Below are 69,951 nucleotides of genomic sequence, written 5' to 3' on the forward strand. Positions count from 1 at the left end.
TTCGGTGTGTGTGTGTGTGTGTGTGTGTGTGTGTGTGTGTGTGTGTGTGTTCAGTCCACTCAGACAGACGAGCATGATTTGAAGTGCACTAAAGATATTCCCCCCACCCCTCCGCATGGAGACGAAATGTCTGCAGCCAAGTAGCCAAGCTCGGAGATCAGCAGCCTCAAGTCCTGGATCCTTGAAGAATCGGGTGGGCTGCAGAGAAGGTGGCCCTGAAGTTCTCCTTGTGGGACAGGGCTCTGCAACCTTGACCACTTGTAGACTTGTGGACTTCAGCTCCCAGAATTCCTCAGCCAGCTATGCAGACCCCTGTCCTAGGAGGCCTGGCCTGCTTTAGCTCCTCTGCACCAGTTGGGTTTCTGCTGGTAGTCAAAAGGATGCCTTTTCTTTTTATAACATATTATTAGTTTTCTTAGTTTATAATTCATAAGTGCTTAGTAAACAACGTGTTTTTACTTAACAATACATATTAAATTCCTAGTCTCTACCCTGTTTTTCCAGCCATTGATTAAACACATCCTATACTTGAAAATATTCTGTGTCTTCCTTTACTTTAAGTCTCTCTCTCTCTCTCTCTCATCTCTCTCATCTATCTGTCTGTCTGTCTGTCTGTCTGTCTGTCTGTCTGTCTGTCTGTCTGTCTGTCTGTCTGTCTGTCTGTCTGTCTGTCTGTCTGTCTATCTATCTATCTATCTATCTATCTATCTATCTATCTATCTATCTATCTATCTATCTATCTATCTATCTATCTATCTATCTATCTATCTACCTATCTATCTACCTACCTACCTACCTACCTACCTACCTACCTACCTACCTACCTACCTACCTACCTACCTATCTATCTATCTATCTATCTATCTATCTATCTATCTATCTATCTATCTATCTATCTATCTATCTATCTATCTATCTATCTATCTATCTATCTATCTATCTCTTTTCCAAGGACTGCATCCTTGAGTAGGTAAGTCTATCCATTTCTGCACAGTCCAATATTTTCTTATTTTCCCTCCTTCAGATGACATTTTCTTATTTTTCCAATACTGAGCAAATGCAATTCTTGCTGCTGTTAACATGTGTAACATTAAATATACACTTTCTTTATCTTTATAAAGGAATGCCTTTCTGAGCGCCCCACCTCCCAGCCAGTTCCACACATGGTGCAGTGGCAGGATCGAAGTAGAGCCCCACTTGGCATAGGCCGGCACCCGCGGCCTCACCTCCAGCCCAGGTGGCTGCCCACGTGTGGGAGCCTCCCAGAGACACCTCCTCCTGCTCCTCCACCTTCAGGAAACCTGTCTGGGCAGGGCTGGCCTTGGGCTGGCTTAGTGGGGAATCCACACAGCTGCTGGGAGAGGCTCCTGTCAGAGTGGCATCCAGGCAGCCCCACCTGTTGGGCTCTTTAAATCCCGCCTGGCTGGGCTCCGGGGCTCAGACGCAGCAGCTCCACCAGCACTATGAAGGCTCGGGGGCTCCTCCTAGCCCTGGCACTGCTTGCCCTGGGCACCCAGGGGGCTTCCTTGGCTGGCAAAGGGGACACAGGTGAGTGCTGAGGAGTGTCACGTCTCTGAACAGGTGTAGCCTCTTCTGGGATGGAAAAGGAAAGGTTGCTCTGGGGCTGCACACCCCTACACCCCTGTGTGCATGTACACAGGTATGCCCCCCCCCCCCGTGCACTGCTTCCTAGCTGCATTTCTTTCAGCAGCCCGAAGTGTCTTGCTCTGTGGCTGGGCTTGTGGCGCTGGAAGTGATCTGAGCCCTGCAGTCTCAGATCCTGCCCTGGATCTTAGCTGCTGTGCCCAGAACTAGCTATGTGGTGAGCCCTTGTGGGTGTCCCCAGGCCCCCAAACTCACTTAGAGCTGGAGGGTCTCTGCTTTCCTTGCACAGATCCTGGAAGTCTTCTGGGATGGAAGAATCTGTCTTTTTCCGAAGACGGTCCTCAGGGTGGCACCAACGCATTAGGATGGCATCGAAAGCTTAGCCTGTGTCTGTGTAATTTTTTTGACTAAACCATAGTTCTTTCTCTTCACCCTGGACTGGAGTTGATTGTGGTGGGCACATATATATTTGTCTATGTTTGTGAACATTATTCATTCCAGCAATGCCAGAGGCTACTCAAGGATGCAGACCTTGGAAAAGATACAGACAGACAGATATAGAAGATAGATGATAGATAGATAGATGAATAAATAGATATAGATAGACGGATGAATAGATAGATATAGCTATATAGATAGATGATAGATAGATGAAGATAGATAGATAGATAGATAGATAGATAGATAGATAGATAGATAGATAGATAGATAGATAGATAGATAGATAGATGGATAGATAGATGGATAGATAGATAATAGATGATAGATGATAAATGATGGATTTATTTTATTTATTTATTTATTTTATTAGACTTATATACCGCCCTTCTCCCGCAGGCCTCAGGGCGGTTCACAAGGTTTTTTAAAAACAATACAACAAGTTACAAAAATTAAAAACAATTAAAATGATTACACTAACCTTGAACTAAAAACCCCAATTACAACTAAAATACAATTAAAACCCCAGTTAATACTCTCAGTCCAGGCCAGAAAGCTCAAAGAGCCAGGTCTTCAGGTCCCGGCAGAATCAATGGAGGTCGGGGGCAGTCCTAAGCTCTATGGGCAGCTGGTTCCAGAGGGCAGGCGCCCCCACTGAGAAGGCCCTCCCCCTGGGTGTTATCCGCCGGCAGTCTTTTACCAGCGGCACCCTGAGAAGACCCTCCCTGTGGGAGCGCACTGGACGAAGGGAGCTTGATGCTGGCAGCAGGTGTTCCCTCAGATATCCCGGACCCAAGCCATTAAGGGCTTTATAGGTCATCACCAGCACCTTGAATCTTGGATGATAAACAGATGATAGATAGAATAGATAGAGATAGATAAATAGATAGATGAATAGATGAGTAGACAGATAGATGAATAGATAGATGAATCCATCAATATCTATCTATCTATCTATCTATCTATCTATCTATCTATCTATCTATCTATCTATCTATCTATCTATCTATCTATCATCTATCTATCTATCTATCTATCTATCTATCTATCTATCTATCTATCTATCTATCTATCTATCTATCTATCTTTATACAATATATTTAGAAACTGCCCATCTTCTCAGTGGTGGGATTCAGCCGGTTTGCACCAGTTTGGCAGAATTGGTAGCTAATTTTTTGTTGCCCAGGCCCAGAATGGACTTCTAGAAGCGGCATCCACACAGAGAACCGGTTCTTCACCTATTTGAATCCCAACACTGCATCTTCTTCATAGATGGATGGTGTGGAATTCTGACCTTCTTCTGGGGTTCAAGAGTGGGAGGTTCCCCTTGCCTCCCTTTCCTTCTTTATTCTTTCCTAACAGCCCTATGAATAAGCTTAAAATCTGGGGGGGGGATTCCCCAAGACCCTCTCTAGAGATCCCAGGAGCTTTCACCCAAATATTCAACTGCCCATATCAAAAATTAGGGCAGGGTCCCTATTCAGTCATTGGTGTAGCTGGTAGCAATTGCTAAAACCTTGGTGAGACATTATCCATTTATCCATCCATCCATCCATCCATCCACCAATTGATCAATCAATCCATAAATCTACCAATCCATCAATTCATCAGTCCATCAATTCATCAACCCATCGGTCCATGAGACCACCAATCCATCCATCAGTCAATCAATTCCTGCTCAGCTGACTGCTGGATGGGCTGGATCTGTCCTCTCATTGTCCAGAGGAGTTGGAAAAAGCTACGTAGATGAACGGGGAGGATTCTTGGACAAAACAGTTTCAAAGTAGAATTAACCCCCCAGAGTCTCTTCTCCAAAAATGGAGCCCCCCCCCAACCTCCTCCTTCTTCTCTCCCTCTGCTTCACTTCTCCTCCGTGCTTTGCAGCCAAGGACGGCTACTGCTACAACCTGCCCCCCTTGGGAGACGTCTTTGACGCCCAGGATTGCACCGCCTGCCAGAAGAACGCGTCCTGCTCCACCTGTGCCAAGGATGACCATTGCCCAGGCACCCAGAAGTGCTGCCCGGGAGACTGTGGCTACGTCTGCGAGGAAGCCATTATGGGTGAGATGCCCTCTCAACCTGCTGTTCGCCTGTCTTTTTCCTGTCCAGAAAAAGGAGTGGGAGGGTGGTCTCAGAAGCCCCCTCCCAAGCCTCTGTTGCTTTTAAGACCTCCCAGTCAGGTCATGGTTTGAGAACTCTTCCTTGGTTCACATTCAGTTTGGGTAGAATAAATCGAGGGGTCCTGGGTGCTCTCTGGGCTGGATGGCTTTCTGGCAGATGTTTCATGACCCAACTAGGAAACATCATCAGGGTGAGAAGTGGGGAGGAAGAGGAGGAGGACTGTGGGGTCCTGGATGCTCTCTGAGCTGGGTTGTTTCGTTGCAGACGTTTCATGACCCAACTAGATAACATCATCAGTGCTAGAAGGGAGGGGGGTTTGCAGAGAGGAGGAGGAGGAGGAAGAGGATAACGACTATGGTGCTCTCTGGGCTGGGTGGTTTCTGGCAGATGTTTCATGACCCAATTAGGAAACATCATCAGTGTTAGAAGGGAGTGGGGTTTGTGGAGGGCAGGAGGAGGAGGAGGAGGACAACGACTATGGAGTCCTTGTTGCTTTCTGAGCTTGGTGGTTTTGTGGCAGACGTTTCATGACCCAACTAGGGAACGTCATCAATGCTGGTAAAGAGTGGGCTTTGCTTTCACTTTATATTCCAGCCTCTTGCCCTGGGGTGATCTTAGAGGTTCTTCAGTCGAGCTGTTTACTATTTCTTGATTGAGGTATACCTTACTTGATTGTTGGTCTGATGTTCACTTTGGAGTTAATCTCTGCTCATCTGGGTGCTGATGGCTGGTGGGGAAGAAACAGGCTTTCCTTGGTTCAGGAAGTGTCCTCAGTCCCTCCTGTTTGGAAGAGGCCCCAGAGGCCCCACGGTCCGGCTGTCCTCAGCAGAGCCAAACTGGGCCAGATGTCTTGGTCGAGCAGGGTGGGGTGGGCTGCAGCTCCCAAGATGGACTTCCTGCTTCCGGCAAGTTGCAGGTATGAAACTGGGTGGCCCCAGGAGGACAAAAAACTGGTCTCCAGCTCCAGCTCCAATCCTGTCGGCCTCCAGGGATCAGCAAGAAGCGAGGGACCACAGCTCAGCAGAGACGGCACCAGGGGGGCAGGAGGGACTCCTGGCTGGGTGCCAGATCTCCTTTGTGGAGCATCACGATGGCTGCATTTGGCCCACGGGGGGCAGTTCTTGTGGGCTGAGCCTGGCCCAACCGAAGCCGAAGCAGAAATGAACGGGGCAGAGTGGGGTGGCCTATGGGTGGTCCTTGCGAGCTTACGGAGTTCGTTTCGGGACGGTTCAAAGTTATAAAGCACCACTGAAAAACTGACTTATGACCAGTTGCACACTTACAGCTGTTGCAGCATCCCCACAGGGAAACCTCTGATTTCTCTACTCTGAGTTGAGGGGGGGGGCTTGTGGGGGGGGCTGTCCCAGAGGTGCTTTTGCAAAAGGCAACTGGACTTTTTCCTTGGAAGCATTTCGCTTCTCATCCAAGCAGCTTCTCCTGTGAATTCAGAGGTTAGAACGGCAGAAGCCTCTTAACAGAACAAGAGAATAGGAAGGTCTCCTTCTTGGGGGTCCTCTAATCCAATCCCCCCCTGCCCCCCCCAAGCAGGAGACCCGATACCATTCCTTTCAAGTGGCGGTCCAGTCTCTTTTTAAAAGCCTCCAGATTCTTGGATGAGAAGCAAAAGCTTTTCAAGGGGGAGGGGGACTCAAGAAAGTCCAGGTGACTTTTGAAAAAGCCCCTCTGGGACCCCCCCCACCAGCTGCAGGGGCAGCTATGCCCAGTGTCTGCTCCCCTGCAGAAACCCAGCTCCTTTGCAAGGCTTGCATGGCAACTTCCTTGCCTGCCTCAGGCTGAAGGGGGAGGGGGGAGGGAGGGGGGAGGATTTGGCTCTGGGAGGGGGGTTAAGAGTGCTGATACCTGCCCTCCCCCCCATACTTCTGTATTGCACGCCTGGCATTTCTTCCAGTTTCTGGGATTAGTGCTGCAAGGGAAGCTCCCTGATGCGTCATCGTGGCCAAGGCGGGGCCGGGTGGCTGTTGACCAAGCCGGGGCAGGCGGCCAGGGCGGCATTCCTGGAGGTTGCATTCGTTCCAGCCTCACCGCTTCGCCTCATGGAGCTACCCAGCCTGCTTGGCTCCTTGACTTTGCTTGGACGGCTGTGGAGATTTGTTTATCCCTCACTTGCTCCTTCCTCCGCTCCTTCCTCTTTCCCTCTCAGCTTTCTGAGAGTCTAGAGAAAAAAAGGACTAGGGCCGACCTGAGAGCAGTATTTCATTATTTGAGGGGGCTGCCACAAAGAGGATGGAGTCCACCTCTTCTCCAAAGCCCCTGAAGGCAGGAGAAGAAGCAAGGGATGGAAACTGACCAAAGAGAGAAGCAACCTGGAACTAAGGAGAAACTTCCTGGCCGTGAGGACAATTAACCAGTGGAACGGCTTGCCTCTGGAAATTGTGGGTGCTCCATCACTGGAGGTTTTTAAGAAGAGGTTGGACAGCCATTTGTCTGGAATGGTATGGGGTCTCCACCATTGGAGGTGGAACTAGAAGACCTCCAGGTCCCTTCCAGTTCTATTCGGATAGATAGATAGATAGATAGATAGATAGATAGATAGATAGATAGATAGATAGATAGATAGATAGATAGATAGATAGATAGATAGACAGACAGACAGAAAGATAGATGAATAATGATAGATACATGAATAGAAGATAGATAGATGATAGATAGATAGATGAATAGAAGATAGACAGATGAATAGTCAATAGATAGATAGATAGATAGATAGATAGATGAGTAGATGATAGATAGATAGATAGATATAGATAGATAGATAGATAGATAGATAGATAGATAGATAGATAGATAGATAGATATGGATGGATAGATAGATAGATAGATAGATAGATAGATAGATAGATAGATGAGTAGATGATAGATAGATAGATAGATAGATAGATAGATAGATGAGTAGATGATAGATAGATAGATAGATAGATAGATAGATAGATAGATAGGATGAACGGTTGCAGGGATTAGGTATGGCCAGTCTAGAGAAAAGAAAGACAGATGTGTAGTGGAATGTAGTCTGGATTCCCAGGCAGGAGAGGCTGCATTCCAGAAAGCAAAGAGGCAGCAGATAGTTTGGTTGGGAGGAAGAGAGTTAAGACGGATCCTCCCTAGAGATGCTCAGAGTATTATCTATAATATGCATATAGTTCCTTTAGTATGGCAAGAGTCTGTCTACAAGTGGGGAACCATAAAGGAAATTACTTGGAAGTAACTAGATGTATATTTATGGAGATTCCCAGTCATCCAGGTCACAGTTGTCCCAAAGGTGCTTTTTCAAGAGGCCACTGGACTTTCTTGTTTTTCTTTGAAGATGTTTCTAAGAAGCTTCTTCACTCTGACTGGATGGTGGGAAATGGAAGTATTTATACTCCTTGCAGACAGCTGGTCATTTGCATTCTTTTAGAGGGTCATTGAGGCCACTTGGAGGTTTACCTGTGTCCTCAGGGTCACCTGAGTACTGCAGATGTGTGTGCAGCCTTCTTGGCTGCAGGATTTTTTCGGTCCTGTATCCATTCATTGTTGCCCACCATCCAGTCAGAACCTGAGGAAGCTTCTTGGATGAGAAGCGAAACGCCTTCAAAGAAAAAGAAGAAAGTCCAGTTGCCTCATTGAAAAGCATATTTGAGATAACTCACCAAACCTTCTCCTGCAAAAGATCTTCCCCCTCCTTTCTGAGAAGGTGGATGTCATGCATTTTTCCTCCTCCCATTGGTTGTATTATTATTATTATTATTATTATTATTATTATTATTATTATTATTATTATTATTATTATTATTATTATTATTATTATTATTATTATTATTATTATTATAAAACTTTTATTCATAAAACATGAAACCCAGTTAACTGAACACTCAAATTGACTGGCGCTGATGGTTAACACGGGTTGCTGCCAGCATCCTAGGTATCAACCAGGTATCTCCTTAAAATGTAAGATGTTCCGAGTAGCACAGTTTTTTGTAGCTTTGCTGGAGTTATTTCAGGAAGCTGCAATTTCTTGATGTGTTTTGTAAAGTTTTTGGACATAGTTTCCAGTGCCCTGATGACAATGGGTATCACGCATTTCATCCATAATCGTGCAGTTTTGATGGCCAGGTCATGGTATTTCGTAATTTTTCCCAGTTCTTTTTCTTCAACTCTGGCATCTCCTGGTACAGCGATATCAATCAGCTGTACGCTTCGGTTCTCTACAACTGTGATATCTGGCGTGTTGTGTTCCAAATGGCGATCTGTCTGTATTCAGAAGTCCCACAAGATCTTCATCCTCTTATTCTCAACTTTTTCCATATTATTATTATTATTATTATCATCATCATTATTATTATTATTATTATTATTATTATTATTATTATTATTATTATTATTATTATTATTATTATTATTATTATTATTATTATTATTATTATTACTATTATTCGCACAGTCAGCCAGATGTTCAGACTGGATTTGGCATTTTTGTCTGCCTATCGAGTCCTTACCAAGGACCTGGGATAGGCAGATGTGGATGTTTGATGACATTATAGATATCGTTGCAGGATGGAAGCAGTTCCTAGTAAGGCCACCTTTTACAATTGACTAATGGGGCATTGACAAATTCGCCATTAGTCAATTGCAAAAGGCAGCCTTATTAGGAACTGCTTCCATCCTGCAATGATATGTATAATACTATCAAACATCCACATCTGCCTATCCTAGGTTGTTGTTGTTATTATTTTGTTCCTTTGCACGTACACTGAGAGCTTCTGCGCTGGAGACATATTCCTTGTGTGTCTAATCATACTTGGCCAAATAAAGTATTCAATTCAATTCAATTCGATGACCACAGGTGGAGGCTTTGGCCCCAAGATGGCGCCACCTACAGCAACCTCAGTGAAATGCTCTCGAGTCTTCCGGTATTTGATGTTCTTTTGTATTTTTTGTAACTCACTGCAGAATATACATACATAAAAAAACGAGCTTCTAAATATCAGGGGACTTTCCAGGAATATTTCTCCTCCTAGAGGGCTTCTAGAGATGATTTTCCTTTGTCTCCTGTCTCACCTTGGATCTCTCTGGCTGTTGCAGATGTTTGCCAGCTGCCCTCCGTCTGTGGCATCTGTAAGGCGATGTTCCCACGCTTCTTCTTCAATGTTACCACTCAAAAATGCGAGCAATTCGTCTATGGTGGCTGCGGTGGCAACAAGAACAATTTTGAATCTGAAAATCAGTGCCTCAAAATGTGTCGGTCGACCAAGGGTGAGTACTAACCTCTCGCCAGCTGAAAGCAAATATTAGGAGGCTCCCAAAGGTAGACAGTTGAAGGCCCTTCTCTTGGGCCTAGCAGGACACCACTGATGGTCCTCCAGATCTTCTTTGGAGCTACACGGCTCTTCCTTTTGAGGCCACCTCCCAGTTGGTGATGATATGGATGATTTGAAATAATTTCAACTTCTGGCAGATGGCCATCAATCAAGTCCTGCTCATCATAGCACCAAATTGGTCTGCTAACCATTTTGACTCGTTCCTAGCCCACGGCTCAAAACAGAATAGCAGAGTCGGAAGGGACCGTCAAGGTCTTCAAGTCCAACCCGCTGCTCAAATGGGAGACCCTAACCCATTTCAACCGTCTCTTCTTGAAAATCTAGCATGGTGAAGCACTCACCACTTCTAAAGGTAAACCATTCCATTGATTAATTGTTCTTTCTCTAGAAATTTCTTAGTTCTAAGGTTGAATCTCTCCTTGATTAGTTTCCATCCATGGCTTCTTGTCCTGCCCTCAGGGGCTTTGGAGAATAGAGAGGTGGACCTCCCTCTTCTCTGTGACAGCCCCTCAAATATTGAAACTACTGTACCCCTGGTTCTTTGCTTCTTTCCACATTCAAAGTAGTGTTGTCCATCACTGAACTCAATTTTTTGCTGTAGATCAGGGCTCTTCAAGCTTGGTCGTTTTATGACTTGTGGACTTCAACTCCCAGAATTCTCCAGCCACAAGTCATAAAAGGGCCAAGTATGAAGACCCCTGCTGTAGATACTGCTTAGTCATTCATTGATCTTGCTAGGATCTGCTCTCCTGGGTCATTCTAGTTTGGGGAGACTGGACACTGTTTCCAAGAAACCTCTGCCTGCATAATGTCTGACCGGTGCTTTCTGAAGGGTTGGTCAGGTTTTACACGAGGTCCTTATAAATGGGTCTTTAGAGCTTTGTGGAAGATCACCAGGCTTATTTTTGAAAACAGGACCAGCAATCTTTCTCTCTGTTTGCCTGAGAAGCTTGCTGCTCCAAGGACTTCCATGCACTTATGGGTTTTGACCCACACAACCTTTACCACCCCCAAGGCCTGCAGCCCATCGGTCAGAGTGGGTATGCATGCTGGGCATAAGATCTCAAGGCAACCTCTTCAAAGTCTGCATCCTCTTAGTTGAGCAAGTTGGTTCTGAGTAGTGGTTTGCACCTGCTCAGTCCACATGAAAATGGACTGGGGTGACATGACAGCGGTCTTTCAATATTTGAGGGGCTTCCTCAAAGAAGAGGAGGGCCAACCTGTTCTCCAAAGCCCCTGAAGGCTGGACAAGAAGCAACAGATGGAAACTAGTCAAGGAGAGAAGCAACTTGGAACTAAGGAGTGAGAACAATTAACCAGTGGAATGAGTGGCCTCCAGAAGTTGTAGGTGCTCCAACACTGGAGGTTTTCAAGAAGAGATTGGATAACCATCTGTCTGAAATGATGTAGAGTCGCCTGCTTGGACTGGGGGGGTTGGACTATAAGCCCTCCAAGATCTCTTCCAGCTCTGTTATTCTGTTACTCTGCATACCACAAGCAATGCCTGGTGGGAAAGTTAACAGAACCGGGCCCCTTCCTTGACCCACCCTCCATTGAAAGAGGAAGGTGACCATCAGTGGGCAGCAGATAAGGCCTTCATCCAAGGCTTAGCGCAGTTTGTGCCAGTCTCATCTCTTGAGGCTTGACTGGTGGGAGATCACGAAGACAGCTGTGGCCAGGGTGGTCAACACTTGTCTGGTTGAGTGAGTTACATCATGCCAGGCAGGGCTTCCTGGTTGGGTGGCTTGTCCTGGGACAGACTATCCGGTAGCCCTTTCATGCTGAGGGGCCGTGGGGCAGCTGGGGAGGCCTGCCCCCCCCTTGCAATTTGCCCCTGGATTGTCCATCCAAGGACACTCTGTTGACACAGATCTTGTTTTATTTACACCAGGGGTGTTCAACCTGGACAACTTTAGGACCTTTGCTGGCTGGGGAATTCTGGGAATTGAAGTCCACAGGTCTTAAAGTTGCCTAGGTTAGAGACCCCCTGATTTAGGGCCAATATTCCTTTTGGAGATTGGACACAAGACTGAAGTCCACAAGTTTTAAAGTTGCCGGGATTGGACACCTCTGTTTCACAGTTTTCGCACAGTGGGCATCTCCCCTGCTATTTTAAACCTAGGATGCAACGTTCCTGTGTTTCTTGATGACTTTGTTGCCAATATCCAGGATAGTCGCTGTTGCCTCCATACTCTGACCCGCCCTCTTTCCATTTCCAGGGACTGTCTAACCGTCGGCCGGAACAGAGATGGCAAAAATCACCACAGTGGACTCCCAGCTCAGCTGCTTTCCTGGACCCCTGACTCTGCCGCCGAGATAGGACAAGGACGACGCCTCTGAGTGGCTGAAGACCCCTTGCTTCTTTCCCCCTCCCCCCAATGCCCCTCCATACCGTCCGCTTTGTGTGTCTGTGCAAAGGACACTTTCTCCCACTCCCTGGGCTGGACCCGGTTGGCGTGTCCCTCCCCTTAAAGAGGTTCATGTCCCTTTACATGCGTGTTAAGGAAGGGTGGTTCTCTGTACCCCCCCCCCAGTTTAGATGGGGGGACTGCCAGTCCTGGGTAGCCTGGCCAGAGGGGGCTCCTTCTCACTGCCTCTCCGCTTGACCACAGGAAAGTTCTCGCTTACCGGGCAGTGGGGTCTCAAGAGAAAGGGGGATAGAGGGGGCCCCAAGCACAGGGGGGGCCTTGGCCCTTGGGGACCCAACTTGGCTGCAGCAGGGCCAAAGCTTCCACCTTCAGAGGTGGGGGGGCAGCCTTGAGTCAGCCTAGGCACAAAATGGCCGCATCTTGATTCAGGAAGCCCCAATTCTGGGGAAAGAGGAAGGGGAAGTCAGGCAGGCCATGGCTGAAGGGGGGCTGGAAGCCGGAGACCCTCCTGGACCCTCACTGCTCAATCTTTCCCAGCCCAAAGTGCCTTACAGGGTGGTGTGTGTGTGTGTGTGTGTGTGTGTGTGTCTGTTTCTGCATGCGTGCTATCCTGGGGGAGAGTTGGGATAGAAGGCTGATCAATGAATGCATGAATGAATGAATGAATGCATGAATGAATGAATGAATGAATGAATGAATGAATGAATGAATGAATCAATCAATCAATCAATCAATCAATCAATCCAACCCCAAACTGTTCCCTATAGGGCTCTTCTGGTACATAATGAAAGACAACATTAAAGACACTGAAACTCCAACCAACGGTGTTAACCTGGGTGTGTGAGAGTTTGTTTCGTGTTTGGTCAGTTGATGGGCAGCTGGCAAGGAGGAGCCAAAGGGAGCAGCGTCCAGCAGCCCAGCAGGAGTGGCACGAGCAGTGGGCAAGGAGGAGGTGGGGGGATAAGGAAGGAGGAGGAGGAGGAGGAGGAAGGGAGGAAGGAGGAAGGAAAAGAAATAATAGCATAACAGAGCTGGAAGGAAACCTGGAGGTCTTCTAGTCCAACCCCAAGGTCAAGCAGGAGACCCTATACCCATGGTGGCAAACCTATGGCACGCGTGCCACAGGTGGCACGCAGAGCCCTCTCTATGGGCACACACGCTGTCGTCCCAGTCCTAGGCCTTTAGTTGGGTTTTATAAAACCTTTTTGCTTTAGGCCTCCGCTGCTGTGCCGGCTCAATCAATCAATCAATCAATTTCAACTTCTCGCGGAATAAAAGAGATCTCGCAAAGTTGGAATTGATTGATTGAACTTTTTAGTCCCACCCAGTCTGCCGCTACCACTGCAGCCATGCCCACCCAATGGGCCACACCCACTCAATGGGCCACGCCCACCCATTGGGCCACGCCCACCCAGCTCCTGACGATACATAAGTGGGTTTTGGGTTGCAGTTTGGTCACTCGGTGTCTGAAAGGTTCGCCATCACTGCCCTATACCATTCCAGACAAGCGGTTGTCCAGTCTCCTCTTGAAAACCTACAGTGATGAAGCAACCACAACCTCTGGGGGCAACTTCTGTTCCACTGGTCAATTGGAGGGGAGGGGGGAGGAGAAAAAAGGAAGAGGAGGAAGAGGAATGGGGAAGGAGGAGGAGAACATGACATGATAGCAGTCTTCCAATATTTGGGGGGCTGTCACAGAGAAGGGGGGGTCCATTCTCCAAAGCGCCCGAGGGCAGGACAAGAAGCAACGGATGGAAACCGACCAAGGAGAGAAGCAACCTGGAACTAAGGAGGAATTTCCTGACAGTTAGGACAATTAATCAGTGGAACTACCTGCCTCCAGAAGCTGTGGATGCTCCAACACTGGAGGTTTTTAAGAAGAGACTGGACAGCCATGGTGTAGGGTTTCCTGCCTGAGCAGGGAGTTGGACTAGATGACCTCCAGGGTCCCTTCCAACTCTGTCATTCTGTTATTCAGTAATTTCGAGGAAGGGGAAATGGACAGCCAACATTTCTGGGAGATCCTCTCTTAGCCTCACTTCTTCCACAAGTTCATTAGAAGGTAGCATTCCCCCCCCCCCACACACTAATTTGCATTATTGGGAGTAAGTGAGAGGGAAATGTGGCAAAAGCTTGCAATTTGCATGGGGGTTTGTGGCAGAGAAACTGTGGCCTGGGAGGCTGGGCCTGGACTCCCCTCCCTCCCTCCCTCCCTCCCTCCCTCCCTCTTCTTCGATTGTGTCCTGAGCCGAGCTGGGGAAAGCCCAAGGTCTCTCACCCCCCTGAACATGGTCAGAGAATCCTTGGGTTGGGAGGGGGGCACCGGGAGGTCTTCTACTCCAGCCCCGGCCCAGGGCAGGGACCCTCACAGCAATGGCTGCCATCCTTTGCTTGAAACCCTCCAGTGAGGGAGGCTGTTGGCAAGAGCGCCAAGGCTTCCTCAAGAGGGATGCAAAGTGGGGCTGCTGCCCCCCTGCCCCCCACCGAGATGGTCAGTCCAAGTCGAGATGGTTGCAAAAATGAAACACTGCAGGGGATTTGGGCGAGAGAAAAAGATCTTTTATTGGGGAGGGGCTCGTCTCCGTCAGAGGGGGGAGCAAGAAGATGACCCGGGAGCAGGAACAGGCAGAGGAGCAAAGACCCCTCAGACGGAGGAGGGAGGGAGGGAGGGAGGGAGAGAGGAGGAGTAGGAAGAGCAATGAGGGAAGGAGAGAGGGAGGGAGGAGGAAGGAGGAAGGGGGAGGGAGGGACAGAGGAGAGGAGAAAGGAGGAGGAGCAAGGAGGGAGGGAGGAGGAGGATAAGGAGAGCAGAGTGAGTGAGTGAGTGAGGAGGAGGAGGAGGAGGAGGAGGAAGACTGTCAGCACAGCTAGGTCTTCACTTTGAGGCGGATCCAAGAAGGCCACCCTGAGGCCGGGGCCTTCTCCCTGGGAAAGGATCAGCGGTCCTGTTGAGGGAAAGGAGAGACACTCACCTTGGGGAAGCAGCAGAGACGCCCCCCTAGCAGGGAGGGGCAGAGTCTGGTCCCCCCTCCCGTTTCACTGGCCCTGAGCTTGAGCGAGTGGCAGGAGGACCCCTCCATCACGGAAGAGGCCCCGTCCTGAGGGAGGGGGGGCATCCTCTTCACATTAGGGATTCTTCCCTTCCCATCAGGGGTTTTCCCCTCACCCCCCCTCCAGGCTCCTGTTCTTGTGGTCCAGGCCAAACCCTGCCCCCCCGCCACAGTCAGGACAGGCCTTGAATGCCCCTCCTGGTGCCCAGGAGAAGGTGGGGCCCACATCTAGCATCCGACAGCAATGGGGGGGGGGGCTGGTAAGCCTGAAAGAAGTGAAGCCTCAGGCACTCAATTCCACATCCTCGATCTCCGTCCCCCCCTGCCCCTGAACCAGGAGTTGTACCTTTACACTTCGGCAGACAGTGCCGCAGCCGGTGGGGCAGCAGATCGATCCTTTGCTGCAATCGGCATCTGATTGGCATTGAGTAATGCAGATGCCGTATCCGTGGACCTTGGGACACCGTCTTCGTGGTGCTGCGGGAAAAAGGGACAGCTGAATAACAGGGTAACAGAGTTGGAAGGGACCTTGGAGGTCTTCTAGTCCAACCCCTTGCTCAAGCAGGAGATTCTATACCATTCTGGACAATCGGCTGTCTAATCTCTTCTTTAAAAACTCCAATGTAAATATTGCAGATCATTTTACGAAGGTACAAAGTGCTGTGAAACACAATGCTAATTGTGAAAGAATGTGCATAAGATTGTAAGAGTTATATATTATTCTACCCAAAGGGGAGAATGTTAGGCATATGGTGTTAGCCTACAATGTTGGGTTGAAAATATATTAACCATGATGTTATGTCTTTAAGATGTTAATTGGCCAATGGGTGTGTAAGTGTTCTCATGGCCATAAAGGGGAGCTAGAAACGTAGCTTCTTTCTCTCTCTGAATTCACCGCTCTCTACTATTACTGTTTTTGCTCTGTTACTGTGAACTGTGTATTGACCTCTGGATCGGTAAGAAGACTTTGTATTTTGGATTACTTCTTGGACTGTTACTATTGTGAATGACCTGGAGTGTTTGTTTTTGACTGTGCATTTTTGTTTTTACACCACCTTAAAGTAAACTACTTTTTGCTTTTACAACTCAGTGTACTCTTGTGTGACTCTTACTGCTCTCAGTACCCTTCCTTGTCTGTGCAACTCTTTGGTAGCACAAGGAGACCTCTGCACAACAAAATTCCTTAACAGACCCCACGCTGAGTACGGCTGGTCAGCCAACTACAAATCCATCTGGTGGTGATGCTGTCTAACCCACATTTTTCTGTCTTATTAAGTAGTAGGTTGTGATCTATTTTATCAAATGCCTTACTGAAGTCCAAGTAAATGATATCCACAACATTCCTCTGATCCACTAATTTTGTCACTTGGTCAAAGAATGCAATAAGATTTGTCTGGCATGATCTGTTTTTGACAAAACCGTATTGACTTTTAGTAATGACTTTGTTTGCCTCTAGGTGCTCGCTGATTCATTGTTTGATTATCTTTTCCAGAATCTTCCCAGGTATTGAGGTCAGGCTGATAGGTCTGTAATTTCCTGGATCCATTTTTTTCCTTTTTTTGAAGATGGGAACTACATCAGCTCTTTTCCAGTCCTCTGGTAGTTCCCCAGTGCTCCAGGATCTTTGAAAAATATAGTTCAGTGGTTCTGAGATCACGTCTGCCAGTTCCTTGAGAACCTTGGGGTGTAATCCATCTGGTCCTGGTGATTTGAACTCGTCTAGGCTGGACAGGTGCTCACTTACCATTTTCTTGCCTATCTTAACTTGCCTTTCTATTCTGTTTTTTATGGCACTGGTTTTGGTAGGTTGGACTGTTTTTTCCCTTTGTGTAAAGACAGATACAAAAAATGAATTAAATAGTTCTGCTTTCTCCCTGTTGCTTGTCACCTTCTTGCCACTTGTCACCCACTAATGGACCAATCATTTCCTTCACTTTTTTCTTGTTTTTTACATGTTAAAAGAAGCTTTTTTGTTATTTTTGACTTGGTTGCAAGCCTTAGTTCATTTTGAGCCTTAGCTTTCCTCACTTCGTCTTTGCAGGCACGGGCTATTTGCTGATATTCTGACTTAGTTATGTGCCCCTCTTTCCAATTCTTATACTTGTCCTTTTTATCTTTCAATTTATCAGAGAGTTCTTTATGCAGCCATGCTGGTTTCTTTTGAGAGCTGTTATTTTCCCTCTTTGTTGGTATTGTGCTAGACTGGGCTTTTATTATCTCACTTTTCAAAATTTCCCAAGCTTCTTGAGTTGTTTTCCCCTTGAGGATTTTCATCCATGGAATCCTTCCCAAGCCCTCCCTAAGTTTATTGAAATTAGCTCTTTTAAAGTCCAAGACTCTAGTTTGGCTGTATTCTATTGCTTGTGCTTCCATAATGTTGAATACCAATATTACATGATCACTTCCTCCCAAGGTTCCTGTGGCTTCGTCACCTTCTATCATTTCATCTCTGTTAGGGAGAATTAGATCCAAAATGGCTAATCCCCTAGTTCCCTTCTCTACTTTTTGGGAGAGAAAGTTGTCTGCTAGGTTTGTCAGGAATCTGTTAGATCTTCCACTTGGTGCAGAGTTTGTCTCCCAGTTGATATCAGGGTAGTTAAAGTCCCTTTCTGGCTTTTGCTGGGGGGAAAGCCCGCTTGCGGGGGGGAGTCCACTGTGCCCTGTCTGCAAGATGGTCTGGGACACCACACACCCTCTTCACGACCTGTTTTCCTTGTTCCCTTCCAGGTACCCGAAGCAGGACACCCAGACTCAGCGCCAGCTTTGTTCCATACAGTGTCAACCTTGTGAACTCTCAAGCTTCTTCCTTCCGTTATGTATTCATGATGGACAGTGAATCATATTTTTATGTAGGTCTAGACATATGTTGTGTATAGTATGTTTTTAAATGTGGTGTTATGTATGTGCACACTTTGAGAGCAAGTGACTAAATTTCATTTTTAATGTGTGCCATTGTGCCCACAGGAAAAAATGACAATAAAGGTAATCTAATCTAATCTAATCTAATCTAATCTAATCTAATCTAATCTAATCTAATCTAATCTAATCTAATCTAATCTAACCCAACCCAACCCAACCCAACTTAACCTAACCTAACCTAACCTAACCTAACCTAACCCAATCCAATCCAATCCAATCCAATCCCATCCCATCCCATCCCATCCCATCCCATCCCATCCCATCCCATCCCATCCCATCCAATCCAATCCAATCCAATCCAATCTAATCTAATCTTACCTTCTGGTGCACAGAACTGGATGCAGGTTTCCTTATCCCAAAAGTTGTTGGCATTTCCTCTGCTGCCTTTGTAGAGGAAACTCTCACACATCTCGGAGACGTCGTTGTAGAAGAAGCGGAACTGAAAGGTATCACCAAAGCCAGAATCACTTGGCAATTGGCAGATATCTGGTGGGGGGGGGGAGGAAGAAGATTCTGAGCCTTTGTTTGTTGAAGTGAATTCTGCTGGCCAATAATCAGCCATTAATTCGGCACATGGTGGGAAGGCCAGATTCGTCAGTTATATCTCAAAACCTGCAGCTTGCACTAATATTGTCAGGTCCCCAAATCCTTATTGTCTTCCTTGCCTACTGTATATACTCTTGTGCTTTTGTTTTGGGGCCTGCCATTCTGCTGGGGGGAGGGGGGATATTTCCTTTCGCCTGGGATAACTTTTGCTTTCTACTTTCCTTCTCCCACCTCTATCCCTCGAGAAAGGAATGTGCCTCCCTTATCAGGGAGATGGTGACCGAGCAACGAAACTGGAGAAGACCTTGAGATGCCAACTGTGCCAGTTACCCAAACATCGTGTCACCTGTGGATTGCCTAGATTTCAAAAGGACATTATGACTTTGGTGGGAGGGGGAATATTGCTGGTTCAATTATACCAGAGATTTTCCCCAGACCTCGCCTGGACTTCCCTACTGTCCCCGACTCCTAATAAAAGTTTCCTTTTGAGATGATGCCTGTTTCAAGAGTTCACCTTACTTGGGTGGTTAGCTGAGGTGGACCCTTACAAATATCTTAGAATTGGCACAGCACAGCACAAGTACAATATTAGTACAATTTAAAAAAAGCTCTCCCTTTTTAGGATGCTGCAATCTTGTAATTTGGGATATAGTCGGAGCGATGGAATGGGTCTGAATGTTTACTGGCCGGATGGCCTTCCTGATGCCATGTGGTGTTTGCAGCAGATATTTTTCCTCTGTGCCATAGGAGAGAAACATCTGCCCCTACCTAGGATTGAACTCTCAGCCTTCAGAGTGAGAGGCAAGTGTCTTTACCGCTAGGCCACCATGCCTTTCAGAACAATATTAGTACAATAATCCTTGCTTACCAATTACTCATTCAGGGACCATTTGAAATGAGGACAATGCTTCCCCCTCTGCTCTCAGACAAAAAGATTGGAGAGGGATTTCAAGAGAGCAAGCTGTTTGCTGTTCTACACATCAAAAGCAATGCAATGTGGGAAAGGATCAGGCAATCAAAGAAATGCCTATACAGAAATCACTTCCTTTTTTTCTGCCACTCTCCCACTTTTGCAGAGCAAAAAGATTGGAGAGAAAAGAATTTCAAGAGATTAATCTGTTTGTGTAGAGGGCTTGTGGCTCTCAGTCCTATGCTGCAGTGCGATTGCATTTCTTTTTATGTGTACAAAACAGTAAGCAGGCACGGAAAAAGGTGGTAGAGGTGGTAATTAGGAGGCAAACAGAAGCCCAGAGTGTGAAAATAATTAATAATAATAATAATAATAATAATAATAATAATAATAATAATAATAATAATAATAATAATAATAATAATAATAATAAGTTGGAAGGGACCTTGGAGGTCATCTAGTCCAACCCCCTGCTAAGGCAGGAAACCCTATACCATTTCAGACAAATGGCTGGCCAGTCTCTTCCTAAAGACTTCCAGTGTTGGAGCATTCACCGCTTCTGGAGGCAACTTCTGTTCCACTGGTTAGTTGTTCTAACTGTCAGGAAGTTTCTCCTTAGTTCTAGGTTGCTTCTCTCCTTGACTAGTTTCCATCCATTGCTTCTTGTCCTGCTCTTGTCTCTTTCCAGCCCAAAAACACAATTGTGGTCAAGTGATTTCCCATTTAGAGATGGCTTCACTTAGTGGTGCAGTTGCCGGTCCAAATTAGGATTTTTAAGTGAGGCCTGTCAGTATTACTGAACGGGAGCTGTGGGATCTGACCTACAATTGTAGCTTGTTGAAAATGGTGGATGCAGGACAGGGTGTAAGACCTTCAAACCCAGATAAGGTGTCTGGGTAGAGCAGATTTCACAGTTAGACCTCTCTAAGTCCATGACTTGGCTCATTGCCCACTTCCAGTCATGGCTGAAACCCTACCCTTGCTCCCTGTTCTTACTCAGGGGCTTTTGCAGATGGGACCCCAGAGAGGTCAAGAGAACATCAAGGAGCATCTTCTGGGATTACTCAGCCCAGCAGTTAAGAAGTTGGCCTTGTCAACCAGAAGATTGTCAGTTCAAGACCGAAGCACTGCAAGATGGGGTGAGCTCCTGTTACTTGCTCCAGCTCCTGCCCATCCAGGGGTTTGAAAACATGCAAATGCAAGTAGATTAATAGGTACCACTTCAGAGGGAAGGTAGCAGTGTTCCGTGCACCTCAGGGAATAGTCATTCTGGCTACATGATCATGGAACTGTCCTCGGACAACGCTGGCTCCCTCGGCTAAGAAACATTGATGAGCACCACCCCATAGCTAAACATGACTGGCAGGGGAAACCTTGACCTGAAAGATCCCTAACTAGCTAACTAATTGCTGTGCTACACAAAGAGCTCTAACAATGGAGTCCCTTCAACTGTGACATTTTCCCCAGAGCCTTTCAAGGTTCCCTTTTGCCATTTCCTTCCTCGGGATTTTATTTTGTCCATGGTGCATGATTATTTTTGTAGTAGTAGTAGTAGTAGTAGTAGTAGTAGCAGTAGTAGTAGTAGTAGTTTATTACCCCATGCCATCACTCTGCTGAACACCTGATTCCCACAGAAGTGCCTTAGGCCTAAATATATTTACCCATGTAGTAGGGCTGTATTGCTATTATCTTTCTCATCTTCTCCTCTTTCCTATTACCTTCTCCTACTGGTATCCTATGATTTATCACTTGTATGTATCTTATGATTAATGATTATGATTTATGATCCTTGACCTACCACTTTGTTGTTTGTATGCAAACTGAGAGCTTATGGACCAGAGACAAATTGCTTGTCTGTCACTTGGCCAATAAACTATTCTATTCTATTCTATTTTCTATTTTCTATTTTCTATTTTCTATTTTCTATTTTCTATTTTCTATTTTCTATTTTCTATTTTCTATTATTTTCTATTTTCTATTTTCTATTTTCTATTTTCTATTTCCTATTCTGTTCCGTTCCGTTCCATTCCATTCCATTCCATTCCATTCCATTCCATTCCATTCCATTCCATTCCATTCCATTCCATTCCATTCCATTCTATTCTATTCTATTCTATTCTATTCTATTCTATTCTATTCTATTCTATTCTATTCTATTCTATTCTATTCTATTCTATTCTATTCTATTCTAGTTTCTAGTTTCTAGTTTCTAGTTTCTAGTTTCTAGTTTCTAGTTTCTATTATTATTTTCTATTCTATTCTATATTCCGCTCTGTTCTGTTCTGTTCTGTTCTGTTCTCTCTTCAGAGAGAGCTTTGACATGCAGAGGAGTCTGTAAAATGTTCCAAGAGCCCCAATCCCCCCCACCCCAGCTCAGCCATCTCCCCCACCCCGGGCTTGCTCACCACGGCTGGAACAGGCCTGCAGGCATTCTAGCTGTGTTGCAAAGTTGTTTTTGTTGCCCTTGCAGCCTTGATGGACAAACTTTTCACAGACACCCGCCTGGGAGTTATAGAAGATTCGGATGGAGGACTCATCGCTGCATTTTTGACGATCTGGAGGCAACTGGCAGAAACCTGAAGGTCCCAGAGGGGTTGAAGGGGGTGGGGGTGGGGAGGTCAGTTTTGCCAAAATTGGGAGAGAAAAAAATAGGAGGAAGGAGGATTAGATATGTTCACCAACTTGACTTGTTTATAAAAAAATAATGCAGGCAAGATGAATAGAATAGAATAGAATAGAATAGAATAGAATAGAATAGAATAGAATAGAATAGAATAGAATAGAATAGAATAGAATAGAATAGAATAGAATAGAATAGAATAGAATAGAATATGGAATAAATAAAATAGAATAGAATGGAATGGAATGGAATAGAATATGGAATAAATAGAATAGAAGAATAGAATAGAATAGAATAGAATAGATTTGGAAGGGACCTTGGAGGTCTTCTAGTCCAGCCCCCTGCTCAAGCAGGAGAACCTATACCATTTCAGACAAGTGACTGTCCAGTTTCCTCTTAAAAACCTCCAGGGATGAAGCACCCACAACTTTTGAAGGCAACTTCTGTTCCACTGGTTAATTGTCCTCACTGTTAGGACAATGTTAGGTTTTCTTCTCTCTTTTATTAGTTTCCACCCATTGTTTATCATCCTTTCCTCTGGTGCTTTGGAGAATAATGTGACCCCCTCCTCTTCTTTGTAGCAGCCCCTCAAATACCAGAACGCTGCTATCATGTCTCCCCTATTTCTTCTTTTCTTTAGACTAGCCAGACCCAAGTCCTGCAGCCATTCTTGGTATGTTTTAGTCTCCAGGCTTTTGATCATCTTAGTGGCTCTTCTTTGCATGTTTTCCAAAGTCTCCACATCTTTTTTTGTAATGTGGTGACCAAAACTGGATGCAGGATTCCAGGTGTGGTCCCCGTGGAACCGGTGTCCGAAAGGAGAGGCGTGAGTGCTGCAAAGACTCCTTCACCAGCTCCTGGAGCAAGGGGACGCCAACAATTCTAGTATGTGTGTTTGTGATCCTGAGAATCCACCCCCCCCCGCCATCTGAATTCTTTGCTTGAAGGCGAAGTTGCCTTCACAGCTGAGGTTAGAGGAATGGAAGGGCAGAACAGAAGGAAAGGATATCAAAAATCAAAGTATTTGAATAAGTAGCGGACTTATATGATGTATAACTAGCTTGTAGTTATTTTATTAAGAGTTAAAGTGCGATAGAACTTAATATTTTATTGTTGTTTGCATATTTTAGATTATGTTTGTTCGTATTTTTATACCCTGTATTTAGCTCTGGGAAGTCAGGGAGGGGGGGAGGGGAGGGGAGAGTTGGGGAGGTTTGGGGAGAGGGGAGAGCGGAGGGGGAGGGGAGGGGTTTTGTATTTAAAAATGTACCGTAAAACTTTTCAATAAAAAAAAATCAAAGTATTTTCGTTTGGCTGGGGAAATGGAACAAATCATTGCAGGTGATTGACAAATGGCAGAAACGTTTACAAAGTAAATGAATCCCTCAGTGGGATGTTTACTAAAGGTGGGAAAATGGGTGGATAAATTCCCAGTAGGTCACACCACCGTGCCCTCTGGGTTTGCCCATGAGGGGAACAAGAAAGAGCATCCCCAGAGGACAGAAGCCACCCCAGGAAGTGCCTGGAAAAAGTCCTCATCCACACCAGCAGAAGCTGGTCCCTCTTGAAGGTCATGGATGCGAATCTCCCCCTGCCCCAAAGGCTTAAGAGCACACTGCAACCCAGCCAGAGGGTCTGTGGAGAAGCAGCAGCCGCGGCCAGGTCCTGCAAGCTGTGCCAGCTGGAAAACAGGCCCTGGGAAGGAGAGGGTCTCCCTCGCAGCAGGCCAAGGGGCCAAGCTGACCGCCTGCTTCCTGCCTTGGGAGGGGTGGGAGGCCCCTGCAGGAAAGGAAAGGCACCAGAGCCTGAAACCCACCCCAGAGCTGGGAGGGAGCTTTCTGGAGGACTCCTAGGTCATTGTGGAGGAGAAGTAAGGGAAGGGGGATGTTGGCTGAAACCCACCCCAGAGCAGAAAGGAGTCCCAGCCCATGCAAGCTGGTTTCTCAGGTCCATTTCCCACCAGGGGTTGGCTGAGAGTCTACTTCAGTCTGTAGGGTCTCCTGCTTGAGCAGGGGATTGGACTAGAAGACCCCTAAGGTCCCTCCTAAGGTCCCTGGAGGAGGACGGTTCTTCCACAGAGGTGGAGCAGGCTTCAGTCAAAGTCACCCCTGGGCTGGAAGGGAGCTTTTTGGGATGATGGAGGAGCCATGGATTCCTAGGCTATTGTGGAGGAAAAGTAAGGGAAGGGGAGGTGTTGCCTGAAACCCACCCCAGAGCAGGGGATTGGACTAGAAGACCCCTAAGGTCCCTCCTAAGGTACCTGGAGGAGGACGGTTCTTCCACAGAGGTGGAGCAGGCTTCAGTCAAAGTCGCCCCTGGGCTGGAAGGGAGCTTTTTGGGATGATGGAGGAGCCATGGATTCCTAGGCTATTGTGGAGGAGAAGTAAGGGAAGGGGAGGTGTTGCCTGAAACCCACCCCAGAGCAGAAAGGAGTCCCAGCCCAGCCAAACCGACTTCTCAGGTCCGTTTCCCACCAGGGGTTGGCTGAGGGTCTACTCACTGTTCAGAGGAGCCTGCCTCTGTTGACCACCATCCCCTTCCTCAGCTGCATGGAGGCCAGCAGAGAAGGAGAGGAGCACCGCCACGAGAAGGAGCCAGGCCCACATGGTCTCTCAGGAAGAAGAAGGTCTCTTGCCCAAGGCAGAGGGAGCATATAAAGCTGGAGAAAAGGGCATGGCAGCAATTTAACCGCAGGACTTTGTGGGACTTTCACAATGCAGGGCTTCCTCTGGACAGGAGAGCCAACCCAAGAAGGAGGAAGGACACAGCGGTAGTTTCTAGGAATGCAACAACCTTGAGCAATGATTGAACTGTGTGCACATTGCAATGGTCAGGCTGGAAGGGTGGGGTGAGGTTGGGGTTGGGCTGAGCCCCCTGGACTGTAACGTCCAAAGCAGACTGGCCTGGCTCAAGAGTCCTGGGCTGTGGGGGGTGGGCAGGGTCCCCTTTCCAGAGGATACTAGAAAAGGAGAGGCTGGGAGGAAGTGGAAGAACTCACAGGTTCTCCAAGCTGAAAGAGCTTCTGCTTTGGGGAGGGGCAAGAGATGAACCTCTCTTCGCTCCCTCGTGGACATGGACCTCAAAAAGAGGAAGAGCAGGCAGAAGGTAGGCAAGGACTCACTGGCGGGGACATCTGGGGGCTTCTTCTTCTATATGAAGACACAACGAGAAGGCCACCAAGCTCCTTCAACCAAGCCTAAGCAAGAGGTGGAGGACTCCTTTCTTCTTCATTTTCCCACCCAAGGTGGAACCCCACTTGGTCTCTGCAGGATCTCGGCACCATCAGGCACAACGTTCTCAGCCACAACTTCGTGCTGGCTGGGAATTATGGGTGTCAGGGAGTACCAGACTGGAGGAACTGAATATAACCAGGTACTTTCCACGTCAATGGGAGATATCCTGCTAAGGCCTTTTTAAATTATGTGTGACTGAAAAATGTTTGCTTTCTGTAGGATTTTTTTTAATGCTTTAGATGGTAATTGTACGTCAGAAAAGACCTAAAAAGTGGCAAAGACTTGAAAAAGAAATACTTTTGCTTCTGAGATGTTATAAAAGGTGCATTAGATGCCAGTCCGGTTTTACTCCCACCCTGGGGACGACAATCATTGGTGCCCCTTTCCACGATCTTCTTAAAGCCAGAGTGTCCCAAGCTTAGCAGTTTTAAAATGAGTGGACTTCAACTCTCAGAATTCCTCAGCCAGAACCTTAAAGCTGCCAGGGTTGAAAAACACTGCTGTGACTCAGAGTAGAACATACATTCCAAGTCTGCAATGTAAATCTTGGCTTCCATGTTAGTTTCTTGATGTCAGATGTAGGTACGCAAATAGCACAGTTTGTATCACAACCTGGTGAAGAACATTTTGTTCCACCTTGTTCCACACCATGGATCTGGTGGATCTGTGCCAGGTGAGGGAAAGTCTGCCTCAGATGCACCGTCTTCCGAATCTGGCTGGGAAGCGGGATCTGCCGTTGCTGGACTGCCTCCACCCTCCAGTGCCACATTGCCACGGATGAGGGGCTACGGGAGGGACCCCTCCCTTCAGCCTCAGAGGGGGTCTCCTTGGCAGCATGCAAGCTCTGGAGGGAGGGACACAGCGGACCTGCAAGGCCAAAACTTATGGGGATGCAATGGACACGAGAACGGGTTTCCACACTGTCGGCAGCAAACAGCCTGACCCCAGATCCATCCATCCCTGAAAGAAGAGACAGGTGGAAACGCTCTTCCCCTCGGAAGCACCTGTATTGGGCAGTGGGGGAGAAAGGGGTGCAAGGATGTGATTTGATTATAAATGGGGCTTCATCTGGTACATAGCTGGAATTCTTTCCTGATAGCTTCTTTCACTTTGCTGCAATTTAATGGTGCGAAGGAGCTTATATCTCTGGATCAAAGTCCTGCTCCAGAGGTGCCGAAGGGGAACCCGGAAGGATTCAGCATAAGGGAAACTGCCTCACTGGAGCCTGTGTTTACCTGGCAAATAGAAACCTGGAACCACCACGCTCTGGCTCCAGGCAAGAGCACTGGACATCCTGGATTGCTCTTTGTTTCCCACACCAGCCTGGGGTGTTGATCTCCCACTCAAGAACCACGCTCAGAGTATGCAGGGAAAGTCACGTCTTTATTCTTGAAAAGGGAGGAAGCTCAAACAGGAACGCAGCTGGGGCTGTGGCCGTGGCAGCCACGCTGGAGGCGGTCTGCTCACAAGGTCGCGCTTCTACATCCAGCTGTTGTGGAGGGACTCATTCTTTGGGGTTTTGTTGTTGCTGTTGCTCTGTGAAGAGAAGAGGGGAGTGGTGGGTGGGCAAAGGGCTTCTGCTCCTGGATAAGCAGAGCAGAGCAGAGGGGGCTTACCCTTGTGGTGGGAAGGCAGCGGGTCTATTTTGCCACCCACCGACTCACAAGCTGTGTCCCAGAGACAAGGGAGACCACCTGCAGCCCTGAGTGGGTCCCTCTGCTCCTCCCCAGCCTCCCCAGTCAAGGGCTGCCCACTGACCCTTCAGGGGGTGGGAAAATCCAGCCAGAGACATCCCTGGGCCTAACCCCCCCCTCTGCCTTCATGCAGTTTATCCTGGCTTTGCTGATGAACAGACCAACCCCCAGGTTTGTTGCCCTCCCTCCAGCCCTTCAACAGCCAGGAAGACCACCTCCACCAGTCATGAGCCACTGCAGTCCTTCTTTTTGCCTACTTGTGTGTCTCATCGGCCTTCTTTCTGTACCCCAGGCTGTCATGTGTGTGATGCAAATTAAAAAAAACAAGGGGAAGGGGTGACTATGGGAAGAATTCCATGGATGAGAATCCTCAAGGGGAAAACAAGCTTGGGAAATTTTGAAAAGTGAGATAATAAAGGCCCAGTCTAGTACAATACCAACAAAGAAGAAAAATAACAGCTCTCAAAAGAAACCAGCATGGCTGCATAAAGAACTCTCTGATAAATTGAAAGATTAAAAAGGACAAGTATAAGAATTGGAAAGAGGGGCACATAACTAAGTCAGAATATCAGCAAATAGCCCGTGCCTGCAAAGACGAAGTGAGGAAAGCTAAGGCTCAAAATGAACTAAGGCTTGCGACCAAAGTCAAAAATAACAAAAAATGCTTCTTTCAACATATAAAAAACAAGAAAAAAGTTAAGGAAATGATTGGTCCATTAGTGGGGGACAAGTGGCAAGAAGGTGACAAGCAATAGGGAGAAAGCAGAACTATTTAATTCGTTTTTTGCATCTGTCTTTACACAAAGGGAAAAAACAGTCCAACCTACCCAAACCAGTGCCATAAAAAACAGAATAGAAACGCAAGTTAAGATAGGCAAGAAAATGGTAAGTGAGCACCTGTCCAGCCTAGACGAGTTCAAATCACCAGGACCAGATGGATTACACCCCAAGGTTCTCAAGGAACTGGCAGACGTGATCTCAGAACCACTGAACTATATTTTTCAAAGATCCTGGAGCACTGGGGAACTACCAGAGGACTGGAAGAGAGCTGATGTAGTTCCCATCTTCAAAAAAGGGGAAAAAATAGATCCAGGAAACTACAGACCTATCAGCCTGACCTCAATACCTGGGAAGATTCTGGAAAAGATAATCAAACAACAAATCAGCGAACACCTTGACGCAAACAAAGTCATCACTAAAAGTCAACATGGGTTTGTCAAAAACAGATCATGCCAGACAAATCTTATTACATTCTTTGACCAAGTGACAAAACTAGTGGACCAGAGGAATGCTGTAGATATCATTTACTTGGACTTCAGTAAGGCATTTGATAAAGTAGATCACAACCTACTACTTGATAAGATAGAAAAATGTGGGTTAGATAGCATCACCACCAGATGGATTCGTAGCTGGCTGACAGGCCGTACTCAGCGTGTGGTCCTCAATGGAACCGCATCTACATGGAGGGGAGTGTGTAGTGGGGTGCCCCAGGGCTCTGTTCTGGGCCCAGTGCTCTTCAACATCTTCATTAATGATTTGGACGAGGGGATAAATGGGGAACTCATCAAATTTGCAGACGACACCAAGCTAGCAGGAATAGCCAATACTCCAGAAGATAGGCTTAAGATACAGGAGGATCTGGACAGACTCGAACACCGGGCACTATCTAACAAAATGAAATTCAGTGGTGAAAAAAGTAAGGTTCTACATTTAGGCAGGAAAAATCAAATGCATAGGTATAGTATAGGTGGTACCTTGCTCAATAGTAGTAACTGTGAGAGGGATCGCGGAGTCTTAGTAGACAATCACTTCAATATGAGCCAGCCGTGTGCTGCAGCTGCCAAAAAAGCCAACACAGTGCTAGGCTGCATTAACAGAGGGATAGAATCAAGATCAAGTGAAGTACTAATACCACTTTACAATGCTTTGGTAAGGCCACACCTGGAATACTGCATCCAGTTTTGGTCACCACGATGTAAAAAAGATGTCAAGACTCTAGAAAGGGTACAGAGAAGAGCAACAAAGATGATTAGGGGGCTGGAGGCTAAAACATATAGGGAACGGTTGCTGGAATTGGGTATGTGCAGTTTAATGAAGAGAAGGGTGAGGGGTGACATGATAGCAGTGTTCCAATATCTCAGGGGCTGCCCCAAAGAAGAGGGAGTCAAGCTATTCTCCAAAGCACCTGAAAGCAGGACAAGAAGCAACGGATGGAAACTAGTCAAGGAGAGAAGCAACCTAGAACTAAGGAGAAACTTCCTGACAGTTAGAACAATTAACCAGTGGAACCACCTGCCTCCAGACGTGGTGAATGCTCCAACACTGGAAGTTTTTAAGAAGAGACTGGACAGCCATTTGCCTGAAATGGTATAGGGTTTCCTGCCTGAGCAGGGGGTTGGACTAGATGACCTCCAAGGTCCCTTCCAACTTTATTATTATTATTATTATTATTATTATTATTATTATTATTATTATTATTATTATTATTATTATTATTATTATTATTATTATTATTATTATTATTATTATTATTATTATTATTATTATTATTATTATTATTATTATTACCACACAGTCACTATCTTGACAACCCTGCCACAGGATGATGTGGTTTCATAAGGCTCATTTTGCAAAGGACACCAGCAGAGAGAGATGTGTCACTGGAATCAGCCATGGTGAAAGAGCATTTTGACTTAGGATGTCTCCATCCTCACCTCCATTTGTTTGTTGTGTCACATCAGCCTTGTGCAAAATGGGAAAAGAGCTGAGAGTGACAAAGAGCTGAACCGTCTCCTGCTGTTGTGCTCATCCAGGTAACCACAATGACCGAGTTTTTACACAACATAAAGAGGCCATGGGATGAGCAGTCCCACACTGAAGTTGGAAACACAATCTCAGGACTCTAAGGATAATGAGAATGGCTCACTCGTGAACTGGGGGACAATGTAGGTGACGTCTTAGGAGAAATTATTAATGACCGGACTGTGGTTAGGGTACGGTAGGGCTGTATTTCACAGACACAACATTTGTGCATACACGCAACCTCACATGCTTTTTTGTTCCTTACCGAATCCATCACAGACCATTTGGCACTCCAGTTTGGTAGCAAAGCGATTTTGGTTGCCTCGGCACAATCCATAAACAAATATTTCACATGTTTTGGTCTCCCAGTTGTAGTAATAAAATTCTGAATATCCTAAGCAGGGACCGGAATCTGATGGTAGTTTGCAAACCTCTGTAGGGAATGAGAACATGAGAGAAGGAAAGTGAGATGGACAGAGAAAAAACCATTTTTTTCCAGGAAGTAGGTTGGGCCACCTTTCCCAGAAAGCCTTTGGTGGACCCAAAGGTCTAAGATTGGATGTTGTGTCGGGACTGAATGGGTCATGTGGAAACGTGGCCTCAGAATGAGTGCCAGAAATTCTGGCAACCGTAATGGTCTGTGGGAACGGCCTTGGGGGACAGGAGGAAAAGCTGCAGGTGAGGCAATGGTCGGATAAGAGGCAGCTGAGTCCACGGGAGGAATTGGGGCCTGGGAAATGTCTCAGGAGGGACCCTCCTTAGTTTCCTGGGCTGCAAAAGATGATGGGGGAAATGCTTTCATATTTGCAAGGTTCTATGTGTCCTTAATAAAGTTAGTCCCTAATAAAGACCCTTTATTAGTGTGTCTAATAAAGCCGGAACATTGGAGGGTGCTTGTCATCTGATCTAATTCACCCGGGGGGTGGGGAAGTGTTGGCTTTCTGGGCTGCCCTTACCAGGGACCTCGTTGGTCCTCTGTACCTTTGCTGATTTTCCCACAGGCCTCTTCACACATCTCCCTGGTCTCAAAGTTGTTGCTTTTGTCCTCACAGACACGGCAAGAGATGCATCGCTTCTTTTCCGGATCGTAGTAGTAGCGCTGCACCTGCCTTGAGCAGCTGCCCTGTTCTGGGGGTGGCTGGCACTGGTTGCTGCGGACTGTGAAAGAGGGAGAGAGGGGAGCTCGCTTGGCCTCTGGCTCAGGGGCCCAGGCAGAGGATGGAGGGGGAAGGGGACAAGTGGGGGAAGGAGGCCTGCACATACGTGAGGGCAGGCAGCCTCGGCTGCAGCCAGTGAAGCAACACTTCTCGGTCAGGGGACAATCTCGGTCGTCACTGCAGGTGCTGTTGCAGGGAACAAAGGTGTGAACTTCGTGCCTCCTGGGACACACGCCAGGGTGTTCTAGAAGGAGAGGGAGTGTCAGGCCCGAGAACCAATCAGGATGCATAGAGTTATTTCTGAGCAGTTTCCTTTACTGTTCCTCACCGACAGATGGAATCTTGCCAGACTAAAGCAACTATTTGCATATTACGGATAAAAGTCTGAGAATCTCTAGGAAGGAGCTTTCCCAAGTCTCTGCCTCATGACCAAACTATTTTCCTGCCTCTTTGCTCTCTGAAATGCAGCCTCTCCCTTCTAGGAATCCAGACTACATTCCACCACAGTCAGGGAAGGGGAGGCAGTTGCTCAGTGCCTGGGATTGGATGGCAGAAACCTCCCTCCAGTGCAGCTGTGTCCCTTCCTCCCCTGTTCTCAAATTGGACAAGGAACCCCGCCCCCCAACGCCCCCCCCAATGCAGGGCTTGGCTCTGGAAGCTTGGAAGATGAGGCACACTGGGGACCTGGGGGGACTCACAATGCGAACTCTGCCAGTACAGGGGAAGGCCAAGGATCTACAGTCTGCCCCCGGGCTCAACTTGGTGAATGTTAAGCTTGTGTGGGTGTTACTTTGTGGCTTAACGCTGGGTGCACACCCTGCATGAGGGTTCCTTGGTGCTCTCTTAGCTTGCTTGTTTTCTTGCAGACATTTCATTATTTGAACTAAGTAATGTCTCGTGTGCTAGTAAGAGTTTGCTTTAAGTTTATATTCTGGCGTCTTACCCTGTCAGTGTTTGTGGAGGTGGCCTTAGAGCAGTGGTGGTGAACCTATGGCACGGGTGCCACAGGTGGCATGCAGAGCCCTCTCTGTGGGCACACACGCTGTTGCCCCAGTCCTAGGCCTTCAGCTGGGTTTTATAAAACCTTTTCCCTTTGGGCCTCTGCCACTGTGTGCAAAAAAAAAAAGGTTCAATCAATCAATTTCAACTTCTTGTGAGGAAAAAAAAAGATCTTGCAAAGTTGGAATTGATTGATTGAACTTTTCAGTCCCACCCAGTCTGCCATTACCACCGCAGCCACGCCCACCCAATGGGCCACGCCCACCCGGCACCTGACGATACATAAGTGGGTTTTGGGTTGCAGTTTGGGCACTCGGTCTCCAAAAGGTTCGCCATCACTGCCTTAGAGTCTTGGTTGGGCTTTTTGCTGTTGGCTTCTTTGGTGGCTTCCTGATTGGGGTATTGTTTATAGTAAACAATACCCCAATATTGTAAGCAACACCCCAATCAAACAACTGCCACAGAAGCCAACAGCCCAGCCAAAGAATTCGTAAGACCATCCCCACCAACACTGACGGGGCAAGACGCCAGAACATAAACTGACAGCAAACCCCACTCCTTACGCGCACTGATGATGTTCCCTAGTTGGGCCATGAAACGTCTGCAAGGAAACCAGAAAGGTCTTAGAGTACCAAGGACGCCTCATTCTGCTTTATCAACACCTTGCATATTTCTTCCCTTTACGATACAGGTGTGGCACACGTGCAGGAACAGGTGAATTTAGGAACCAGCTGAAGAGTATAATGTGAATACACTGAGGGTGAAATTATAGGCTTGGGCACTCTGCCTATCAGACCGTGCTGCGTGGAGGGTGGGGGCTGGTGGGGTGGGAGGAGAGAGAGAAAGGAGTAGGACCTTCCACGGCTTCCATGCACAGCTTCCTGTTCCCAAAGGGGCAGCACTTATTCCCGAGAAGGTGAAAGGCAGAGACGCATTCAAAGTCATCGGTGCAGTTCGCGAAGCAAAGAGAGCCGTCTCTGCTCCTGGGTGGGCGAATCAGCAGCGGGCAATATCCTGTGCTCTCTAGGGGGAAAAGGGGGACACAGAAGGGAAGAAGGCATTCAGTCACAGAGTGGAGCTTGTGCACTAGTTGAAGGAGAGTCCCTCTCCAAATGCGGCAACACGTTCCTCAGCCTGGCAGGGGCACTGTAGGCAAAGAGGTTGGTCATTAGTAAGTGGAGGTCTTTTGCCACACCCCATGAAGCTGATGGAATGGCCTGGCCCAATGTGCCAAAGGTGGGTGGGTGGGGGGCTGCAGGGCATCTCTGAAGGGTTTTCTCTGGCCAGTTGGCATCAGGTTTCTCTCCCATCCCTGCTACGCAGAGAAGCCGATCCACAAGGCCGAGGGGGCTGTTCCCCAAACACCAGAGGGCAGGACGAGAAACAATGGTTGGAAACTGACCAAAGAGAGGAGCAACCTGGAATGAAGGAGGAACTGCCTGACAGTGAGGACAATTAACCAGTGGAACAGAAGTTGCCTCCAGAAGTCATCCATTACTGGAGGTTTTTAAGAAAAGACAGGACAGCCACCTGTCTGAGACTGTATAGGTTCTCCTGCTTGAGCGGGGGGCTGGACTAGAAGACCTCTAAGGTCCCTTCCAGCTCTATTCTATTCTATTCTATTCTATTCTATTCTATTCTATTCTATTCTATTCTATTCTATTCTATTCTATTCTATTCTATTCTATTCTATTCTATTCCATTCCATTCCATTCCATTCCATTCCATTCCATTCCATTCTCTATATTCTATATTCTATATTCTATATTCTATATTCTATATTCTATATTCTATATTCTATATTCTATATTCTATATTCTATATTCTATATTCTATTCCTTTATTCTATTCTATTCTGTCTGAGACCGCCTCAGGGGACCTGCGTGCCTCCTTCTTCCCTCCTTCATCCTCCAGGGAGGCTCACTTTTGCTGGGCTGAGCTTTCACAGCAAAGCTTCCCTGGAGGGTCTAGGACAGGGACAGGCCACTTTGGCTCTTTTATGACTCATGGATTTCAACTCCCAGAATTCCTGAGCCAGCCATGTTGACTCAGGAATTCTGGGAGCTGAAGTCCACAAGTCATAAAAGAGCCAAGGTGGCTTACCTTTGGTCTAGGAGAACTCACAGCAGCAACTCTCCACAGCCAACGCGCTGCCACCAACGTCTTGCTGCCAACTTGCCGTGGGGCAATTCACTGTGGGGACAACCTAATGCAAAAGAACTGTATTTTAGGCCTTGTCTTAATTTTACTAGTATTTGTTTTATTATTATTATTCAACATATTATAGTTATCTTGCTTTGAGTTGAGTTGTCCCATTCCATTCTTTGGAAAGCTCAAATCTTGCAGGCCTCGGAGGATGAAGCACCATGGACCGGCTTCCCTCTAAGGTCCAGCGGCATTTCGTGGCAGAGTAAGAACTTTGCAACCCTGCCACGGGCTCTGTTGTCCTTTGTACCAGGGTTAGAAGGGACCCCCCTGACCCATCGTCTCCCTCCCAGCCCAGGAAGCAGACTTACCCCCATCTGGGCGTAAACATTGTTTCCCGCAGCTGTTTGCGCAGCAGCGCTCAGTGCTCGGACAGCTGGCATCGGAGGTGCAGTGTTTCCCACAAAAAGTGTCGATGGGATGAATCAAGGTGGGACACCTGCCAGGCTTGTTGATATCTGCAAGAGTTTGGTGTGTGTGGGGGGGAAAGAGATGGGATTCCTATGAGTAAAGTGGGAGCATTTTTGTTCTCTTTGAAAAGAGGGGGATAAACCAAGGAGCAGATGTGGGGAGGGGGCATAAGGGGGAGTTAGAAACAGCCAATGTGGAAGTCAACTCTTGGCTTCACCATGAAGATGAAAAGCGGGAAGAGGTTGGACACACCAAGGGAAAATTGCCAGATATTTAATGGTGACAGCAAGGAGGATGTACTGGTAACTTCCTGGGATTGTTGTGGTTTTGAAGGACAACATATAGCTGAGAGAAAACATTGATAACTGTAAGACCACAGCGGGTTTGGATGCAAGAGGGTAGAAGATGGGGAAAGGATTTCGAAAGTGGCTGAACCTGCATGCAGGCAGAGATAGTTTTATTTAGTGGGGAAGAGAAGCAGAGACAGTACCAAGCCCTGCAGGAGCCCACCAAGCAGTGGACAAGGACTGGACCACTCACTTCCTGTCAAGACCAACTGAGAGTGACCACAGAGAAAGGAAATGAAACAGGACAAGACAAAGCCCCCACTTCCAACCCCCAAACCCTCTCCAGAAGGAAACCATGGTGGATGGTATTGAAGGCCACCAAGAGGTCAAGTAGAGGGAGGATGGACACACAAACCCCGTCCCACTCCCACCAGAGATCATCAAAAGGGGGCCCTCATGCCATTTCCATCCCACATCCAGGTCTGAACCCTGATTGGAAAGGGTCTAGATAATCCATTTCATTCAGGAACCCCTGGAGGTGCAACACCTTCACCAGAAAAAAGAGGATCGGAGACGGGATGGAAATTATCTAACGAGATGGAGTCTGCTGACGGCCTCTTAAAAAGAGGGCAGACGAAAGCCTCCTTCATAGGCTACCCCCCTCCCCCCATGGGGAAGCATCAATCACTCCAGAACCCATCCGCATGTCTCCTCCTGGGAACATTTCGCAAGCCAGGAGGGACATGGTTATGAAACACAGGTGGTTGTGCTCGTACTCCCTAGGATCCTGTCCACTTCCTCGAGGGCAACAGAGGTAAACTATTCCCAGATAACTGGGCAAGAACTGCTAAGCCTAAGCCTAACCCTAACCAACCTCATTGTGTCCTTCCCTGTGTCCTCTCCTGAGCACTGGACTTGCCCATCTGTCCTTCTCATTTCTCTCTTTGAAGTATCATCTCATGAACTGAAGTCTATGACAGACGTAGCTTTTGTAGCATTGCAGGAGACAACATTCTTCTCCTCTTTTTCTTTCACCATTTCTTCTTTCTCAACCCATTTCCTTCCTTCCTTCCTTCCTTCCTTCCTTCCTTCCTTCCTTCCTTCCTTCCTTCCTTCCTTCTCCCAAGATAGCTTTGCTGGACAAAGGCCACCTGGCCTACAGCCAATGTTCCTCTCTCCTCCGACTGGGACTCACCTGGGGAGACGCAGCGGCGGTCACATTCGTTGATGTCCTTGAAATTGTTGGCATTCCCATAGCAGCCTCCATACAAGAAACGTTCACACCTCTTGGACCTTGGGTTGTAGAACCAGCGAAGTTCTAAGTTGTCACCGGGACCTTTATCTGGAGGGAGCTGGCAGACACCTGAGGAAAAGAGAAGAAGGCCAAGCATGAAGAGCTGGCACCAGATGCCTCACCTCTCAAGTGGGCATGGGCAGGAGGACACAGTGATTGTGGAATGGATCTGTCACCCACCCTGTGATGCCCTTTTTGTGGGTGGTGGCTGCACACAGCTCGGTCTTGGGGAGAACATGACTCTCAGAAGCCCAGGAGACATCTAACTGGCAACTAGCTGTTATCTACATTGGCTGGAAAGCAGAAAACGGTCGGGGGAAGACCTAACTTGCTGAATAGGAGTGCTTCCTATCATATCTCCTGCAGCGTTTCTCTTATTGTTGTTGTTATTGAGAAGTTGTGTCCAACCCATCACGACCCCATGGATAACATTCCTCCAGGCCTTCCTTTACCTACAATCTATGTCTCTACCTACAATCTATTTCTCTTCCCCAAGGTGAGCCTGATGAGGGTGGCTCCTTTGGAGAACCAGTGGCACATAGAAACAGGTGTGTATTTGTGTTTGTATCATAACACTGCCCACATTTTCATTCCCTACATCAACAAGCATCTCTCATTGTCCCAGACCCTTTGCTCTCTGAGTGTCCCCTCCAGCTGAGGAACTGAAGGAGCAGAACGTGGCACCCCCTAAAGGCACGGCTGATCTCTTCCTGTCCTGCTTCTTGGTTTGGTTTCGCACCCAGCGGTCATGCAAAGTGGAGCAGCCCAGCCCCCCACCCCCACCCCTGCCCAGTCTCGTACAGCATGGGCAAGGGAGGGCTGAATTTCTAGGGAAGGGGCCTCACCAAATGTCTCTGGGAAGCCCACCATCATTCCTCACGTCATTGTTCCTCAACAGCTGTTCTTCTAAGGTCAATGTGTAATTAGTAGGTTCTCTCTCCTAGCCATTGCTGCAGCTTTTTCTGTTTCTTCATTTCACAAGTCAACAGAGCTGGTGACTAACTTCCCATTTTGTAGCCATGAATTCTACTGCAAAGCGGCTCTTTCTGTTTGTTCCACATTTGAGAATAATGGAGGATCCCAACAGGTTCTAGAGTTAGAAGAAGAGGTGAGACATCCTCCCAGCTATCATGGGTCTATAAAATGAGTGAAGAAGCAGAAATCCCCCTGTCTCCTCAACGATAATGCTGGGACCTAGTGGATCAACAGATGGGACCCAATGGTGGAGATGCCTCTTTGTATGGTCCCCCTTACGCTAAAGACTTCTCTTTTACAAGATGTGGAGATGGCTGTCAATATTGATGTGAGAGAAGAGAACCCATGGAAGAGAACATTGCATTGATCATTAGAAGCTATTGATCATGCAGGCTATCTAATGGTGGCAGAAGCAGAGATACATTGAGAGGGTTCTCTGGGACTTGACAGCTGGACTGAATGGGCTGTTGGTCTGATGCAACAAGGATCTTAGTTCTGTTGTGTTGTCAACCATCTAAACTCTCAGTTGACCAAGGAACCATGGTCCTCTGGACATTTCCTCCACAGAAGTGGAGAAAGATTTGGATGAAGACAGTTGCACCTATGTTGCATCTGCCCCAAAGGAGCTTTCTGGACTGCTTAAGGAGCCACGGTTTCCTAGGTTATTGTGGAGAAGTAAGGGAATGGGAGGTGTTGCCTGAAACCCACCCCAGAGGAGAAAGGAGTCCCAGCCCAGCCAAACCGGCTTCTCAGGTCCATTTCCCACCAGGGGTTGGCTGAGAGTCTACTCACTGTTGACAGGAGCCTGCCTCTGTTGACCACCATCCCCTCCACCAGCCACATGGAGGCCAGCAGAGAAGGAAAGGAGCACCGCCACGAGAAGGAGCCTGGCCCACATGGTCTCTCAGGAGGGAGGAGGTCTCTCAGTCAAGGCAGAGGAAGCATATAAAAGATGCTAAGGGATGGTAGCAGTTTTACCACAGATTTGTGGGAGTTCCCCAATGAGATGTTTCCTCAAGGCAGGAGAGCCAAGCTGAGAAAGCCGTACCAGAGCCGGAGGCAGTTTCCACAAGGAAATCTTTACCTAGAGGAGAAACATCTAACTCCGCCCAGTGTGCATTTTGCAATGGCCAGGCTAGAACAATGCAACAAGAGGTTGGGGCTGGGGTGAACCCACTGAACTGGCTCTCTCTGAAACAGATTGGCCTGTTTCAAGAACCCTGGGCAGTTTCTTTATTGCTGTTCTGGACCAGCTCTCTTCTCCCAACCCCTAATTAAGAGACGAGTCTGGAAAGCGTCCAAGGCTAAAAGGCTTCTGCCAAGGTTTAATGACGCAGATAACAAAACACAAGAGCTTGTCTTCTCAAACGAAAAAGTTGCTTTCAGCAACTAGCCCCTCCCCAAACACTTCTTTTATAGAGAGCTCAGGGCGTGGTCTCCCTGTGCCTCCTCCCGAGGAGTCCCATAGTCTTTCTTTGTTTGTCCCTGCTCGTCTGCCTCCTACGTCGGGCGTCCTTGAACAGGGCCAGCTGTGGGTCATCATCCTCCGCACTCTCGGGCTCACACAGCTGAGAAGAGGTCCCCGGCTGAGGACTCTGCAAAGCCTCCAAATCATCATCAGCCGGTTCGTTTCCCTCCTCCCCCACATCTGAGTCCTCCGATACATCGGACCCGGCTGTCGGACCCACCGGCTGGCCCTGAGTCACAACAATTGCTGGTCACCCATTTTACGAGAATCTCTCCATACTGGCTGCATTCCTAAAGGATCTAGTAGATAAGGCTTTACTAGTCTGGACTATAACCTTCCCTCCCATGGAATGACGCCATGCTGGCATTCCTATTAATTGCCTCCCTTCTCCTTCAGTTTTTCCACCACATCATGCAAGAACTCACAGGTTCTCCAAGCTGAAAGGCGAAGGGGCGGGAGCTTCTGCTTTGGGGAGGGGCAAGAGATGAACCTCTCTTCGCTCCCTCGTGGACATGGACCTCAAAAAGAGGAAGAGCAGGCAGAAGGTAGGCAAGGACTCACTGGCGGGGACATCTGGGGGCTTCTTCTTCTATATGAAGACACAACGAGAAGGCCACCAAGCTCCTTCAACCAAGCCTAAGCAAGAGGTGGAGGACTCCTTTCTTCTTCATTTTCCCACCCAAGGTGGAACCCCACTTGGTCTCTGCAGGATCTCGGCACCATCAGGCACAATGTTCTCAGCCACAACTTCGTGCTGGCTGGGAATTATGGGTGTCAGGAAGTATCAGACTGGAGGAACTGGATATAACTAGGTACTTTCCACGTCAATGGGAGATATCCTGCTAAGGCAATTTCTCCTTTTGTCTTATGATAAGATAACCTTTCTCATCTTTTTTTTTTACTGTGGACACACTGGCACACATTAAAAATGAAATTTTGTTGCCTGCTCTCAAAAGTGTACACGTACATAACACATATACCAGACATGTCAAACACAAGGCCCGGGGGCCGGAACCGGCCCGCGAAGTGGTTTCATGTGGCCCGCGAAGCCATCCTGGAAACAGTGAGGGAACGGCCCCCACTGCCTTGGCCCTGGCCCAGAGACCCTCCTTCTGCCAGAGACCCTCAGATCCGTCCCACTCCTGCCCAGGCCCCCATAGGCACCCTTGATGCGAACGATGTAGAGCTGGCCACGCCCACCCAGTAGGCCATGCCCACCCAGTAGGCCACGCCCCCCGCCCCCCTGAGGGCAACCGCAATGCTGATGCGGCCCTCAATGAAATTGAGTTTGCCACCCCTGACAAACAAACATGCTATATACAACCTATGTATTGTGGAAAAAACCAATAGAAACGACAAATGACAGTAACACACAAACAACTCTTACTTTAAGATTCAGAGGTTTATTTTCTAATAATTTGGAACATAGCATAATAACATGGCATTACTTACATCAATAACTCATTGCAATGAGGACCGACTGGCAATAGCAGATTCCAGTAGAACAATAGAACAGCTATAGACCAAAGGCCCCAAACCAAATTTTAACCAACATCTTTATACTTTTCTACTGACCACACACTCATAATTCTTAACATCCAACGGCAGTTCCCATCTGAAACTGCTACTTTCACTTCCTCTTTTTTGCATGGGTAAAATACATGTATTCCAAATATATATATATAATTATATACTTTGCAATTTATATTGCACAAAGCTCAGCAGATTACAAATAGCACATTCTTATAGAAGAAGAAGGGGACGACAGAGAAGGAGGTGGCTGGATGGAGTCCCTGAAGCAGTAGGCCTGAGCTTAAATGGACTCCAGAAGATGGTGGCGGACAGGAAGGCCTGGAGGAACGTGGTCCATGGGGTCGCGACGGGTAACCGGACACGACTTCGCAGCTAACAACAACAATTGTGAAACAGCATAAAGTTCAAAGTTAAAGCTTTAAATCACTACTGTAAAGCCTATGTAAATACATGTAAATATTAATCACTGTCCATCTTGAATACATGACGGAAAGAGGAAGCTTGAGAGTTCACAAGACTGAGGCTATATGGAACAAAATTGTGATTGAATCTGCATGTTCTGCTTTGGATACCACGGAACCCCCTCCTCCCAGAAGGTAACAAGGAAAACAGGTCGTGAAAAGTGTAATGTATTGGGCTTGGTCTTGTTAAGGGGACATCACATGGGTTAATTGCTGGTAGGTTGCTTAAGCAGGGAAGCTGGCTAACGGCTCCCAGCTCCTTAGACAACCCATCTCCAGCACCACCATTGGCTTCCTCTAGGGCGGCAATAGGTTGCTTTAAAGTTAAACCTATTGGCCGCCACCTAGAGGCCAGGGTATAAATTGCTGCATTCGCAACCCTGTTTCCCAGTTCAGTTCCTGCAAGCAATAAACAATGATCTTTGCTGAACTCACTCGCCTTGTCTTGTCACTGAAGCAACGAACCCAGTATCTAACCAAAAGGATGTGTAATGTCCCAGACAATCCTGTGGATCCTGATCAAGTGTTGCTTATACAGTATGCCATGTCCTGGATAGAAGGACATGAGCTGAACAAAGGTCTTTTCTGCTATCCTCACCACTCTCTGCACCACCTTCCTGTCCGAAGCAGGGATGCTTCCAAACCAGACAGAAATGCTGTATGACTGGATGCTCTCAATTGTTCCTCTGTAAAAAGTGCTAAGGACGGGGAAAGGAAGATGTGCTTTTCTCATGCAATGCACAAACTGCAGGCACTTGCTTGCTGTTGAGAGACCAAGCCAGCCTACTCGTTAGCTGCACACCCAGGAATTTGATGCTGCTAACCACCTCCACAGGTCAATCATTAATACCCAGTGGAGTGTGGCTGTGCCTGCCTTTTCTGAAATCAACAACGATCTCTTTGGTTTTTCCGACATTGTTATGTGTGATTGAGAAATGTTTGCTTCTCCTTAGGATTTTTTTAAACTTTAGATGGTATTTGTACCTGAGAAAAGATCTAAAAAGTGACAAACATTTGAAAAAGAAATACTTTTGCTCCCTTGCATTTTTCTGAGGATGTTAAAAAGACGTATTAGATGCCAGTCCAATTTCACTCCCAATCTGGGGAGCATCAGTCACCGGTGCCCCTTTCCATGACCTTCTTCTTAAACCCAGAGTTTCTCAACTTTAGCAGTTTTAAAATGAGTGGACTTCAACTCCCAGAATTCCTCAGCCAGTACCTTAAAGCTGCCAGGGTTGAAAAACACTGCTGTGAATCATAATAAATTTGCATTCCAAGATAGCAACACAAATTTTGGCTTCCATGTTAGTTTCCTGATACTAGATGTAAATACGCAAATAACTCGGTTTGTGTCACAACCTGGTGAGGAATCTACCCCACCTTGTTGCACTCCATGGAACTGGTGGATCTATGCCAGGTGAGGGACAGTCTGCCTGAGATTCATTGTCTTCTTGGCCAAAACTGGATCTGGGTAAGAAGTGGGACCTGCTGCTGCTGGACCATCTCCAACTTCCTGGCTATCTGCACATTGCCACGGGCGAGGGGCTAAGATTGAAAGGACCCTTCTTCAGCCTGAAGAGAGGGGGTCTCTTTGGCCAGTGTGCATCATAATCCATCATATTGGCAAGTGGCAGAAAGAGGTGAAAATTCAGAATAAGTGGGGCTTGCCTCTGATACACAGTAGCTTCTGGAATTCTTTCCTTATGCACCTGAAGGCAGGACAAGAAGCAACGGATGGAAACTAATCAAGGAGAGAAGCAACCTGGAACTAAGGAGAAACTTCCTGACATTGAGAACAATTAACCAGTGGAACTCCTTGCCTCCAGAAGCTCTGGGTGCTCCAACACTGGAAGTTTTTAAAGAAGAGATTGGATAACCTTTTGTCTGAAATGGTATGGGGGGATGGACTAGAAGACCTCCAAGGTCCCTTCCAACTCTGCTCTTCTGCTTCTTTCTCTTCTTCCTTTGAAATTCCATGGTGTGAACAATCCTGCATCTCAAAGTCCTGCTCTGGAGGTCCCCAGAAGGAGGAAGAATCAAGCAGAGGGAAACTGTCTTGCTGGAGCAATGTTTATAGTTAGTGTTATGTACTGGGCTCTTGTGAAACACCACATGGATTGCTGGAGCAGCTAACAGCTCTCCAGCAACCCAGACTTTAAGTCTCCTGTGCTGCAATTGGCTATCTCCAGGCAGCAATGGTTGATTCAAACCTATTGTCTGCCGCCTAGGGGCTAAACTGAATATTGCGGCTGGTTGCAGCCATTTCCCTCAGTACAGTTCCAGCACGAAATAAACAATGAGTTATCCTGTACTCAGCTTCGCGTCTTCATTCCTGCACCAAAGAACCTGCTATTTAACAATTAGGGATGCTTATTTTATTGTGTTTACATGACAAATATAGACAGATCCATGGATCCCCCACAGACTGGCTCCAGGCAAGAACCCTGGCGACCCTGGTTTGTTTATTCATTTGTAAAATTTAATTCGCCCATCTTATCACTCTGGGTTGCTTACAACCTTAAAAAACCTAAAGGACCTAAATAACGTACTGTGAAGATCCAAATGATACACCCCAATTAAAAGAGAGGGAGGGTGGGAGAAGTTTGAGGGGGAGGGAGGCAGGGTATGTTCTTAATCTATCAATCCTCCCCTCCATGTACCCACCCCCCCATCCATTGGAGACCAGGCCAACTGGCAGAGCCAGGTCTTTAGGCTCTTAGGAAATTTCAGGAGGGCTGGAGTCTTCCTCACTCGTGGAGGGGGGCAAAATGTTCCAGAGGGCAAATGCAACAGCAGAGAAGGCTCATCTCCTGGGACCACCACCACAGCCAGCTGGAATACTCTGGCTGATGAGGCCCAGAGCATGCTTCCTTTGCTGGCATGAGTGGGGCGGGCTAATCCCATTGGGATGAGACAGTCCCTCAAGTCTCCTGGACAACCACAGGGTCCTTGCTTTGCTTCCCACAAAGTCCACACCATCTTCCACTCAAGAACCACGCTCAGAGTATGCATGGAAAGTCACGTCTTTATTCTTGAAAAGGGAGGAAGCTCAAACAGGAACGCAGCTGGGGCAGTGGCCGTGGCAGCCACACTGGAGGCGGTCTGCTCACAAGGTCGCGCTTCCATGGAGGAATGTTGTGGAGGGACTCATTCTTCGGGGTTTTGTTCTTGTTGCTGCTGTTGTTGTTGCTGTTCCTGTTGCTGTTGCTCTGTAAAGAGAAAAGGGGAAAGGTGGGTGGGCAAAGGGCTTCTGCTCCTGGATAAGCAGAACAGAGCAGAGGGGGTGTAGCCTTATCGTGGATGGCAGCTTCTGCCTGGATCACTTGCCAGGCTGGTGTAGCAGGTCTATTTTGCCACCCACTGACTCACAAGCTGTGTCCCAGAGACAAGGGAGACCACCAGAGAGCCCTCAGTGGGTCCCTCTGCTTTCTTCTCCTCCCCCCCAGCCTCCCCAGTCAAAGGCTGCCCATTGGCCCTTCAGGGGGTGGGGAAAAATATCTCCTGGCCAGAGACGTCCCTGGGTGTCTCCTCCGCCTTCATGGAGTTTATCCTGGTTTTGCTGACAAACAGAGCAATTTAACCAAAGAGTTCTCTTAAAGCAAAGAGATCATTGTCAATTTCAGAAAAGGCAGGCACAGCCACACTTCTCTGTGCATTAATGATCCATCTGTGGAGATGGTAACCAGCATCATATTCCTGGGTGTGCAGCTAACGAGTAGGCTGGCTTGATCGCTCAACAGTGAGACACTGGTGAAGCGGGCACAGCAGCGCCTGCATTTTCTGCGTCGCATAAGAAAAGCTCATTTTCCTTCCCCTGTCCTGAACACTTTCTACAGGGGGATGCGAGAGCATACCGCATCACAGTCTGGTTTGGAAGCATCCCTGCTTCAGACAGGAAGGTGGTGCAGAGAGTGGTGAGGACATCAGAAAAGATCATTGGCAGTTCCCTCCCTCCCATCCAGGACATAGCACAGAAGCGTTGCTTGAGCAGAGTCCGTAAGATTGTCTGGCACATGACACATCCTCTTCATGACCTGTTTTCCTTGTTACCTTCTGGGAGGAGGGGGCTTCGTGGTATCCGGAGCAGAACATCCAGATTCAGCCATAGTTTCGTTCCATACAGCATTAACCTTGTGAACTCTCAAGCTTCCTCCTCCCATTATATATATTCAAGATAGACAGTATTTAATATTCATTTGTTATGTATATGTAGGGGTGTGGGTCTATACATATGTTGTATATAGTATGTTTAGGTGTGGGTCATGTATGTGTTTCACTTTGAGAGCGGACAACTAAATTTCATTTTTGATCTGTGCCGTTGTGCCCACAGTAAAAAAAATGATAATAAAGGTTATCTTACGTCACCTCACCTCACCTCACCTCACCTCACCTCACCTCATCTCATCTCATCTCATCTTATCTTATCTTATTTTATCATCTTATCTTATCATCTTATTTATTGAGTGGGTTGATTTAGGATGTCTCCATCCTCACCTTCATTTGGTTGTTGTGTCACATCAGCCGTGCAAAATGGGGAAAGGTCTAAGAGTGACAGTGAGTAGAACCATCTCTCGCTATTGTGCTCATCCAGGTAAACACAATGGCTAAGTTTTTACACAACACAAAGAGGCCATTGGACGATCAGTCCCACAGTGAAGTTGGAAGCACAATCTCAGGATTGTGAGAATGGCTCACTCGTGAACTGGAGGACAACGTAGGTGACCATCTTTGGAGAAATTATTAATGACTGGGCTGTCGTTAGGGTTAGGGGAGAGGTGTCTTCCACAAACACAACACATTTGCATATAAACAAGGTCACACTCATTCTTGTTCCTTACCAAATCCACCACAGACCATTTGGCACTCCAGTTTGGTGGAGAAGCGATTGTCATTGCCACCACACAATCCGTAAATAAACACTTGACACGTTTTGGTCTCCCAGTTGAAGTAATATTGTGGTGAATATCCTAGACAACGACCGCTGTCTTTTGGCAGTTTGCAAACCTCTGTAGGGAGGAAGGGAGATCAGAAGAGAGGGAAAGAGGGCAGTGAGATGGACAGAGAAAGAATATTTTCCTTTCAGGCGGTGGGCTGGGCCACTTTTCCCAGAAAGCCTTCGGTGGACCCAAAGGTCTAAGATTGGATGTTGTGTCGGGACTGAATGGGTCATGTGGAAACGTGGCCTGAGAATGAGTGCCAGACATTCTGGAAACCGTAATGGTCTGTGGGAACGGCCTTGGGGGATAGGAGGAAAAGCCGCAGATGAGGCAACGGTCAGATAAGAGGCATCTGAGTCCACGGGAGGAATTGGGGCCTGGGAAATGTCTCAGGAGGGACCCTCCTTAGTTTCCTGGGCTGCAAAAATGAGGGGGGAAAGATGTGCTGCACGTACATATTTGCAAGAAGTGTCCCTAATAAAGTTACTCTCTAATAAAGAAAGTCTCCAATAGAGCTAGAAGTTTGGAAGATGCTTCTTGTCTAACTTAGCTCACTCGGAGGGTGTGTGTGTGTGTGGGGGGGAGTGTTGCCTTTCTGGGCTGATCTTACCAGGGACTTCAATGCAACACTGATCATCTGTACCTTTGCTGATTTTCCCACAGGCCTTTTCGCACATCTCCCTGGTCTCGAAGTTTTTGCGGTTGGCCTCGCAGACACGGAAAGAGACGCATTTCTTCTTGTCCGGATCATAGTAGAAGCGCTGCAACTGCTGTTTGCAGGTACCCTGTTCGAGAGGTAACTGGCACACCTCACTGCGGACTGCAAGAGAGTGAGAAAAGTGAGTTTGTCTGGGCTCTCCCCCCTCCTCGGAGCTTATGTGGGGGACGGAGGGGAAAGGGGACAAGTGGGAGAAGGAGGCCTGGACATACGTGAGGGCAGGCAGCCTCGGCTGCAGCCGGTGAAGCAGCACTTCTCGGTCAGGGGGCAGTCCTGGTCATCCCTGCAGGTGTTGTTGCATGGAAGCAAGGTCTGCAATTCACTCCTCCTGGGACACATGCCGGGGTGTTCTAGAATGAGAGGGATTTTTAGGCCCCCAAGAACTTAGCAAGACAGATAAAGTTACTTCTGAGCAGTTTCCTTTCATATTCCTCCCCTACAGATGGAATCTTGCCAGACTAAAGCAACTACTTGCATATTATAGACACACGCCGGAGTGTTCTAGAATGAGAGGGATTGTCAGGCCCCAAGAACCACTCAGGATACGTAGAGTTATTTCCCAGCAGTTTCCTTTACTGTTCCTCCCCTACAGACGGAATCTTGCCAGACTAAAGCAACTACTTGCATATTACAGACAATAGTCTGAGAATCTCTAGGGAAGAGCCATGTTAAGTCTCTTCCTCATGACCAAACTATCTAAATTGTCCTTTCTCTTTGCTCTCTCTAACACAGCCCCTCCCTTCTGGGAATCCAGACTACATTCCACCACAGGCAGAGAGGAGAAGCAGTTACTCAGTGCCTGGGATTGGATAGCAGAGGCATCTCTGTCTCTGGTGCAGCCTTGCCCTTTCTTCACTGCTGTCAGGCCAGGCCAGACCCTCCCCCCACCCATACCCTGGTGCAGCAAAGTATTCCAGGGCTCTGTCCTAAATCTTTGGTGTGTGAGAAGGACTGCAACCCTGGCAGGATGCGCAGCACGAACCATGCCAGGATGGGGGAAGGCCAGGCAGATACAACCCATCGCTGTGCTCTGCTTGGTTAATGTTAAGCTTGTGCAGATTTTGGTTTACATTTGGTGCACACCTTATAGGACACAGGTGTTGTGCATATGGAGGAAATGAGTTAATTTAGGAACCAGCTGAAGTGTATGGTGTGACTGGATGCAGGATATCATTGTGGGATTGGGCATCCTGCTATCTGTCCCTGTTGCAAGTACTGTATGTCTCTCTCTCTCTCCCTCTCTCTCTCTGTGTGTAATGGGAATGTTGGCATAGGTAGAGACAGAGAGAGAGATAGAGAGACAGAGACAGACAGAGAGAGAGAGAGAGAGAGAGAGAGAGAGAGAGAGAGAAGAAAGAAAGAAAGAAAGAAGGGAGGGAGGGTAAAGGAAGGAATGAAGGAAGAAAAAGAGGGAGAAAGAGAGCAAGCAAGCAAGCAAGCAAGCAATCAGAAAGAAAGAAAGAAAGAAAGAAAGAAAGAAAGAAAGAAAGAAAGAAAGAAAGAAAGGGAAAGGAAGGAAGGAAGGAAGGAAGGAAGGAAGGAAGGAAGGAAGGAAGGAAGGAAGGAAGGAAGGAAGGAAGAGTGGCACCTTCCACGCCCTCCACGCATATCTTCCTGCCCGCAAAACTGCAGCATTTCTTCCGAGGGAGATTCCCCATGTGGTTACAGTCCCAGTCACTGGTGCAGTTTGGGAAGCAAACGTCGCCTGTGCTGGGTGGGAGAATCAGCAGCGGGCAGTACCCTGGCATATCTAGGCAGAAAAGGGGGAGACAGAAGAGAAGAGGGCATTCAGAGTGGGGCTCACAGACCTTACGACGGAGTTCCCCAACATTTTCAGCTTTGCAGACCGGCTTGTGGAGGGAACAGAGGGGATGGTTCCGCGTGTGCAGCAGGCAAACACACTTGCCCACCACTTCCATGGCCTGCTTCCAAAAGGCTCAAGGTCCTATAGTGGGCCAGGGCCGGGGGGTTGGGGGCCCCTGCCCTAGTAGGAGAAGAGGCCCACTCCAAATGTTTCAGGACCTTCCTCAGCCTGGCAGGAGGCATCAGTGGCCGTGAGGAGGATGGTTATTTTGCAAACAAGCCGCACAGCAAAAGCCCACCAGCCTCATTTACCCACTCCAAAGAGTTGGAGGACTTTTGCTGCACCCCCTCCCTGGGCACCCCATGCAGCTGGGCAGCCCTGAAAGGCCTTCTCTGGCCAGGTGGCATCAGGTTTGGCCCTGCAGGGAAAACCTCCCAGCATCTCTGGGGCCCACCAAGCGCTCCGCTGGCAAGGAAGCCTTTGGAAGTGTTGATCTACCCAACGGAGGCCATCTCAGTGCAGGCTGGCACCAAATGACCTTCCTTTTGTGTGCCCCCCTCCCCTCCTCCAGCCTCTGGGGAGGCTCCCTCAAGCGGGCTGAGCTTTTTCTGCAGAGCTTCCTTGGAAAGTTCAAGTCTGGCTGGCCTCGGAGGATGAACAGCCATGGAACTCTCTGGGCTCCAATGGTGCTCCAATGGTGCTGGGTTCCAATGGTGCTTCCAATGGCGGGCAAAGAAACTGGTATGGCTCTGCTTTCCTCGGTACCAGGCTCGGCAGGCGCCCTCCCCTCTCTATCCTGACCCCCCTCCCCCAAACTCCCTTCCCCATCCAGGAACCAGACTGACTTTGTTGCGGGAATTCACATTTCTGCCCACAGGAAGTGGGGCAGCAGCGCTTGGAGCCGGGGCAGCTGGCATCGCTGGAGCAGAGTTTGCCGCAGTCAGTATTCTCGCCCTGAACTGGGGTGGGACATGTGCCAGGCTTGTCGTGATCTGCAAGATTTTGAGGAGGGGGGGGGAGAAGATGAGATTCGTACCAATAAAGTGGGAACAGTTTTGTCCTCTTTGAAAACCATCCATGAGTTCAGCAGGGCCTTTGTTGGGCTCACTCAAAAAGCTTTTGTTATATATATATATATATATATATAAACTTGAGACGAGTTAGAAAAATGGAAGGAGGTCCACTCCACCCCTCCCTCCTCTCCTGAGCTCTGGATCTGTCTGTCTGTCCCTCTGGGTTCTCCCTCTGAAGTCTCGTCTCCTGGATTGAAGCCTGTCTGCGACGGACCGACAGACCGCAGGCCTTGCAGCACTGCAAGGGGCAACATTCCTTTCCTCTTTCTCCTTCACCATTTCTTCTTTCTCAACCCTTTCCCTCCCTCCCCTTCCTTTCTTTCTTTCTTTCTTTCTTTCTTTCTTTCTTTCTTTCTTTCTTTCTTTCTTTCTTTCTTTCTTTCTTTCTTTCTTTCTCTCTCTCTCTCTCTCTCTCTCTCTCTCTCTCTCTCTCTTCTTCCTTCCTTCCTTCCTTCCTTCCTTCCTTCCTTCCTTCCTTCCTTCCTTTTCTTTCTTTTCTTTCTTTTTCTTCCTTCCTTCTTCCTTCTTTCTCTTTCCTTTCTTCCTTCTTTTCCTCCCTCCCTTCCTCTTTCCTCCCTCCGTCTCTTCTTCTTTCTTTCTTTCTTTCTTTCTTTCTTTCTTTCTTTCTTTCTTTCTTTCTTTCTTTCTTTCTTTCTTTCTTTCTTTCTTTCTTTCTTTCTTTCTTTCTTTCTTTCCTTTCTTTTCCTTTCTTTCTTTTCTCTTCCTTCCTTCCCTCCCTCCCTCTTTCCTGCCTTCCTCCTTCCCTCCCTCTTCCCTCCTTCTCTCCCTCCCTCCCCTTCCTTCCTTCTTTCCTTCCTTCCTTCCTCCCTCTCCTCCCTCCCTTCCTTCCCCCAAGATAGCCTTGCTAGACCCAGGCCATCTGGCCCACAGCCAATGCTCCTCCCCTCCTCCCTCAGACCCTCCTCTGACTGGACCTCACCTGGAAGGACACATCGGCGCTCGCAATCTTTAACATCCTCGAAGTTGTTCGCGTTCCCCTGGCAGCCTCCGTAGATGAACTGTTTGCACATCCCGGAGTGCTTGTCGTAGAACCAGCGAGGCATATATGCCCGGCAGGGGCCTGTCTCTGCGGGCAGCAGGCAGATATCTGAGAAACACAGCAGATGGCCAAGAGTTAAAAGTTTGCACCTGGATGCCCAACTTCTCAAGCGGGCACGGGGGGGGCAGGAGGACTCAGCAACTGTGGGACGGATCTGTCGCCCACCCTGTGGTGCCCTTCTGCCAGGTGGTGCCTGCCTGCGCCTCTGTCTTGGGGAGGACGTGGCTTTCAGAGGCTCAGGAGACGCCTGGCGGGCAGCTTCTCCAGATCTGCTGCCTTCCAGCTTCCTCTGGGTTGGCTCCGGAACTGCTGTGGGTGTTTTTATCTTGCTTCTTGCGCATTTTGGTCAACTCAGGTTGGTTCCACCCCCACAGCCCCTGCTTGGCTGATCATGCCGAAATGCCTTTCTTGCTCTCTTTTACTCTTGCCCTTGTTTATGCCGGATCCTGGGTGCAAAATGGCTGGCACTTCCAGAGCTCTGTTGTGGAGAGGGGGGGTTGGGGGGCTCCCACCAGCCCCGTCTGTGCTTGGGGTCTGAATTGACTGTCTCGACATTTTCCCCAACACTATTATTCTTCGTCACACCACACGGGGGCGCATTTGCACACAGGGAGAACTTGACACCTGTGGATGTTTAGAGGCAGCTTTTGCAGACAGCCGCTCAAGCGGGGGAGGGGCAGGGTCTGCCTTCTGGGGAGGGGGGGCACCGGTGGTCCTAACACCTCGCCAGGGCCAACTCCCCACCGGAGAAGAGTTATACTAACATCGAAGAAATATTGAAGAAAGGATGCCAAAGGAGGGACACAATAAAATTTGAATGACAAAAATTAATTTAAAAAAAACTATTTTAAATAATTAAACTGAATTGTTGAATTGTCCAATAACGAGGTGTCCCGTGGTGAGTTAACCATGGCAAGGTGGCGAGTTAACCAGTCCAATCAGAGTAGAGCTGGAAGGGACACTGGAGGTCATCTAGTCTAACCCCATGCTGAAGCAGGAGACCCTATGCAATTTGAGACAAGTGGCTGTCCAGTCTCTTCTTAAAAAACCTCCATGCTTTCTGAAAGCCAGTTGCTCCCCTGGTTTATTGTCCTCACTGTTAGGAAGTTTCTGCTTAATTCCAGGTTGCTTCTCTCTTTCATTAGTTTCCATCCGTTGTTTCTCATCTTGCTTTTTACGGTGCTTTGGCGAATAGGTGGACCCTCCCCTCTTATCTGTGGCAGCCCCTCAGATACTGGAACTCTGCTATCGTGTCTCCCCTATTTCTTCTTTTCTTTAGACTACTAGCCAAACCCAAGTCCCGCAGCCGTTCTTCGTATGCTTTAGTCTCCAGGCTTTGGATCATCTTAGTTGCTCTTCTCTGAACTTTTTCCGAAGTCTCAGGATCTTTTTTGTAATGTGGTGACCAAAACTGGATTCAGGCTTCTAAGTGAGGTCTTACTAAGGCTTTATAAAGCAGTTCTTATAAGTTATGAAGTTCACCATGGCGAGTTGGCCATGGTGAGTTGGCTGCAGTGAGTTGTCCATTCTGGTCTTCCAGCCCCCTTGGAGCTCTACTGTCCTGCATCAGCCGGGACCTACCTTGTGGCTGGCATTCCCGCCGGCAGACTCCATTGCAGCAGTTCTTCCGTTGCGGACAATCTCGGTCTGTGCGGCAGTGCATCCCCTTGGACTCTTGGGAACCCTTCATGTCTCCTGTGCAGAGAAGAGCAACAAAGAGGATCAGGGGATTGGAGGCTAAAATATATGAAGAACGGTTGCTGGAACTGGGTGGGTCTAGTTTTATGAAAAGAAGGACTACGACAGACATGATAGCAGTCTTCCAATATCTGAGGGATTCCTAAAGAGACAAGGGAAGGGGTGTGTATGTCAAACTATTCTCCAAAGCCCCTGAAGGCAGGACAAGAAGCAACGGATGGAAACTCATCAAGGAGAGAAGCAACCTGGAACTAAGGAGGAATTTTCTGACAGAACAATTAACCGTCTTGTTTGGGGCTTGGCTCACCCAAGGACAGATCCAAGAAGGATGGAAGCCTCCAGGTGTGGCAAATAAAAGATATAGCCCCTTGCCATTGTGAAAAATAACTGGAAGGAGCAAGGAAGTTTAAAAATAAAGTGTATAATATATAGTGTATAATATATAGTATAATATATATATATATATATACACACCTTCAAATCTACGCAGGAAAAAACCCGAATGACCAAAGATCCACATACAAACACCCGCAAAAACCTCAGAAAACATATGTATATGTGTGTGTGTGTGTGTGTGTGTGTGTGTGTATAGTATTGTCATGTAATCATTGTTATATTATTTTATAGTTATTACTTTATTATCAAGTTACCAACGGAGCCTGGTGTGAGTCATCATCTAGGAATTGTTTTTGAGTACCTGCTACCACTACTTGGTTTGGCAAGTGTGAAAGATGCAAGACATCTTTCCTTTAAGATTGATAAGTAGGTACATATTTAGTAAACAGGATAGTAGGGGAGGGATCTCATTAGTATAATGTAAGCAAACAGGGGTGGAGATAATGTATTGTGTTTAGGCGCTTCTGATAGATTATAACCTTGTAGTTATTTTATAGGAGTTAAAGTGCGATAGATTTAATAGTTTATTGTTGTTTGCATATGGTAGATTATGATTGTTTGTACTTTTATACCTTGTATTTAGCTCTGGGAAGTCGGGGAGGGGGGAGGGGGAGGGAGGAGGTGTTGGGGAGGGTTGGGAAGAGGGGAGGGGGTTGGGAGGGGTTTTGTTTTGTGTTGCTAAAAATAAAATGTACTGTAAAACTTTTCAATAAAAAAAGATAGATTATAACCTCCAAAGCCTAAGCCAATGGGGCCATGGGGGAGGGAATGGGGCGTCGCGATGGGATGTATAATAATGTGTGATTTTGAAACTTTGAGTGTGGTTCAGTGTTTGGCTTTGTTGCATCATTTGCCTTCCTGAATCCACCACCCATTCCATTCCATTCCATTCCATTCCATTCCATTCCATTCCATTCCATTCTATTCTATTCTATTCTATTCTATTCTATTCTATTCTATTCTATTCTATTCTATTCTATTCTATTCTATTCTATTCTATTCACCTTCATGGATTACTGCCTTGTTGTGGCGAAGGGGCTTGCGTAATTCAATGAAGCTATGAGCTATGCCGTGCAGGGCCACCCAAGACGGAAAGGTCATAGCCGAGAGTTCTGACAAAACGTGATCCACTGGAGAAGGAAATGGCAACCCACTCCAGTATCTTTGCCATGAAAACCCCATGGACAGTACCAAAAGGCAAAATGATATGACGCTGGAAGATGAGCCCCTCAGGTCGGAAGGCGTCCAATATGCTACTGGGGAAGAGCAGAGGGCTAGTACTAGTAGCGCCAGAAAGAATGAAGCGACTGGGCCAAAGCCGAAAGGACGCTCAGCTGTGGATGTGTCTGGTAGTGAAAGGAAAGTCCGATGCTGTAAAGATTTTTTCTCCATAGGAACCTGGAATGTAAGATCCATGAATCAAGGAAAGCTGGACGTGGTCAAACAAGAGATGACAAGACTGAACATCGACATCTTAGGTATCAGTGAACTAAAATGGACAGGAATGGGTGAATGTAATTCAGATGACCATCAGGTATACTACTGCGGGCAAGAATCCCTCAGAAGAAATGGAGTAGCCTTCATAGTCAATAAAAAAGTAGGAAAAGCAATACTGGGATACAATCCTCAAAATGACAGAATGATCTCAGTTTGAATCCAAGGCAAACCATTCAATATCACAGTAGTCCAAGTCTATGCCCCAACCACCGGTGCTGAAGAGGATGAAATTGACCGGTTCTATGAAGCCCTACAGCACCTTATAGAACTAACACCAAAAAATGATGTCCTTATCATCATGGGGGATTGGAATGCTAAAGTAGGAAGTCAAAAGATAAACCAAATAACAGGCAAGTTTGGCCTTGGAGTACAAAATGCAGCAGGGCACAGGCTGATAGAATTTTGTCAAGAGAATACGATGGTCATAGCAAACACTCTTTTCCAACAACCCAAGAGACGGCTCTACACATGGACATCACCAGACGGTCAACACAGAAATCAGATTGACTATATGCTCTGCAGCCAAAGATGGAGAAGCTCTATACAGTCAGTAAAAACAAGACCAGGAGCTGACTGTGGCTCAGGCCATGAGCTTCTTGTTGCAAAGTTTAGGCTTAAACTGAAGAAAGTAGGGAAAAGCACTAGGCCACTCAGGTATGAATTAAATCATATCCCTGTTGAATATACAGTAGAGATGACAAATAGATTTAAGGAATTAGATCTGATAGACAGAGTGCCTGAAGAACTATGGACAGAGGTTCGCAACATTGTACAACAGGTAGCGACCAAAACCATCCCAAAGAAAAAGAAATGCAAGAAAGCAAAATGGCTGTCTGAGGAAGCTTTGCAAATAGCTGAGGAAAGGAGGGAAGCGAAAGGCAAGGGAGAAAAAGAAAGATATTCCCAATTAAATGCAGAATTCCAAAGAATAGCTAGAAGAGATAAGAATGCCTTCTTAAATGAACAGTGCAAAGAAATAGAAGAAAACAATAGAACAGGGAGGACCAGAGATCTTTTCAAGAAAATTGGAGAGATGAAGGGAAAGTTTCATGCAAAAATGGGCATGATAAAGGACCAAAATGGCAGGGAGCTAACAGAGGCAGAAGAGATTAAGAAGAGATGGCAAAATTACACAGAAGAACTATACAAGAATGAGCTTTGTTGTTGTTAGTTGCGAAGTCGTGTCCGACCCATCGCGACCCTATGGACAATGTTCCTCCAGGCCTTCCTGTCCTCTACCATCTTCTGCAGTCCAGTTAAGCTCATGCCTACTGCTTCAGTGACTCCATCCAGCCACCTCATTCTCTGTCGTCCCCTTCTTCTATTGCCCTCAATCTTTCCCAGCATTAGGCTCTTCTCCAGTGAGTCCTTCCTCCTCATTAGGTGGCCAAAGTATTTGAGTTTTAGCTTCAGGATCTGGCCTTCTAAAGAGCAGTCAGGGTTGATCTCCTCTAGGACTGACCGGTTTGATCGCCTTGCAGTCCAAGGGACTCGCAGGAGTCTTCTCCAGCACCATAGTTCAAAGGCCTCAATTCTTTTGCGCTCAGCCTTTCTTATGGTCCAACTTTCACTGCCATACATTGCAACTGGGAAGACCATAGCCTTGACTATACGCACTTTTGTTGACAGGGTGATGTCTCTGCTTTTTAGTGTGCTGTCTAGATTTGCCATGGCTTTCCTCCCTAGGAGCAAGCATCTTTTAATTTCTTGACTACAGTCCCCATCTGCAGTGACCTTGGAGCCCAGGAAAATAAAATCTGTCACTACCTCCATTTCTTCCCCATCTATTTGCCAGGAATTAAGAGGGCCGGATGCCATGATCTTAGTTTTCTTAATGTTTAGTTTCAACCCAACTTTTGCACTCTCCTTCTTCACTCGCAACAAGAGACTCTTCAGTTCCTCTTCACTTTCTGCCATTAGAGTGGTATCATCTGCATATCTTAGGTTGTTGATATTTCTTCCAGCAATCTTAATTCCAACTTTTGATTCATCTAGCCCTGCCTTTCTCATGATGTGCTCTGCATATAAGTTAAATAGGCAAGGCGACAGTATACAGCCTTGCCGGACTCCTTTCCCAATTTTGAACCAATCAGTGGTTCCGTGTCCAGTTCTCACTGTTGCTTCTTGGCCCGCATATAGGTTTCTCAAGAGACAAATAAGATGTTCTGGTACTCCCATCTCTTTAAGAACTTGCCACAGTTTGTTATGATCCACACAATCAAAGGCTTTAGCATAGTCAATGAAGCAGAAGTAGATGTTTTTCTGGAACTCTCTAGCTTTTTCCATGATCCAGCGTATGTTGGCAATTTGATCTCTAGTTCCTCTGCCTCTTCGAAATCCTGCCTGTACTTCTGGTAGTTCTCGATCCACATACTGCTGGAGTCTAGCTTGTAGGATTTTAAGCATAACTTTACTAGCATGAGAAATGAGTGCAATGGTGCGATAGTTTGAACATTCTTTGGCACTGCCTTTCTTTGGAATTGGAATGTAAACTGATCTTTTCCAATCCTGTGGCTACTGTTGAGTTTTCCAAATTTGCTGGCAAATTGAGTGTAGCACTTTTACTGCATCGTCTTTTAAGATTTTGAATAGCTCAGCTGGAATACTGTCACCTCCACTAGCTTTGTTGTTGCTCAGCTTTTCTAAGGCCCACTTCACTTCACATTCTAGGATGTCTGGCTCGAGGTCAGTGACCACCTCATTGTGATTATCAGGGACATTAAGCTCATTCTTGTATAGTTCTTCTGTGTAATTTTGCCATCTCTTCTTAATCTCTTCTGCCTCTGTTAGGTCCCTGCCATTTTGGTCCTTTATCATGCCCATTTTTGCATTGAACATTCCCTTCATCTCTCCAATTTTCTTGAAAAGATCCCTGGTCCTCCCTATTCTATTGTTTTCTTCTATTTCTTTGCACTGTTCATTTAAGAAGGCATTCTTATCTCTTCTAGCTATTCTCTGGAATTCTGCATTCAATTGGGCGTATCTTTCTTTTTCTCCCTTGCCTTTTGCTTCCCTCCTTTCCTCAGCTATTTGCAAAGCTTCCTCAGACAGCCATTTTGCTTTCTTGCATTTCTTTTTCTTTGGGATGGTTTTGGTCGCTACCTGTTGTACAATGTTGCGAACCTCTGTCCATAGTTCTTCAGGCACTCTGTCTATCAGATCTAATTCCTTAAATCTATTTGTCATCTCTACTGTATATTCAACAGGGATATGATTTAATTCATACCTGAGTGGCCTAGTGCTTTTCCCTACTTTCTTCAGTTTAAGCCTAAACTTTGCAACAAGAAGCTCATGGCCTGAGCCACAGTCAGCTCCTGGTCTTGTTTTTACTGACTGTATAGAGCTTCTCCATCTTTGGCTGCAGAGCATATAGTCAATCTGATTTCTGTGTTGACCGTCTGGTGATGTCCATGTGTAGAGCCGTCTCTTGGGTTGTTGGAAAAGAGTGTTTGCTATGACCATCGTATTCTCTTGACAAAATTCTATCAGCCTGTGCCCTGCTGCATTTTGTACTCCAAGGCCAAACTTGCCTGTTATTTCGTTTATCTTTTGACTTCCTACTTTAGCATTCCAATCCCCCATGATGATAAGGACATCATTTTTTGGTGTTACTTCTATAAGGTGCTGTAGGGCTTCATAGAACCGGTCAATTTCATCCTCTTCAGCACCGGTGGTTGGGGCATAGACTTGGACTACTGTGATATTGAATGGTTTGCCTTGGATTCGAACTGAGATCATTCTGTCATTTTGAGGATTGTATCCCAGTATTGCTTTTCCTACTCTTTTATTGACTATGAAGGCTACTCCATTTCTTCTGAGGGATTCTTGCCCGCAGTAGTATACCTGATGGTCATCTGAATTAAATTCACCCATTCCTGTCCATTTTAGTTCGCTGATACCTAAGATGTCGATGTTCAGTCTTGTCATCTCTTGTTTGACCACGTCCAGCTTTCCTTGATTCATGGATCTTACATTCCAGGTTCCTATGGAGAAAAAATCTTTACAGCATCGGACTTTCCTTTCACTACCAGACATATCCACAGCTGAGCGTCCTTTCGGCTTTGGCCCAGTCGCTTCATTCTTTCTGGCGCTACTAGTACTAGCCCTCTGCTCTTCCCCAGTAGCATATTGGACGCCTTCCGACCTGAGGGGCTCATCTTCCAGCGTCATATCGTTTTGCCTTTTGGTACTGTCCATAGGGTTTTCATGGCAAAGATACTGGAGTGGGTTGCCATTTCCTTCTCCAGGGGATCACGTTTTGTCAGAACTCTCTGCTATGACCTGTCCGTCTTGGGTGGCCCTGCACGGCATAGCTCATAGCTTCATTGAATTACGCAAGCCCCTTCGCCACGACAAGGCAGTAATCCATGAAGGGGAGAATGAGCTTAACGTCCCTGATAATCACAATGAGGTGGTCACTGACCTCGAGCCAGACATCCTAGAATGTGAAGTGAAGTGGGCCTTAGAAAAGCTGAGCAGCAACAAAGCTAGTGGAGGTGACAGTATTCCAGCTGAGCTATTCAAAATCTTAAAGACGATGCAGTAAAAGTGCTACACTCAATTTGCCAGCAAATTTGGAAAACTCAACAGTGGCCACAGTAGTGGAAAAAATCAGTTTACATTCCAATTCCAAAGAAAGGCAGTGCCAAATAATGTTCAAACTATTGCACCATTTCACTCATTTCACATGCTAGTAAAGTTATGCTTACAATCCTACAAGCTAGACTCCAGCAGTATGTGGATCGAGAACTACCAGAAGTACAGGCAGGATTTCGAAGAGGCAGAGGAACTAGAGATCAAATTGCTAACATACGCTGGATCATGGAGAAAGCTAGGGAGTTCCAGAAAAACATCTACTTCTGCTTCATTGACTATGCTAAAGCCTTTGATTGTGTGGATCATAACAAACTCTGGCAAGTTCTTAAAGAGATGGGCGTACCAGACCATCTTATTTGTCTCTTGAGAAACCTATATGCGGGTCAAGAAGCAACAGTGAGAACTGGACACGGAACCACTGATTGGTTCAAAATTGGGAAAGGAGTCCGGCAAGGCTGTATACTGTCACCCTGCCTATTTAACTTATATGCAGAGCACATCATGAGAAAGGCAGGGCTAGATGAATCAAAAGTTGGAATTAAGATTGCCAGAAGAAATATCAACAACCTAAGATATGCAGATGATACCACTCTAATGGCAGAAAGTGAAGAAGAACTAAAGAGCCTCTTGTTGCGGGTGAAGAAGGAGAGTGCAAAAGTTGGGTTGAAACTAAACATTAAGAAAACTAAGATCATGGCATCTGGCCCTCTCAATTCCTGCAAATAGATGGGGAAGAAATGGAGGTAGTGACAGATTTTATTTTCCTGGGCTCCAAGATCACTGCAGATGGGGACTGTAGCCAAGAAATTAAAAGACGCTTGCTCCTCGGGAGGAAAGCCATGGCAAATCTAGACAGCACACTAAAAAGCAGAGACATCCATCACCCTGCCTACAAAAGTGCGTATAGTTAAGGCTATGGTCTTCCCAGTTGCAATGTATGGCTGTGAAAGTTGGACCATAACAAAGGCTGAGCGCCAAAGAATGGAGGCCTTTGAACTCTGGTGCTGGAGAAGACTCCTGCGAGTCCCTTGGACTGCAAGGTGATCAAACCGGTCAGTCCTAGAGGAGATCAACCCTGACTGCTCTTTAGAAGGCCAGATCCTGAAGCTAAAACTCAAATACTTTGGCCACCTAATGAGAAGGAAGGACTCGCTGGAGAAGAGCCTAATGCTGGGAAAGATCGAGGGCAATAGAAGAAGGGGATGACAGAGAATGAGGTGGGTGGATGGAGTCACTGAAGCAGGAGGCGTGAGCTTAACTGGACTCCAGAAGATGGTAGAGGACAGGAAGGCCTGGAGGAACGTCGTCTATAGGGTCGCGATGGGTCGGACACAACTTTGCAGCTAAGAACAACAATTGTAATTCTATATATATTTGGAACTTTGGTATTTTAAATGTAGGAAAAGAGGAAGAGAAAGTAGCAGACGGGAAATGTCAGTGCAAGATATGAGTGGGTGATCGGTAGAAGAAGGAAAATATAAAAATGTTGGTTAAAGTCTGGTTCGGGGCCATTGGTCCATAGCTGTTCTATTGGAATCTGCTAGTGCCAGTCGGTCCTCATTGCAATGGGTTATTGATGTAAGTAATGCCATGTTGTTATGCCATGTTCCAAATTATTAGAAAGTAAACCTCTGAATCTTAAAGTAAGAGTTGTTCTTTGTGTTACTGTCTTTTCTATTGGGTTTTTCCCCACGACAAAGGATTCCAGAGGGATCCGCTTGGATCCAGTCCATGCTGGGATCTACGAAACTCCACAAAGTGGCCTCAGACTCCGGGTTCTTACCTTGCACAGGGTCCATGCAGTCCTTCATGCAAGCATATTGGCAACACTTCTGATCCCCCGAACATTCATCGTCACCGTCACACTTGTAGACACAAGGAGTGGTGACGCCTGGGGGTGCCCTGGGACACCGCCCAGGTTTCACTGAAAAGGAGCGCATTCAGAGCTATTTGTGGTTTTGTTCTATCTGGGCGTATGATGCTGAATTAAGCAAACAAAAAATATTAAAGGATCGATTCATGAATGTTTCTCACTTGCCGTTGCGTAATCATTCTTTTAGGCAGCCCACGGCTGGGCAAGGAAGGCCCTGGAACAGGCAGGGAGAGACGCAGAGGCACATCAACACTCCTCTGCAAGTTGCCTCCCATTGCAAGAGCAGTAAGAATTGTTGTAGAAAGAAATAAAGAGATCAGAGCAGCCAAGCAACGCCTGTCCCAGCTCTCCCAAAGGACGGGGACCTTAATCGGCCCGCCCAGAAACGTTCCCTGGGGCATCTACTCTATGCAAAAAACAGAATAATCTTCTCTTTTTCATACACTAATCTCAGTTTAAGTTCATGGAAAGTAATTTCGTAATGCAGCACCGCAACATCCCTGTTTTTCTTCAGTTCTCTCAACTTGTTTAGAAGGGACGTCGGAACTACAAGAAACCTTGAAGAACCTCAAGGCTCTGAAGAAGTTCAGAAAGGGCCGTTCCATCTCAGCCAGATATAAAACGTACGCAGTGAATGCTGAGGGTGAAGATGCTACCAGCTGCTCAGTGAAGATGGCCGAACTCTAGCAGGTACCTGGCAAAGACCTGAGGGTGGACAACAGGAGACCCTCCCTCCAAAGATGGAGGAAAGCCAAGCGGAAGGGACAGAAAGATGCAGGCACATCACACTTCATACCAGAATAACGGAAGGGACCTTGGAGGTCTTCTAGTCCAACCCCCTGCTCCAGCAGGTGACCCTAGACCATGTCCAGAATCTCCCCACCAAAAGTGCTCCTGAACCCCATAGGAGAAGGGGTCGCCCGAAGCCTCCTGGGCTGAGTCAGAGGGCCTGGCAGACTCCCTGAAGGGAAAGGAGGAGGGAGGGGCAGGGGGTGGCGATGGTGGGGGTGGGGGTGGCTGGAGAAGGACCAGCCTGGGAAGACGGGGGCAACCTCAGGGTGATGACGGGATTGTGTCGTTGTTGCCATAAACAAATGGGGGACCTCAAATCCCTGGATGGAGATGAGAAGAAAGATTGGCACCCGGCTGCACCTGGCTGGGCTCAATTGAGGGAGGAACTTTAGGGCACAGGGTGAGTGGGAACCCTCCTGTTAGGCCTTCCTTATTTATTAGCTTACATCTTGCCAGTCTGAGGCTCCTGAGGCCCCAAGAGGAAAACAAAATGGATGAATAAATCAGAGTTAAATAGGAGCCCCTTCCCTCCTGTAAGAGAAGAGCAGGCAGCACTGGGGGTGGGTGGAGATAAACGTGTTATTAACTTAGAGTCAACGTGTGCCCACATGTGCTCTAAGTCCAACCCCTCCAGTTCCATTGGTCCTTATTTGGCACCTAGATAGTGTTGAACTTGAGTTGACCAGGTTCTTGAATCAATTTTCTTGAATCAATTTTCTTGAATCAATTTTCTTGAATCAATTTTCTATGTGCAACATAACCCATGGTCCAGATTCCTTCCACCTGGCACCTCCTTTGCCCTGCCCCACCCATTAATTCTCTCATTTAATTTGCTGGTTTTTGTCAGGAAATTCCTCCTTAATTCTCTCCTTGATTAGCTTCCATCCGTTGCTTCTTGCCATCTAAGGCAGGGGTCCTCAACCTTGGCAACTTTAAGACTTGTGAACTTCAACTCCCAGAATTCTTAAATTTGCCAAGGTTGAGGATCCCTGTTCTAAGGCTCCTGGAGGCAGGACAAGAAGCAACAGATGGAAAGTAACCAAGGAGAGAAGCAACCTGGAACTAAGGAGAAATTTCCTGACAGGTAGAACAATTAACCAGTGGAACAGCTTCCCTCCAGAAGCTGTGAATGCTCCAACACTGGAAGTTTTTAAGAAGAGACTCGATAGCCATTTGTCTGAAAATGGTATAGGGTTTTCTGCCTGAGCAGGGGGTTGGACTAGATGACCTCCAGGGTCCCTTCCAACTCTGTTATTCTATTCTAAGTATGAACCAGTTGCCAAGCGTCTACCTTTTGATCAGGTGACCACGGGGATGCAGCAGTGGTCTTAAGTGTGCAAAATAGTCGTGTCGCTTTTTTCAGAGCTATTACAATTTGAACCAAATGAATGGTTGCAAGTCAACCTGTTACAGGATAACAAGGTTGGAAGGTACCCTGGAGGTCTTCTTGTCCAACCCCCTCCTCAAGCAGGAGACCCTACACCATTTCAGACAACTGGCTGTCCAGTGTCTTCTTAAAAACCTCCAGTGATGGAGCACCCACAACTTCTGGAGGCAGGTGGTTCCACTGGTTCATTGTCCTCACTGTGAGAAAACTTCTCCTTAGTTCCAGGTTGCTTCTCTCCTTGATTGGTTTCCATCTGTGGCTTCTTCTCCTGCCTTCAGGGGCTTTGGGGAATGGTGCTTCGGTGGACCCCATCTCTGTGTTTGTCACTAACCTTCTAAATACCACTCCAGAGATTCCAAAAAACATATCCCTCTGCTTTAAAGGATCTTAATAGAATAGAATAGGAAATAAGAATAGAATAGAATAAGATTTAGAATAGAATAGAATAGAATAGAACAGAACAGAACAGAACAGAACAGAACAGAACAGAACAGAACAGAATAGAATAGAATAGAATAGAATAGAATAGAATAGAATAGAATAGAATAGAATAGAACGAAACAGAATAAAATAGAATAGAAAATATGGAATGGAATGGAATGGAATAGAAGCTGGAAGGGACCTTGGAGGTCTCCTAGTCCAGCCCCCTTCTCAAGCAGTAGAGCCTATACCATCTCAGATGCGAGGAGGCTGTTCTGCTCTCCTTCTCCAACCTGGCACCCTGAATTTCCTTTGGATCTTGGGTGCAAGAAGACCCAGGAGCTTAATATCTGTCTTCTTCAGTGCATATTATCTCACAATCTAGCGTTGAAGCCCCCCTAAAGGACCATGCAGCAGGGACCCTAGACCAGAAGAGCTGAGCCCCTGGTTTCTCTTTGCATTTACAGACAAGGAGTCTTTCCCAGCTGTGGAGCTGATGAGCTCCTTCAGTCAACTGAACATGCTATGACTTAGGCTGATCCATGGCGGATCCCCTGCTGGTCCCTCTCCTGCCTCTGTCCTCAGTCAGAGAACCATTTTCCCTCCAAGATAGAAATCAGCTCATCTGGCAGTTGTCCTTGGACTGGATCAAGGAAAGGATGGCCAATGACCACAACACCACAACTACAAGGATGCCCAAAGCCTGACTCAGGAGCAATGGGTGAGGAGCGGATGGAGAGAAGGTGGCCACCCAGGGTTGTGTATGTGGACAGGATGGAGGAGCGGATGGAGAGAAGAAGGTGGCCACCCAAGGGTGGGTGTGTGGACAGGCTGGAGAAGCTGTTGGACTGCAAATGACCCCCTGGTTGCCTTGTGGGGTTCTTCCTCACCTTTCTTCCTGTCCTGGTCCTGGTCCTGGTCCTGGTCCTGGTCCTGGTCCTGGTCCTGGTGTTGGTGTTGGTGGGTTCCTTCAGGGGGCACACATTTCAGGCCACACCTGTCAAAGCAGCACTTCTTCCCCGAGGAGCAGGTGCGGTCATCCTCGCACTCGTTTTCGCAGGGGGTGAAGACCCGTGGAAGACGCCTCTTGGGGCAAAGGCCTTCGGCAGCTGGAGGCCGACAGAAAGGAACGTTTGAGGCCTGGAGTGGAACTGTGGGGCCCTGAGCTTGGTGGTTTTCTTGCAGGCACTGATGATGTTACCTAGCCTGGTAATGAAACGTCTTGTGATGAGTCTTGTGAAGGGTCTTGCGAGGGGGCTGGTGTGGGTCACATCTGGTGGGGACCTTGTGACGAGGCGTGTGATGGGGAGGTCATGTCTGGTGAGGTCCAAAACCACCAAGCTCTGAGAGCACCAAGGGCCCCATGGTAGCCAGATGGGAGGGAATGGATTAGGTATCCTGGAGCAACAGGAGCTAGGATTGGGGGTCAGCAAAGGGGAAGGGGTTGCACTCAGGTGCCCAGCCCGTCAGAAGCAGGGCTCCCTTGGATACCCATATGGATTGCTTCCAAGGATTCCGTGCCTACTTTCCTTCCCTCACCAACTGACCTGGCTGGTAGGGCCTCTCCTTGAACCAAATTAAAGAGGAAAGTGGATCCTTCAGACCCTCCAGCCTCCTCCTCATTTCCAGGTGAGCTCAGGGCTTTCCATAGCAACTAAGCCTGGGGGGGGGGTGTCCCTTCAGGGGTACACGTCCACCCCACCAGAAGATTACCAGGAAGGATCCTGGATGGCCTCTCTCCATTTGGCAGCCATTTCAGCAGTGGTCAAGTCTGTCCCCACAGCAGCCATTTTCTTTGAATGCCCCAAGGGGTGATGATGGCACCCCCAAAGTTGGAGAACGCTCATTTTTTTCAGGGCACACATACTGCACCGTGAGGCAACCACCTGAGACCCTCCAGGTAAGAGGGGACCCGTGTCCAGCAGAGACTCTACCTGGCACAGCCTGGACACACTTCCTATGGCCATCCGTCCTGCAGCATTTCTCATGCCATCCGCACTGATGGTCTCCAGCACAGGGCTTCGTGTAGACGGCCTGATCTTCTCGCCTGGGGCAGTAACCATGATGCACTGCAAGAGAAAGCGTGGGCACAGAGTGGGCAAGAAGGTCTCCTGGCATCTTCTGCTGTTGGGTCTGAATGTGTCCCTCAGGTTGCCCGCTGCTGGACAGATCTGCAATCCCACCTGATTACCACTAGTAGACGTGGCACCAAGAATGGGTGCTACAATGGGGTGTTTGGAAGGGCACTGCAGCACTGGGAGGGTGGCATTCTGCCCTTTTCCAAGAAGGAGGGCCCTGGCAAGAGCAGAATCGTATCCTGGGGCATGAGGTGAACTGGACTCTCCACCTGGACTCTCCATCTTCCACTTCCAAACCCGTCACCCCAACCCTCCATTCAACCTGCCCCAAATTGGGGAGGGGCTCACCCACCTCCTTTGGGAAGGATGCATTTCCTCATATTCCCGACTTGGCAGCATTTTTCATCCCCTGGGCAGGGTCCATCCTGCTGGCAGCAGGCTGTGATGGGGTGAAGAGCTGCAGTTGTAGCTGGGCACTGGCCGTATGTGGGGGGACCTGGAGAGGAAAGGAAGCAGACTCGGTCAGCGTTGGCCAAAGCAGAGCTCCTCCTCCTCCTCCTCCTCCTCCTCCTCCTCCTCCTCCTCCTCCTCCTCCTCCTCCTCCTCCTCTCCCCTTTTGTCTCCAGCAACCCAACTCCCTTCTAGCATTCACCATGTTACTTAATTTGGGTCATCAAACATCTGCAAGAAAATAACCCAGCTCAGAGAGCACCAAGGATCCCTCAGAGGGAGAGAGACAGAGAGACACAGAGAGACATGGGTTTGAGATGATTCACTCCTGCTGTGGGCACAAATGAGGATTAAAAGACAACCAAATTGACCAAGAAAGAATCCAGCTCCACAAACCTCTTACCATGTTTTCCCTTTTGCTTCTCCCCAGGGGGGGTGTCTGTGGGAGGTGCTGTGGTCTGTTGCTCCACTTGTCCCTTTGCCTGGAGAACATCATCCTCTAGAAGGAAGGGAGAAAACATGAGGCCTTCATCATCTGAAGTTTGCCCTCTGCTCTTCTCAAGCTGGCCTGGCAAATTTTAGTTTAATTTAATTTTAATTTTATTAGATTTATATACCGCCCTTTCCCAAAGGACTCAGGGCGGCTTACAGGGCATTTTAAAATCACACCAATACAAAATACAAAAGTTAAAAGACAATTAAAAAGATTAAATTATCCCTGAAAATAAAAACCCCAGTTAAAAATTCTCAGCTGCTCCATCTAACGCTGCCAATCCCCAAATGCCACTAGTCTGCCCCGTGGCCAATGTTACTCTGTGGGGGCTGCTCCTCTTCCAAAAGATGGGTCTGATGAGGGAGGACTATTGCAAGAACCAGTGAGATATAGGAATAGGAGCCGTGGCTGGTCCATTCCTGTCCTGCTTCTTGGTTTGGCTTCACAACCAGCGGTCATGCAAAGTGGAGCAGCCCACTTTGCCCCCTCTGCCCAGCCTCGTACAGCACGGACAAGGGTGGGCTGAATTTCTAGGGAAGGGGCAGAGCCCACAGGGCCTCACCAAATATCTCTGGCAAGCCCACCATCATTCCTCGCGTCATTGTTCCTCAACAGCTGGTCATCCAATGTGTAATTAGTAGTCTGTCTCTTCTAGCCCTTAATGTTTCTTCAGTCCACAGTGTTTCTGGAGATTCTCCACCATCCAGGCTGTGGTTTATTTATTTATTTATTTTTGGGACTTATATGCTGCCCTATCTCCCGAAGGACTCAGGGTGGCTAACAACAATAAAAATACAATAATACAAAAGTTAAAAAAAGAATTAAACTATCAGCCCTAACAATAAGTTAAAAACATTTTAAAAACCCCTATCGTCAGTCCAGGTCAGCCTGATGGAAAAGGAGTGTTTTGAGGCCGCGGCGAAAGGACCGGAGATCCGGGGCCATCTGAAGCTCAGGGGGGAGTTGGTTCCACAGGGCTGGCGCTCCCACAGAGAAGGCCCTCCCCCTGGGGGTCGCCAGCCGACACTGTCTAGCCGACGGCACCCAGAGGAGGCCCTGAAGATGTCCTGAAGATGCTTTTTCTTTTTTCTTTCCAAAAGGCAACTGGGCTTTCTTTCCGTTTTCCTTGAAGATATTTCATTTCACATCCAGGAAGCTTCTTTAGAACTGAAGAAGCTTCTTTGATGAGAAGCAAAACATTTTTCAAAGAAAAAAAACCCAAGAACGTCCAGTTGCCTTTTGGAAAAGCACCTTTGGGACTTCAGTCCACAACTCAATGGAGCTGGTGACCAGTTTCCTATTTTGGGGCCCTGAATTCCACTGCAAAGCGGCTCTTTCTGTTTGTTCCACATCTGAGAGTAATGGAGGATCCCAACAGGTTCTGGAGTTAGAAGAAGAGGTGAGACATCCTCCCAGCTATCATGGGTCTATAAAATGAGTGAAGAAGCAGAAATCCCCCCGTCTCCTCAACGATAATGCTGGGACCTAGTAGATCAGTAGATGGGACCCAATGGTGGAGATGCCTCTTTGTATGGTCCCCCTTACGCTAAAGACTTCTCTTTTACAAGATGTGGAGATGGCTGTCAATATTGATGTGACAGAAGAGAACCCATGAAAGAGAACATTGCATTGATCATTAGAAGCTATTGATCATGCAGGCTATCTAATGATGGGGAAAGCAGGTTTCTTAATCCTAATCTGAGATACATTGAGTGGGTTCTCTGGGACTTGACAGCTGGACTGAATGGGCTGTTGGTCTGATCCAACAGGGACCTTAGTTCTGTTGTGCTGCCAACCATCTAAGCTCTCACTTGTTCAAAGAGCCATGGTCCTCTGGAAGCATCGGTCTGTAGGGTCTCCTGCTTGAGCAGGTGGTTGGACTAGAAGACCTCCAAGGTCCCTTCCAACTCATTGTTCTGTCTCCTGGAGGAGGACAGTTCTTCCACAGACATGGAGCAAGCGTTGGTCACCTGGGCTGCTTCTGCCCAAAAGGTCCCTTCTGGACTGCTTAAGGAGCTGTGGATTCCCAGGTTACTGAGATGGAGTTTTAAGGGAGTGGGAGGTGTTGCCTTGTGCCCCTCCAATGCCGCTCCACCCAGGAAGAAAGGGATCTGCACTCACCAACCCATTCGGTTGCGGTAGCAAAAGTAACTGCCAGAAGCAGGAAGCAGACTAGGTGTCTCTTCATGGTTGAAGTTCTACTGGTCCAGATGTGGTGATCCGCTTGCAATATATACCTCCCGGGCTTTGAGGCCAAGGCCAGACCTGCTGAGTCTGCTTTACTTACCCTGCTGATGCCAATTCCCAGAATTCCTTGCTGGAACTCTGCCCCACTGTGTCCACAGGCTTATCTTGTGTGGGGCAGGTCAGGGTGACCCCTGGAGGAAGGCCATGGGGTGTACTCCTGCCAGGTAGATCTCCCCACTCCATCCTTGGCAGCTGGCAGCAGGAGGCTGTGCCCACTCTGGAGAGCCAATATTTACAAGGCCATGAAGTGCAGTTGCCTTCCCTGCAGATTTACAGAGTACAGAATAACAGAGGTGGAAGGGACCTTGGAGGTCTTCTAGTCCGACCCCATGCTCAGGCAGGAGACCCTATACCCTTTCAGACAAATGGCTGTCCAATCTCTTCTTTAAAACTTCCAGTGTTGGAGCATTCACTGCTTCTAGAGACAGGTTGTTCCACTGGTTAATTGTCCTCACTGTCAGAAAATTCCTCCTTAGTTCCAGGTTACTTCTCTCCCTGATTACTTTCCATCCGTTGCTTCTTCTCCTGCCTTCAGGCACTTTGGAGAATAGGTGCTCCCCCTCTTCTTTGTGGGGAAATGATTTACTCATGGGGAGATGACCATGTGGCTTTTAGGGCAGCAGGGAAACCATTTTCTGTCCAGTGTGCTATCACCAACTACAGATCCTTGTTGTTCTTTGAGCTTGGTGCTTTTCTTGCAGATATTTCTTCACCAAACTAGGTAACATCATCAATGCTAGAAGTGGAAGAGAAGGAGAAGATGAGAAAGAGGAGGAAGGATCCTTAGTGGTCTCTGAGCTTGGTGATAAAGTTGGCAAAGTTCTACATTTAGACAAGAAAGACCACAGGTGCGTATGGTACCTTGCTCAATAGTAGTAACCGTGAGAGGGATCTCGGAGTCCCACATGCTGCAGCTGCCCCCCCCCAAAAAAAAGCCAACACAGTGCTAGGCTGCATTAACAGAGGGATAGAATCAAGATCACGTGAAGTGTTAATACCACTTTACAAGGCCTTGGTAAGGCCACACCTGGAATGTTGCATCCAGTTTTGGTCAACACAATAATAAAAAAAAGATGCTGAGACTCTAGAACAGGGGTGTCAAACTCGCAAAGTCACGTGACGTGACACGACGTATCGCACCTTTTTTCCCATTGCCGGCAATGGGGTGGGCCTGGTTTTGCCATGACGCATCTGGCCCATGGGCTGGCAGTTTGACACCTCTGGTCTAGAAAGAGTGCAGAGAAGAGCGACAAAGCTGATTAGGGGACTGAAAGCTAAAACATACAAAGAACGGTGGCAGGAATTAGGTATGGCCAGTCTAGAGAAAAGAAGGACTGGGGGTGCCCTGACAGCAGCGTTCCAATATTTGAGAGGCTGCCACCAAGAAGAAGAGGAGGGCTCACCTTATTTTCCAAAGCACCAGAAGGCAAGAGAGAGAGAGAAAAAAGCAAGGGATGGAAACTCACCAAGGAGAGAAGCAACCTAGAACTAAGGAGGAATTTCCTAACAGGGAGGACAATTAACCAGTGGAACAGAAGCTGCCTCCAGAAGTTGTGGGTGCTCCATCACTGGAGGTTTTTAAGAAGAGACTGGACAGCCACTTGTCTGAAATAGTGTAGGGTTTCCTGCCTAAGCAGGGGGCTGGACTAGAAGACCTCTAAGGTCCCTTCCAACTCTGTTATTCCCCCTTCGGCTGAGAAGGAACCTCAGATTCCTGAACAACCTTGGACATTTGCAAGGCCTTCGCAGCCCTTCTGGAAGCAGATCCAATCTGATCAGCACCCAGCCTGTGAAAAACCCTCTTGAGGGAGGGTTTGCGGATCTGCCCCAGTTGGGGGTTGTGTTTGGTTTTCCTTGGCACACATCTTATGGGTAACAAACTCCTTATTCTCTGGTCAGGCTCCTTGGCAAAACAGCCGCGCCTTTTTTCCTCCTCCAAAATAGTTGTGCCGCAGCCAAGTCGCATGACAGATTCTGCTAGCAGCTCTTTAATCAGGGTTAATTGGAGCCTCTTAGTTGG

General features: G+C 47.5%; 4 protein-coding genes across 4 annotated transcripts; 1 reads left to right on the forward strand and 3 right to left on the reverse strand.

Moving 5' to 3' along the window:
• The first annotated feature begins 1,315 nt into the window (after positions 1-1,315).
• Positions 1,316-12,665, forward strand: LOC308666996 (eppin-like). Its single transcript, XM_081326036.1, has 4 exons — positions 1,316-1,548; positions 3,928-4,104; positions 9,244-9,414; positions 11,699-12,665. Exons 1-4 carry the CDS (start codon positions 1,464-1,466, stop codon positions 11,707-11,709), a joined length of 444 nt encoding a protein of 147 aa, XP_081182162.1. The 5' UTR covers positions 1,316-1,463; the 3' UTR covers positions 11,710-12,665.
• A 1,726-nt stretch (positions 12,666-14,391) lies between these two features.
• LOC308667098 (chelonianin-like) lies at positions 14,392-24,499 on the reverse strand (the record flags this gene model as incomplete). Its single annotated transcript, XM_081326196.1, has 5 exons — positions 14,392-14,793; positions 15,245-15,375; positions 18,136-18,303; positions 21,679-21,849; positions 24,394-24,499. The coding sequence occupies 5 exons, from the start codon at positions 24,497-24,499 to the stop codon at positions 14,785-14,787; spliced, it is 585 nt and encodes a 194-aa protein (XP_081182322.1). The 3' UTR covers positions 14,392-14,784.
• Positions 24,500-26,583: 2,084 nt separating this feature from the next.
• Positions 26,584-37,873, reverse strand: LOC308665487 (actinia tenebrosa protease inhibitors-like). The gene is made up of 8 exons (XM_081323548.1): positions 37,743-37,873; positions 35,877-36,044; positions 34,295-34,441; positions 32,634-32,801; positions 30,886-31,023; positions 30,604-30,780; positions 29,888-30,055; positions 26,584-26,662 (listed from the first exon to the last, which is right to left on the reverse strand). The coding sequence occupies exons 1-8, from the start codon at positions 37,846-37,848 to the stop codon at positions 26,631-26,633; spliced, it is 1,104 nt and encodes a 367-aa protein (XP_081179674.1). The 5' UTR covers positions 37,849-37,873; the 3' UTR covers positions 26,584-26,630.
• Positions 37,874-43,523: 5,650 nt separating this feature from the next.
• Positions 43,524-60,151, reverse strand: LOC308665488 (actinia tenebrosa protease inhibitors-like). The gene is made up of 9 exons (XM_081323549.1): positions 59,975-60,151; positions 51,586-51,699; positions 49,885-50,052; positions 48,717-48,863; positions 47,656-47,817; positions 46,280-46,417; positions 45,993-46,169; positions 45,251-45,418; positions 43,524-43,621 (listed from the first exon to the last, which is right to left on the reverse strand). Exons 1-9 carry the CDS (start codon positions 60,129-60,131, stop codon positions 43,560-43,562), a joined length of 1,293 nt encoding a protein of 430 aa, XP_081179675.1. The 5' UTR covers positions 60,132-60,151; the 3' UTR covers positions 43,524-43,559.
• Positions 60,152-69,951: the final 9,800 nt, after the last annotated feature.

Source organism: Vipera berus, assembly GCF_964194415.1.
Source record: "Vipera berus genome assembly, chromosome: 3".
NCBI classification, from domain to species: domain Eukaryota; kingdom Metazoa; phylum Chordata; class Lepidosauria; order Squamata; family Viperidae; genus Vipera; species Vipera berus.

Bases quoted from the DNA above. Each gene is read 5' to 3' on its own strand.
- LOC308665488 (XM_081323549.1), bottom strand. From the start codon at position 60,131: ATGCGCTCCTTTTCAGTGAAACCTGGGCGGTGTCCCAGGGCACCCCCA. The intron at 51,700-59,974 runs GTAAGAACCCGG...TTCTCTGCACAG, and splicing joins CTGCATGGACCCTGTGCAAG to GAGACATGAAGGGTTCCCAA. The intron at 47,818-48,716 runs GTCAGTCTGGTT...TTTTCTGCCTAG, and splicing joins ATGTGAATTCCCGCAACAAA to ATATGCCAGGGTACTGCCCG.
- LOC308665487 (XM_081323548.1), bottom strand. From the start codon at position 37,848: ATGTGGGCCAGGCTCCTTCTCGTGGCGGTGCTCCTTTCCTTCTCTGCT. The intron at 30,056-30,603 runs GTACAGAGGACC...CATTCCCTACAG, and splicing joins CTGTGGGAAAATCAGCAAAG to AGGTTTGCAAACTACCATCA. The intron at 26,663-29,887 runs GTAAGGAACAAA...TTCTCTTCACAG, and splicing joins AATGGTCTGTGATGGATTCG to AGCAACAGCAACAACAAAAC.
- LOC308666996 (XM_081326036.1), top strand. From the start codon at position 1,464: ATGAAGGCTCGGGGGCTCCTCCTAGCCCTGGCACTGCTTGCCCTGGGC. The intron at 1,549-3,927 runs GTGAGTGCTGAG...CGTGCTTTGCAG, and splicing joins GGCTGGCAAAGGGGACACAG to CCAAGGACGGCTACTGCTAC. The intron at 4,105-9,243 runs GTGAGATGCCCT...TGGCTGTTGCAG, and splicing joins CTGCGAGGAAGCCATTATGG to ATGTTTGCCAGCTGCCCTCC.